Raw genomic sequence first — 72089 nt, 5'->3', positions numbered from 1 at the left:
GTGAAATTTATGGGATTTTTTTTTTAGCTTTATGTTTTGTTTTGTTTTTAAACAACTTTTTATATAAGCATGTTTACAAATATAAAACATCCAAAACAGCAATGTGATAATAACATACAGTTTTACAGTTTAACAATGAGAGCAATACAATGGTTATACAATGACTTTGAGATTACAATAGACAATAGTATGTCAGTTCTAGCAAACATGTTACTGGGGGCCACCCCAGAGGACAGATAAACAATTTGAGATTATTAAAAAGTTATCAGTGGGTCATTAGTACCCATTCTAGTTTGAAACCACACTGTATCTTCAAAGCAATTATAAATATGGTGTTTACCCAAAAATGTTTAATCATTGGGCAGTCCCATAAACAGTGATCAATGTCCGCCATTGGAGAGCCACATTTAGGACAGTTGTGGTCCGAGGTGAGACCTATTTTGATACGACAGGATGGGGACAAATACGCTCTATGGTAAATTATTAAAACCATTTCCACATAAGTGGTAGCCGGTAATAGTCTAGTTGCTGATACAAAAGAATTAAGTTGAATTTATTGTAGTGGTTAAGTTAGGGAAAAGTTCCCTCCATTGTCCCATTCCCGTATCTACAGTGTCGTAATCTATTGTGTATTGAAGGAATTTATAGTGCACCGAGATAGCTCTCCTGGAAGGAGTTGTTTGAGAAAGTAACCTGTCTAAGGGGTTAGACCAATCAGATTGAGAGAATCTAATTACTATACTTGCATAATGTTGTGTCTGCTTAAAAACTAGGATAAAGAGCCTGAATTCACCATGTGCTTTTGCCGCCTGGGCAAAGGTTTTAGGTTTTCTAGTATTAACATTCAAAAAATGTCCCACCGCCCCCAAACCCTTGTGATCCCAGTATGTAAAGGGGTAGGCAGCCATGCCATGTTGAAAATTCGAATTTCCAAATAGGGGAAGATGAACTGATGAATATTGGTTTAACCTACACTTGTGATGAAGAATGAGCCATCATTTTCTAGTGATAAGTAGGAGAAGATTGTCTAACGTTTCAGCAGGTATTTCCTGATCATGCATATGTATGAAAGAATAGAGACTGATGTTGGGAATGAATTGTTGTTCCAAAGGAGTGTTGGTTTATGTTTCAGTTCCCTTCAGCCAATCTCTCAAGTTTTTAAGTTGGGCGGCTTGGTTATAAAAGATCAATGTTAGGAAAGTTAATGCCCTCATTGTTTCTGGGCTGTTGGAGTCGAAATAAGCCAATTTGGGATTTCTTTTATTCCAAATAAAAGTGCAGAAATGTTTGTTTATAATTGATACATCATTTCATGTCAACAGTACTGGGATGGATTGCAAAGCATAGAAAAGTCAGGGAAATTATATAATTTTCAATAAACTTGCCCAACCTATATAGGAGAGGTTAATAGACTGCCATCTTGCAATCTCACATGATAATTCTTTGATTGCTTTAGAAATATTGAGACTATATAGGTTCAGACTTTTGGGAGCCAGAACCCTAAGTAACGTATAGCCTTAGAGATGCAGTTCAGTGGTATCTCTTTTGCCCAATATGGGTGAAGATATCCTGGTCTGAGATAAAGAGCTAGTAATTAGTCAAAATTTACTGAGAATCAATGATGCAATTATGAAGGGCAGCTTTAGATGTCTCCCAAACAATATGGGATCATCCCAGTCTCTTATATTGTCATCCATATATTCACTGCATGTATGTTTAATGAGTTGGCAGAACTTTTCAGAATGATTGAGGTGAGGGGAAGCGCCAGGTACTAGTGTGTGGTTGGGATATGGGCAGTTTTACTGTGATAAATATCAATGTATGATTAGATATTACTATTGATTCAATATCAGAGTCAGAGATCGATGAGACCAATGCATGGGAGAGTAAACAGTAATCAGTGCGAGAGAAAGACCTATGGACTCCTGAGTGAAATGTGTAGGAGCGAATTGATGAATTAAATAGTCTCCAGGAATCAATGAGAGCATGTTCAGTCTGGAGTTTGGAGAGATGCTGTCAGGTTTGTACACGAAGGATGAGTGAGATCCTGCTGTCTCAGCTGGTATTGGCTAGACTTCCCCCAGAGATGCGAAGTCTAACAGAGTGGAAGGTATTCACCAGGGATCCCCGCAAGGAGATTTGGGCTTCAGCGGCTTCCACCCTGCAGGTCGCGGCCCTCTAGGGAAGTTCCCAGTGAAACAGATTCGAGAAGTGGTTTGGCAGCATTCAGAGAAATACAGTTCTCATAGCAGATGATGATCATAGTAATTACCACTAAGGAGTGGAACATGTATGCAGAGTTCAATGGAGTTGAGAGTATGCAGCATAGGATGAACTACGGCTATGCAACTGGGAAGTGGAATAGATCAGCAGAGGTCAACGATACATGCCGAATAGATAGCGGGGGGTTGATCACAGCAAATGCCACTAAAGAGTGGAAAAAGTATGCCAAGTTCAAAGGAGTGCAGAGTAGGCAGCAGACAATTAACCACGGCTGTTTTTACTGGGGAGTTGAAGCGATCAGCGGAGGTCAGCGGTGCATGCAGAATAGGCAGCGGGTGTTGATCACAGCAGATACCACTAAGGAGTGGAATATCTATGCAGCGTTCAATGGAGTACAGGGTATACAGCAGAAGATGAGCCACAGCTATTACCACATGGATGTGGAACGGATTAGAGGTCAGCGATGCAGGCAGAGTAAATAGTAGGAGATGATCACAGTGATTACCACTAACGAGTGGACAAAGTGAGCAGAGATCAGCGGTATCCAGGTATGCAGTAGAAGGTGAGCAACAGCTATTACCACAGGGATGTGGAACAAATCAGCGGGGGGCAGTGGTGCATGCAGAGTAGGTAGCAGTGGTAGATCCAACAGAGAGTGGGAAGCTGATACAAGCCAGGTGTAGACTCGAAGAACCAGCAGTGAAAAGGTGAAAGGAGGAGCCTTATAAAGGAGAACTGACCAATGGCTAGACAGGCCAAACACAGGTGAAGCAAGCACAGGTGCAAACTGCTGCTGACAGCCTGCACAATGAGGAGAATTAATGTGAGGGTAAGCGTACTGAGGATCGGGTGGAGATACCCGGAGCGTGGAGAGCAGTATGTGACAGATGCCCTCGATCCCGAGGCACAAAGTGCCTAGGGATCGATATCTATTCAAAGTGGGTCATCCACTTGATTAAAGTCACCTCCTGCAATTAACTTTGGAGTATCCCTCTGCATCAGCATGTGATAAATTTGGTTCAGAAAATCACCCTGCCCATAGTTGAGAGTGTAAATATTAAGCAACGTATAGTGGATGCCAAATATAAACAAGTCCAATAGTGTATATCATGCTTCCGGATCTATTAATACATTTTGAATTGTGTATTACAAATGTCGGGATATAACTATTGCTACTCCCCGAGATTTGTTTGTGGTAAGGGGCCGCTATACAGTCTCCTATCCAGTGCGCTCTAAGAGTAGAGTCATCCCCATTTCTCCAATGTGTTTGTTGTAATAGTGCGATATCGCATTCAGAATATTTAAGATGTGAGATTATCTGGTTTATTTTAATTGGAGTGTTAAACCACCCACATACCACGAAACTATCTTAAGTTTAGGTGGGGATGTGGATGGAAATGGGGGGGGGCATTAGAAGACGGCATGGCTAACCTATCCCAGCCAGCAGAAAATCAATCGCACAGCAATGTTCCAGAATCACGAAAATGCCATGTGTCCCAGTTATCGAGTCGGGAACTTCGTGTAGGCAACTTGGGATGCTTCCCAGGATGATATATTGTATATCGCTGTATCTGTAAAACAGTATAGATGTAAAAGAAAAATGTACAAAAATGAATAAACAAGCTTAACAACATGTTCAAACTTTTCCAAAACTAAATTTCGACGATGGAGGGACCTGGACTAGATTCCAGGTATCCCTAGAGGAAATAACAAAAACTATTAACATCATCATCATCATCATCATCATTTATTTATATAGCGCCACTAATTCCGCAGCGCTGTACAGAGAACTCATTCAAATCAGTCTCTGCCCCATTGGAGCTTACAGTCTAAATTCCCTAATATAGATACACACTCACACACAGGCAGGGAGACAGAGACTAGGGTCAATTTTTGATAGCAGCCAATTAACCTACCAGTATGTTTTTGGAGTGTGGGAGGAAACCGGAGCACCCGGAGGAAACCCACGCAAACACGGGGAGAACATACAAACTCCACACTGTTATGAGCATTTTGTCGCTATCCAATAACGATTGTCGAATCTCGATTTGTGTTTCCAACGCACAAAGATTTATTCTCAAAAAGTAGCAGAATATATTCAAGTGAAATAATAATAAGTACAGCCGTTACTTATCGCAGGCACTCTGGATCCAGTGAACAGTCATTCAGTCCTGAAGTCTGTGGTCAAGGTGACTGAACACTACATGAGAGCTACTGCTTATATGCAAACAGAGATACAGTGAAACAATGCAGGTGGTATAGCTTGCTTCTATTGGTCCAGACATCAGGAGGGTCCAGGGGGTTACACATCATAGGCTGATTCAATCTAAGGAATCCAAAGGTGGGGGTCTCTCCAGGGGATGAGCTCTGTTCTTCCCGCCAAACTGCTCTTTTCTTCCCGCCACACTCCAATTACAATCAGTCCATTAGCATTTGACAGTTAATATCATATTAAAGGATTATTCCCTAACATCAATAACTAGAGTATGCAATGTGCGATCTCTTCGCCGAATGCACCGAACAGCTGCTGATGTAAAGGGGATTAATATGATATTAGACATGACACATTTCTTTTAACCTGAACCATATGTATCACTAATATGCATATAACATATAATATTACACATAAACACTACTATATTTCGACATAAATAACTATGTGTTGCAACTACGATTAATGTGTACTATTTACAAATGTGTGTGTTGGTGCGAATGTATACTAAAGTGTAAAAACTGTTATTGCCACGTGTTGCGGCTGGATACGCCCTTACACGCCGTAGCGTGCTCTACGCATAATTTCAGACAAAGACGATCAAGTTTGCTCGATATCAATTGAAATGACTTTATCCAATTTGCTGACTTCGACAACACAGATAAGGCCATGGTCGGGAATTGAACTCATGACCCTAGTGTTGTGAGGCAGAAGTGCTAACCACTAGGCCACTGTGTGTTATCTAAACTAAGAATTATAAAAATGTTGTATGTTTGCGTGGAGAGAACATTTTGAAATAGAGTAAGTCTCTAGTGCACGTGTTTCTTAGGAACAAAACCAAATTCATATGAACTCTTTGAAATTGGGAACTGTTAACAAGTCCCTGTTACAGTGAGCACAGGAGGGTTGATTGCCTTTACAGTATTAGCAACAGCTATGAGTTCCCGGCCTTATCCCTTTTTTCATTTCGTAAGGTTTTATGTTCCATATACCCTTACAAAAAGTCATAGTAAGGCGGGGGCGGCAGGATAACTTTATGTTTAGACTTTGTTTAGTTACAAGAGTTTAAAGCAGTCCTGCCCTACTGTCATAACTTATAGATCAATAATAAACATGATCAAATTTTAACTGGCAAGCTAGCTACTTTTAGATCAGTTTGCTTGGATCTATTAGTGTAGACTGGCAGATTTGACACCACAGTGAGAGCACATGAGGTCCAACTATGCATGGATTGGATGAACATTTCCTGACCCATTTATTTTTATTTGATTTTTTTATATAGTATACCTACATTTTGATTTTTTTTTCAGAAAAGAAGTTCTGTATTTTATATTCCCTCACATCACATAAAGGGATCATGATTAGAACATACTTGCCAACTCTCCTGGAATGTCCGGGAGACTCCCGCATTTTGCTCCCGGGCGAGTGTGGCAATCTCCCGAATTCTGCCCACTTCACTAGGAAGTGGGGCACAATTCGGGAGATTGCCACACTCGCAGAATTAGTTCCCAAACACCGCGAGTGAATCGCTGCGTTTGGCCCCGCCCCCTGCTGTCAAATGACGCGTTCGCGTCATGCCGTCACAGTGGGCGGGGCCAAAATGCCGCGATTTTGGCCGTCCCACCCCCCTCACGCCCCCCTCCATCGGCTGGCTCCTGGAAGGGAGCTGAAGAAAGTCGGCAAGTATGGATTAGAATATAGTCAATATATAATACATGACAGTATTTTTCGATGCACATCTATTGAGTACATCTTAAAGGTTGGCTCAAATTAGGGTGAACTTACCTTTTATGTTTTAATATATTTTATGATTTGTGGGGGAGGGCAAATACCTTGCCATGAAAATTAGATATTGTCCTTGGCTATTAAATTGGTCTGTGTGATCAGCCTGTGGCTTTCTATTGGACTGTACACATTGTGTTGCATGCTGGAGACAAATAAGGTAGAGGGTCCTCAGAAACCACTTGCCCTAGGGCCCCCTCAGATCTTAATCAAGCAGACATCTAAGTTTATCTATGTTAATGCACACTAGCACTAGAAATTTAAAAATTGTAAATTCCCTATAAAATAAAACATAGATGTACATTAACTTTGATAAGGCTAGCAAAACTATATTTAATAATAAATATTTTGTACCTCATTAAATGTTTTATAATACATTTAGGTTCAGGTTTCAGACTTAGACTGTGTAAGGGTTAAGATAAAGGCTATGGCTAACACTAAGGTTACAATTTATTTGTATTTGTTTTAATTATTATTATTAGTTTTTCAACAAGAGATGAATGCTATGCAGAGTATACACGGGTACACAGAACTTGATCCCACAATGATATCACAATACAATGATAACAGAGCAGCACTGCTAAAGTATACAAAGTCACAATAACAATCCAGGCAAATAGGAGACAAAGTCAATGGTAGCAATAGTCTCAGTGGATAGAGGACTCCGGAGGAGAACACAACACAGTCCAGCTAGATATGCAATATACAAGCAAAGTCAATGAGAAGTATGCATAACGCGGTTCAGGAGAGCAGGCTGTCAGAGAGACGTGCAGGGATAACTGAACGGCTGAAGGCCGGCAGGAGGAGAGATCACTGGAAGGTGGAAGCGGTAATCAAGTTGGTGCAGCGCACGGCAGGTAAACCATCATGAACGAGGCAATACTTTGGAAACAGTAGTAAATGAAACTGGAACTTGAAGAACACGGGAGAGTTGAGGCGGTCTGAACTCCAGTAGCAGAGATGGAAGCAGCGGAGCGCTGACCCGATGAACAGAGGAGAGTTGAGATGAGCTGAAACTCTGTAGAAGCAACGGAGGCAGCGGATAGGAATCAGCTGGCTGCAGACACGATGAACACCGGGGAGTTGAGGTGAGCAGGAACTCTGTAGAAGCAGCGGAGGCAGCGGATAGGAATCAGCTGGCTGCAGACACGATGAACACCGGGGAGTTGAGGTGAGCAGGAACTCTGTAGAAGCAGCGGAGGCAGCGGATAGGAATCAGCTGGCTGCAGACACGATGAACACCGGGGAGTTGAGGTGAGCAGGAACTCTGTAGAAGCAACGGAGGCAGCGGATAGGAATCAGCTGGTTCAGACACGATGAACACAGGAGAGTTGAAGTGAGTAGGAACTCTGTAGAAACAACGGAGGCAGCGGATAGGAATCAGCTGGTGCAGACACGATGAACACAGGAGGGTTAAAGTGGTCTGGAAACCACAATAGAAATAACAGGAATCAGCAGGAGCTGAATACACGAGGAAACACAGGAACACCTTCAGAGGCTCATGGGAATGAGACTCCAAGATCAGGCCACGAGGTATTGACCACAGGTGCTTTAAATAGGGAGTGTTGCCTGATCAGCCAATTAATGAAAAGTAACAGATACTGAAGGCTAGAAAGGGCTGCACATGCGCAGACCCTCAGGATGGCGGACGGCCACGGTTCCTAAACACACGAGAAGTAGCACTCACAGTCCGATGAGTGACAGTACCCCCCCTTTTAAAGGTGGGCACAGAACACCTGGAACCGGGTTTGTCCGGAAACTTGGAGTAAACTTCTTAAGAAGAGTTGGAGCGTTGAGATCTTCTGCTTTGATCCATGAACGCTCCTCAGGACCAAAGCCCTTCCAATGAACGAGGAAACGAAGAACTCCTCGCGAAATTTTTGCATCTAATATGTGAGTAATCTCAAAGTCCTCCTCTTGATGAATTTGAACTGGCCGAGGTGCTGAAGGAGGGACCGAGAAACGGTTGATGATAAGAGGTTTGAGCAAAGACACATGGAAGGCATTGGAAATACGAAGGTTCTTAGGAAGTAGAAGTTTGAAACAAACTGGATTTATCACTTGAATGATCCTATACGGACCAATAAAACGAGGAGAGAACTTCATAGATGGGACCTTCAAACGAATATTTTTGGTTGATAACCAAACACGATCTCCGATTTTCAGTGGTGGAATAGCCCGTCTCTTTTTATCTGCAAAAGACTTATATCTGGCAGAAGTCTTCTTTAAACAGGTTTTGACCTGCGACCAAATATTTTTGAAGGTTTGGCAAATAGTCTCTACAGCAGGAACTTGGGTGGGAGGGAGGGCAGGAAATTCCGGAAAAGACGGATGGTGACAGTAACCCACAACGAATGGAGTTTTAGAAGATGACTCATGATAACCATCTTCAACGTCCGAGGACGTCACGAACGCCCGATGAGGAGGAAGGCATTCTGACAGAACCTTATCGCACAGATCCGTAGATGAAGGATCCTGTGGAGGAAGACCTGGTGGAATAGACGACTGTTGTATTTTAAGTGGAATAACTTGAGAGAGACAACGATGATGACATTCAGACCCCCAGGATGTGACTTGAGGAGTGTTCCAGTTGATCTGAGGAGAATGAAGTTGAAGCCATGGAAGGCCTAGTATGATAGGACTGGTAGTAACAGGAAGAATTAAAAATGAAATTTCTTCTTGGTGTAATACACCAATTTGAAGGGTTTCTGGAGACGTACTCTGAGTGATGAGACCATTAATAATGCGTGATCCATCGATAGCAGTCACAGTAATAGGTGTCTTCAAAGTAATCATTGGTAGAGACCATAGATTCACGAGGGATTTAGAAATAAAGTTTCCCGCAGCTCCAGAGTCAAGAAGTGCTTGGGACTTAAAGGGTTTGGTAGCAAAGGAAACTGTAACATCAAAAGCACAAACTTTTAATTTCGAGGAACAAAAAGAGGACTCCAGAAACCCTAACCTTATCTCTCCAGTATTGGTTAGAGCCCGGCATTTCCTGGGACATGAGTTCAGCATGTGAGTAGAGTCAGAGCAATAGATACAGAGTCTATTTATCACTCTTCGTTCTCTCTCCTCTGCAGTTAATTTGGAGCAACCTATCTCCATAGGTACTACTGGAGATGGAGCTTGATGAACTTGAGGTACCGAGCGAAGAGGCGCTTTGAAAGAAGTTACTCTTTCGGAATCATTCTCACGAAACCTCATGTCTACACGAAGGCAAAGGGAAATCAAATCATCCAAAGAGGAGGGTACTTCTTGTGAGGTCAGTGCGTTTTTAATTTTATCAGAAAGCCCCTGCCAGAAGGCGGCGATCAGTGCCTCAGCGTTCCACTGAAGTTCAGAGGCTAGTATCCGAAATTGAATGACGTACTGAGCTACGGTGCGAGATCCTTGGCGTAGACGGAGGATGCTGGATACAGCGGAAATAACCCGACCTGGTTCATCAAATACACTTCGGAACGTGGAAATAAATTTGGCACTATCCTGTAATAATGGATCATTTCTTTCCCACAGAGGGGAAGCCCATGCGAGAGCTTGTCCGGAAAACAAGGAAATGAGATAGGCCACTCTGGAACGATGAGTAGAGAAATTTTGAGGTTGGAGCTCAAAATGGATGGAGCATTGGGTTAGAAAGCCCCTACAGGTTTTGGGGTCTCCATCATATTTTGAAGGAGTAGGCTGGTGTAGCGTGGAAGCAGTAGACACCTGGGATGGCAAAGGGGAAGAAGAAGACGACACGGGAGGATCAACGGTGGTTGCTACATTTTGCACAGAAGTTACTTGGGCGACTAAAGTCTGATAACATTGCAGCAACTGTTGTTGACAAACATCTTGTTGTTCCATACGGGTAACCAGATACCGCAGCATCTCAATAGCTGTTGGTTCCGATCCTGGGTTTGTCATGGCCTGATCTTACTGTCACGGGCACTAGGAGTCTTTACCCAGGAAATCACCAGATGTTGGCTTACCAGAGTAATATAGATGGTAATGGGTACTCTGGTAGCAGGGTGACAACGGAGCTGGAGGAACAGCAGATGGTGAGAGACTGCTCGAGGAAAGTCTATGACTAGCAGCACTGGTAGTGAGTATATAATTGAACACGAGGAACTGGATGGACAAGGAAACGTGAGGGTAGTCAGTGGTCTGCGTTAGGCAAGTTTTACCACTGCTATAGTGAAGAGGAATGTCCAGAGGTAGCGAGGAGGTAGTGAGAGTCAGCGGTCTGCGTATAGCAAGTTGTACCGCTGTCTAGGTAAAGGAATGGAATCCAGGTGAAGGTAGATAACAGGGAAGTCAGTGGTCTGCGTATAGCAAGTTGTACCACTGCTATGTGAGAGGATACTTGAAACTGGTGTCACAGGGAACTGGAAGCAGTGGTCTGCATATAGCAAGTTGTACCACTGCAATATATATGTGAGGAGGGCACGAGGAGATGAATGCTATGCAGAGTATACACGGGTACACAGAACTTGATCCCACGATGATATCACAATACAATGATAACAGAGCAGCACTGCTAAAGTATACAAAGTCACAATAACAATCCAGGCAAATAGGAGACAAAGTCAATGGTAGCAATAGTCTCAGTGGATAGAGGACTCCGGAGGAGAACACAACACAGTCCAGCTAGATATGCAATACACAAGCAAAGTCAATGAGAAGTATGCATACCGTGGTTCAGGAGAGCAGGCTGTCAGAGAGACGTGCAGGGATAACTGAACGGCTGAAGGCCGGCAGGAGGAGAGATCACTGGAAGGTGGAAGCAGTAATCAAGTTGGTGCAGCGCACGGCAGGTAAACCATCATGAACGAGGCAATACTCTGGAAGCAGTAGTAAATGAAACTGGAACTTGAAGAACATGGGAGAGTTGAGGCGGTCTGAACTCCAGTAGCAGAGATGGAAGCAGCGGAGCGCTGACCCGATGAACAGAGGAGAGTTGAGATGAGCTGAAACTCTGTAGAAGCAACGGAGGCAGCGGATAGGAATCAGCTGGCTGCAGACACGATGAACACCGGGGAGTTGAGGTGAGCAGGAACTCTGTAGAAGCAGCGGAGGCAGCGGATAGGAATCAGCTGGTGCAGACACGATGAACACCGGGGAGTTGAGGTGAGCAGGAACTCTGTAGAAGCAACGGAGGCAGCGGATAGGAATCAGCTGGTGCAGACACGATGAACACAGGAGAGTTGAAGTGAGTAGGAACTCTGTAGAAACAACGGAGGCAGCGGATAGGAATCATCTGGTGTAGACACGATGAACACAGGAGAGTTGAAATGAGTAGGAACTCTGTAGAAACAACGGAGGCAGCGGATAGGAATCAGCTGGTGCAGACACGATGAACACAGGAGGGTTGAAGTGGTCTGGAAACCACAATAGAAATAACAGGAATCAGCAGGAGCTGAATACACGAGGAAACACAGGAACACCTTCAGAGGCTCATGGGAATGAGACTCCAAGATCAGGCCACGAGGTATTGACCACAGGTGCTTTAAATAGGGAGTGTTGCCTGATCAGCCAATTAATGAAAAGTAACAGATACTGAAGGCTAGAAAGGGCTGCACATGCGCAGACCCTCAGGATGGCGGACGGCCACGGTTCCTAAACACACGAGAAGTAGCACTCACAGTCCGATGAGTGACAAGCTCTCTCAAGACCAGCCAGCTTCCCCAGCGTTGATCTCAGTGCACAAATGATACAAACAGGCTTTTATACCTGATACTCCTCCCCCCCTAGCCTTAGCTTAATGGACAGGTGACACACCCACCTTCTCTTTAAAAGAAAACGCCCCATCACTGGCTCTATTTGCACTAAAGAGACACACCCTGTCTGTTTGCTGAGAGGAAGGATTTCTCTGCATGTAAGTTAACCAAACTTAAACTATTGTTTATTACACATAGGTCTTTACATTCAATCTAGGTGCATTGCTCCACAAATGTTTTACTTTACTTCCTGCTTTCTCTGCATATTGCCATCTAAATGCCTCCTTTTGTTACATATTCCTCCCCCTAGCGTCTCCAAGTAGGGGGACGCGGACTTCGCGAGGAGCGCATATTTTCGTGACAACGCATCTGCATTTTTGTGTAGAATTCCAGGTCTATGTTCTACTGAGAACTTGAAAGGTTGCAGTGCCAAGAACTTAGCGGGTTACCTTGGCATTTACCTCCCGGTTGTTCTGCATCCATCTCAATGGTGCATGGTCTGTTATTAAGGTGAACTCTCTGCCTAGGAGATAATAGCGCAGAGCTTCTGTAGCCTATTTTATGGCGAGACATTCTTTCTCCACAGTGGCATATTTTTGTTTCCTTGGAAGCAATTTACGACTTAGGTACAGGACAGGATTTTCAACTCCATTCTTCTCCTGTGACAAAACTGCACCTAAGCCAACACCAGAAGCATCAGTTTGGAGGAAGAACCTCCGGGTAAAATCCGGTGCTTGTAGAACTGGGGAGGAACAAAGAGCTAACCGAAGATCAGACCAGGCGGTTTCTGCAGAGTCAGACCAGGTTAATCTATCTGGACAACTTTTTTTTAACATGTCCGTTAGTGGAGCAGCTCTAGTGGCGAAGTGGATTACAAACCGCCTGTAGTAACCTACTAAGATTAAAAAGGTTCTTAACTGCGACTTTTTTTCTGGTCTTGTCCAATTTTTGACTGCCTCCACTTTATCTAGCAGGGGGTTTCACACGCCCTCGACCAATAACGTACCCCAAATATTTGGCTTCTCTCATGGCTATGGCACATTTCTCTGGGTTAGCTGTTAACCCTGCTGACCTTAATGAAGCTAAGACCGCCTCAACTTTGGCTCAATGTGATCCCCAGTCTGGGGTATAAATCACTATATCGTCCAGGTAAGCGGCTGCATAAGCTGTGTGAGGTTGTAGCAATTTATTCATTGCCCTTTGGAAGGTGGCAGGTGCCCCATGCAACCTAAAGGGTGAAACTTTATATTGATAGAGACCATCAGGGGTGGAAAATGCAGTCTTTGGCTTGGCCGTGGAAGTCAGGGGAACTTGCCAATAACCCTTTGTTAGATCAAGGGTTGTTAAATAATTGCTACCAGCAAGATTTTCCACTAGTTCATCCACACGTGGCATTGGATAGGCATCAAACTGCAAAATACTGTTTAGGCGCCTAAAGTCATTGCAGAACCTAATTGTCCCATTGGGTTTCGGGACAAGCACAATGGGACTATTCCACTCACTAGTGGACTCTTCAATCACATGTAACTGGAGCATCTTCTCGACCTCCTTTCTCACGTCCACCCGTCTAGCTTCTGGAATATGATACAGCTTCTGCTTTACAATGACTCCTGGCGCAGTGACAATGTCGTGTTCGATTAAGGTAGTGCGCCCAGGAATGGAAGAGAAGACATCCCTGTTCCGGCGAATCATTTCTTCAGTCTGTTGTCTCTGCTGAATGGACAAAGCTGGCTCTATGGGCACTTCAGACTTTTCAATGGCAGTACTCACTACCTGAGGAGAGGTTTCCTCATCATGCCAAGGTTTAAGGAGGCTGACATGATATATTTGCTCCAGCCTTCTCCTACCTAACTGGCGGACTCTGTAATTGACAGGACCGACAGCCTCTAGAACTTCATATGGACCCTGCCAATGGGCGAAAAGTTTGCTTTCCTGGTTTTAGGTTTCAAGATTACCTTAGTCAGTATTTACGCCGGCCTTCCTAGTGCGCGGAGTCTAGCGGCCCTCCCGGTCTTCTTCAAGAACCGCCGCAAGGCAGGGTGGGTTTTGCTGCCGGAGAACCACAGGTCGCGGCCCCCAGGTTTAGCCTACTGACGTAAGGAAAGAGTTCTATGAGATGGACATGTAGAGGCACGGCCAGATCAACAGGGAAATTGATAACTGGAATCACTAACCGTATATTCAGAAGGTAGTAGTCTGGAGTAGAAACTGGTGGAATGCAGGAATCAATCCGCTGTACAGCCCCAGGAGCAGAAGCGTAGTCCAGAATAGCCGGTTCGGTATACAGAGATCCGTCCGTTATGCAGTACCAGTGATAAGGCAAAAGAGTAGTCTGGAGTATAGCCGGTTCGGTACACAGAGATCTGTCCGTTATGCAGTACCAGGGATATGGCAGAAGAGTAGTCTGGAGTATAGCCGGTTCGGTACACAGAGATCCGTCCATTATGCAGTACCAGGGATAAGGCAAGAGGGTAGTCTGGAGTATAGCCGGTTCGGTACACAGAGATCTGTCCGTTATGCAGTGCCAGGGATAAAGCAGGAGAGTGGTCTTTGATATAGCCAGTTCGGTACACAGGAATCAGGAGTAACAAGGGAGAACACCAGGGAGACCAAAGCACAGGAAATGCAGCCAGATACAGGAAACACGTTGGAAGAGAAGGCCTTTTCTGCCTCAGGAGGCCAAAGTTTAGTTTTGATAGCTTTCTTAGTTAGTGCAGTTATGGGTGCGATCACTGAAGAAAAGCCTTTGATGAAATGCTGATAATAATTGGCGAAGCCTATGAAACGTTGGATCGCTTTCAGACCTATCGGCTGAGGCCATTCGGAAACCACCTTTACTTTCTCGGGATCCATGCATAGTCCAGACCCAGAGATCACGTGTCCAAGAAAGGGAAGATGACCCTTTTTGAAGATACATTTATCCAAATTACAGAACAGCTGATGTAAAGGAAGGCATTCAAGCACCAAGGAAACATGATGGCGATGCAATACGTTGTCAGGGGAAAATATCAGGATATCATCCAGGTAAATCACCACAAAGTGGTAGAGAAAATCTTGAAAAATTTTGTTGATGAAGTTTTGAAACACTGCGGGGGCATTACATAACCCAAAGGGCATAACTAAATATTCAAAGTGTCCATTATTACTATTGAACGCAGTTTTCCATTCATCCCCTCGTTTAATACGGATCAAATTGTAGGCACCCTTCAGGTCCAGTTTGGAAAAAATAACAGCCCCTTTTATTCTATCAAATAGCTCTGAGATCAATGGTAACGGGTACTTGTTTTTCACAGTAATCGCATTCAGCCCACGATAATCTATACATGGGCGTAAACCCCCGGGTTTTTTTTTAACAAAGAAAAAGCCGGCCCCTGCAGGGGAGGATGACTTCCGAATAAAGCCCTTTTCAAGATTTTTTTCTATGTATTTAGACATGGAATTGGATTCTGGCAATGATAAAGAAAAAACACATCCTCTGGGTGGTATTTTGTCTGGTAACAGCTCAATAGAACAATCCCAAGGCCTATGGGGAGGTAGTTTGGAGGCTTCCTTTTCGCAGAACACATCCGAAAATGAACGGTATTGAGGAGGAATACCAGTGGACGTATGTAGTGATGAGGTTTCATTAGTGGTGAGTTTATTGATCCTGAGAAGGCAGCGAGAATGACAAGCCAGGCCCCAGGCCAGAACTTCTGGCGTGCGCCAGTCCAATGTAGGGGAGTGAAGTTGAAGACCAAGAATGAGAGGATTAATAGCCTCTGGGATGACCAAAAAGGAAATGGATTCAGTATGCAGGGCTCCTATGCGGAGAGAGAGCTTGATGGTACGTTTCTTGAGTGATCCTCCACTGATGCGGTTTCCATCAATGGCTGTGATAGCAATTGGGGGATCCAACGGAAGAGTAGGTACAGACATTTTTTCCACTAAGTCGGCTCTTATGAAGTTCCCTGCTGCTTTGGAATCAATGAGTGCTGGAAGAGAAAGCTGTTTGTCAACGGATTGTAACAGAACTTGGATAGAAAAACTAGAATCAACAGGAGAGGGAATACGTACACCTAACTTGGCCTCTCCATCATCAGTTAGGTTCGATCGTTTCCCGGACGCTTAAGACAATTGTTTAACAAATTACCAGGTTCTCCGCAATAAAGACATAACCCATTTTTGAATCGCCTCTCTCTCTCTTCCTGAGAGAGCCGAGCTCTTCCCAACTGCATTGGCTCCTCCTCAGACATCACCGGACTTTGAAAACATGGAGCCAGACGAAAAGGAGAACAACGGGAACTCTCCTTCTCCTGAGAGCGCTCACGGAATCTGATGTCAATCTGGTTACATAAAGAGACCAAAGCATCCAGAGAAGTTGGGAGTTCACGACCTGCTAGTTCGTCTTTGATGCGGTCTGTCAAACCCTGCCAGAAGGTGGCTACCAGGGCCTCATTATTCCAACGTAACTCAGCCGCCATAGTACGAAATTGGAGAGCATACTGGCCTATGGTCATAGAGCCTTGGCGCAGACGAAGGATGCCAGAAGCAGCGCTGGAAACTCTTCCTGGTTCATCGAAGACATGTCTATAGGCCTCCAGGAAGGTGGAACAGTTATGTAGCCAAGGATCATTGTGCTCCCATAGGGGAGATGCCCAGGCAAGAGCTTGACCGGTAAGTAAAGAAATAATGTATGCTACTTTAGCTTTTTCTGTAGGGAAGTTCCCTGGCTGGAGTTCGAACTGGATATCACACTGATTTAAAAATCCACGTCAGGCCTTGAGATCCCCATCGAATTTAGGAGGGTTAGGGATGCGAAGTTGGGAATTTGCCGGGAGAGGAGCGGCACCACCCTCCTGGGCAGGAGCAGGTTGAGGGGGAATAGGTGGCGGATCAGGTACTGCTGCCTGGATTGCCTGAGCTGACACCGCACCCTGAAGTGTGTCCAGGCGAGCAGACATGCTCTGAAGAAACTGAAGTAACTGTGCCTGGTTCTTGTCCTGTTCCTCTATCCGGGCAGCTAAGTGTTCCAATAACTCCCTAGCAGAGGGGTTCCCGGATCCATCCATCAGATAGATATGTTGGGGGTCAGAGCAAACTGTTAGGTTTCAAGATTACCTTAGTCAGTATTTACGCCGGCCTTCCTAGGGCGCGGAGTCTAACGGCCCTCCCGGTCTTCTCCAAGAACCACCGCAAGACAGGGTGGGTTTTGCTGCCGGAGAACCGCAGGTCGCAGCACCCAGGTTTAGCCTTCTGACGTAAGGAAAGAGTTCTATGAGATGAACATGTAGAGGCACGGCCAGATCCACAGGGAAATTAATAACTGGAATCACTAACCGTATATTCAGAAGGTAGTAGTCTGGAGTAGAAACTGGTGGAATGCAGGAATCAATCCGCTGTACAGCCCCTAGAGCAGAAGCGTAGTCCATAATAGCCGGTTTGGTACACAGAGATCCGCCCGTTATGCAGAACCAGGGATAAGGCAGAAGAGTAGTCTGGAGTATAGCCAGTTCGGTACACAGAGATCTGTCCATTATGCAGTACCAGGGATAAGGCAGAAGAGTAGTCTGGAGTATAGCCGGTTCCGTACACAGAGATCCGTCCATTATGCAGTACCAGGGATAAGGCAAGAGGGTAGTCTGGAGTATAGCCGGTTCGGTACACAGAGATCTGTCCGTTATGCAGTGCCAGGGATGAAGCAGGAGAGTGGTCTTGGATATAGCCAGTTCGGTACACAGGAATCAGGAGTAACAAGGGAGAACACCAGGGAGACCAAAGCACAGGAAATGCAGCCAGATACAGGTAACACGTTGCTCTGACACAGACAGTGTGTCAGAGCAGGCCTGACGTAGGATTTTGAATTCCCCGCCCAGATCAGCTGACCTGCCGCCGGAACCTACCCGGAAGTGCGGCAGTACGGAGCGGAGAATCGGCGTTGACATCGGTAAGCGCCGTGACACCTGGGTGGTAACCAGGACTAGGACCTTGTTCCCAGGCTTGAAAGATCGAACAACAGCACTTTTATCATAACTTTTTCTCTGTCGTTCCTGAGCCTCTTTTTCATGTTGCTGCACAATGGGCCCTATCTTTTCTAGCCTCTCATACATTTGGGACACAAATTGTGCCAGATTTGGCTCCCTGGGACCTTGCTGCTCCCACCCTTCTTTTAACATATCCAAGATACCCCTGGGCTGTCTCCCAAACAATAACTCAAAGGGACTAAACCCTGTTAAAGCTTGAGGTACCTCACGGATGGCAAACATCAAATAGGGAATAAGAGTGTCACAATCTTTTTTTTCTTGAGCCACTGCTTTCCTGAGCATGTGCTTTAATGTGCGGTTAAAGCGTTCCACCTAGCCATCTGTTTGTTGATGGTATACAGAGGTGTGAAGCGCCATAACCCCTAGCAACTGGCACATGTCCTTCATCAGTTTAGACATGAATGGAGTACCCTGGTCTGTGAGAATTTCTTTGGGTATTCCCAAACGTGTAAACATCAATACAAGTTCCTTAGCTATGGTGCTGGACTTTATATTTCATAGGGGAATTGCCTATGGCTACCTGGTTGCATAGTCAAGCACCACTAGTATATATTGGTGCCCACGTGCGGATTTTTCCAGTGGCCCCACAAGGTCCATAGCTATCCGTTCAAAGGAAACTTGTACTATTGGTATTGGAATGAGAAGTGCCATGTACATGGGTTTGGGACAGGTTCTCTGACAAATGGGAAAGGAACGGCAATACTTTTTTACTGCCATGTGTACCCCGGGCCAGTAAAAACTAAGCAGAACTCGTTCCCGTGTTTTATCCTCCCCTAGGTGTCCCCCACAGACATGTGTGTGTGCTGCTTTTAACACCAGGGTTACATGGACCTGAGGAACCATTAATTGTTCTACTTTTGCCCCCTGCATCTTAGCAACTCTATACAGGAAATTATTTTTAACAATAAAATATGGTATACCTTCTGCAGGCTGGGCGGCTTTCGCTACCCCATTTACCTCAGTCACACTTTTAAAGGCATGTCCCAAAGTGGCATCATTAAGTTGGTCTCGAGCAAAGTCCTGCAGAGGAAACCAAATTGGAATTGCGGACCAGTCCGTATTCTCACTGACAGGCGAGGAGGGCTCATCTGTGACATCACTGACCAATGCTAGTTTGGACTGTCCATGTTTCCCCGCAGGTGGATGCTTTTGTGGAACGCCTGCTGTGACTCCCAGGATGGCATTCTGGTTTGGCGGTTCCCAAAGATCGATGTCCAGATGTTGTGGATTCTTAGGCGGCTCCTTTAAGACCGGGCTTTCGACCGTTGCATCAGTTGCCGGCATGTCCGGCCGGATCCGCTCAACCGAGGACATCATTAAACAGTGGGAAGTCTCGCCCCAAAATGAGTGGATATGGGAGTTTAGGTGCTATGGCAGCTACTGCCATAACAGTTTTGTCTTTGAGTGTGACTGGTAGTATTGTTCTTTCATACTCCTCTGTCGTGCCATGTACGCAAAGAACCTTCACCTTGGGCAACCGAGAAGTTATAGTTTCGGGTAAGGCAGAGCTGGAAACCAATGAGAGTTCACTCCCCGAGTCAACCAAGGCCAGAACAAGGTTTTGGTTGATTAGCACAGTCACCCGGAACAAACAAGGACTTCCTGATGTGGGACTAACAAGGATTGTCAAACCTGGCTTTTGGCGTGGCAGCGGATATGTCACAAATGCAGGTTCTTTAGTCATTTGCTGTAGCGCACAAAACCTTTCTACCATGGTGGCAAGCTCTTCATAAGTTTGTGGGTCTGATTGCAGAACCCACATTTGCAAATCGCGGTTCAGCCCCCGGATGCAGTGATCTATCTCCAGAACTTCAATAATCCGAGAAGGCGAATTCTCCTCAGGCTGCAGCCATTTCTTTAAAGTTTTAGAAAGCTCAGCCACTTGCACTCTGACCGGATTTTCTTTATCATAGCGCCATTGGTGATAGCGCTGGGCTCGGCCTGGCCCGGAAACTCCAATGCGGGCCAATATCTCAGACTTTAGGCACAGATAGTCAGAGGCCCGTTCCTCATCTAGATCCATATAAGCTCGCTGAGCTTCACCAGTCAGATATGGCGCCAGCCTCTCAGCCCAATATTTAGGAGGCCATTTTGCCCTTTTTGCAAGTCTCTCAAAGGACACCAGATATGCTTCTATGTCATCACCTGGCGACATTTTCTGGAGAACAGGACCAAGTGGTTCATTTCAGTCATGCCTCACCTGGGTTAACTCTTCTTCTTAAGAGCCTTGTGTTTTCCACCTGTGCCTCGGCAACTCATAGCATCTGAGCTTGCTGTTCTCGCTGCGCAGCGGCCACATTCACGAGGGTTCTTAGTACTTCCTCAATGTTGACGTCTGCGCGGGTTGGGTAGCGGAAACTTGCTTCCCGGAGCATTCCACTCCTGACACCACTTGTGGCAAGAGCCCGCTACTGCTGAAGCACACGCGAACAACTTCTTCCTTTTTATGTAGTTTTATTATCAGGATGGTAAATGTTTTGACACCGTACAGATTTCACAGCAATACTTGGAGAACCTAAACGCTAGCTAGACATAGCTCAGCTCTCTCAAGACCAGCCAGCTTCCCCAGCGTTGATCTCAGTGCACAAATGATACAAACAGGCTTTTATACCTGATACTCCTCCCCCCAGCCTTAGCTTAATGGACAGGTGACACACCCACCTTTTCTTTAAAAGGAAACACCCCATCACTGGCTCTGTTTGCACTAAAGAGACACACCCTGTCTATTTGCTGAGAGGAAGGATTTCTCTTCATGTAAGTTAACCAAACTTAAACTATTGTTTGTTACACATAGGTCTTTACATTCAATCTAGGTGCATTGCTGCACAAATGTTTTACTTTACTTCCCTGCTTTCTCTGCATACTGCCATCTAAATGCCTCCTTTTGTTACAATATATATATATATATATATCTACAGTACACCATTCATAGGAATCGGACGCAGGTATGCTGAACCATTTAGCTGTTTATTAGCAGTTGTCAGGATGGTAAAACAGCTCCAATGCTGGTACAGCAATCATATCCAGTAACAGTACACGAAAATCCCCACCACCTACATCTGGCTAGACATTACTTCCCTGTCTGCTCGCCGATCACTTACTAGCATCGGTAGTCCCACCCACACATACAGACAGTGCCTTTATCCTCCACCCCAAGCACTACAACAAATCACAGCAAACCAATCACACCCATGTGGAGCACCTGTGTGTGTGTGTGTGTGTGTGTGTGTGTGTGTGTGTGTGTGTGTGTGTGTCTGCTCAAAGAGGAACCTAGGGAAAACTTAACCCTGCCCGCAGCCTGCTGCTGCAGACTAACCGTGTTCCTACCTGTTCCCTTACAGGGAACATTGGCAAATATCCCTCTTTGCCACATACCCATCCCCTTAGCATCGCCAACCTTGGTGACACTGACACTGTGGAGAGCTCGTCCCTCTTTGCCACTATATATATATATATAGCAATTTAAATTGGACCATGTCTTGTGCATTCACTTAAATATAGTATACCTGACTTTTGCTTTATTATTGTATTATGTAGCAGAGTAATATACACTGGAATAAGTGGTATAAGAGAGACTGATTGTGTATATTATAAAAAAGGTGTTTAATATTTTATCTATATTACAGAAATTGTAATTCATTATGTAAACAACATTCCATTAGTGTCATTCCTATAGTTGAGTACTTTTCACACAGAAGTACTGGCTGTGTATTAGATCGGTCGATTGGAGGCAGTGATTAACATGAAAGTAATTAACTGTAGGCATGTCTTATCATAACAGATGTTTAATATGTCAGTACATGTCAATAAAACCATGGTACACTTAATTACCTGAATTCTATTGACTGCTGTAATCCACAACCAAAATCTTTGTGAGAAAATTTTCCATCTATGGGCCTGATTTATCAAGGCCCGTATCTGCCGATTTTGAGCGTATCGTACACAAAATCACTCTTCACATGCCAGAACCCGGACTTACACTAGTAAATGCACCCCTGTCCGTTCCTTCTAGGAAACAGAGGACACTTGCTATAATCTACGATTTCGAGGAGTGAACAGGGCGGGGAAGGAGCATTTTGCTGTAGACAATGTACAGTAAGGGCATGTTAAAATTAAGCGCGCACAGCCATATCCGAATCAAGTTCTGGACTTCACAAAGTTACTCTCTTGCTCCAGCTACAGGGCTAGTCTAAGTCTTGCTCACTAGTGATGACACTCTTGTTTGCATGCTATAACATGTGTTTGCAATCCGAAGCAACTGTAAAAATGTATTTAATGTTCAGTAGACATTAACAACATCATGATAAACGTATTTCATGTGGTAAGGGGAAAAAAATGTTCTTTTTTTTCATTTCTTTTTTTTACCGTTATATCATTAATGCCTTTATTAATCACTGGTGACATTCATTTTATATATATATATATATATATATATATATATATATATATATATATATTATATATATATATATATATATATACATACATATATATATAGATATATATATTGATTTCTGTGGGTTCCTTTTGCGAATTTAAAATCCACATAGACTTTGGATGTATCGTGCAGTCATACCTCCCAACATTTGGCATGCCGAAAGAGAGACAAATAAGCCACGCCCCCCCTTGAGCCTAATCACCGCCTACAAACGTCCTGTTTGCGCAGTTCGCTCATGTGCAGTAGCGGGTTCGTTCACATTCGCGCATGCGCAGTAACGTTTTTCGGACACATTCTGCCCCACTTACTCCCAGACCACCGGTGAAACTGGCTGCTATGTCCAAGTATCGTAGCGTGCCCTCTGATAACGTGACAAATTGTAAGTTGTTAGGGACAGCAGGACAGTCCACTGAAATCGGGACTGTCCCGCTGGATTCGGAACACTTGGGAGGCATGTGGAGTGTTTTCTGTTGTAGAGCAGAGCAGACCAACACCCGTATTCATCAGTGTATGTATCTTGAGATCCGTGCCTTGATAAATTTGTGAGTGCGCAGAGCCAATTTATGTGCAATTTGAAACAAAGGTGTGCTCTGCTCAGTATGCGTGCCGTGATGAATCGGGCCCTATGAGCGTACTTACCAGAATGGCATATTTACTGTGTGGTATCAATCTGCTTTTCCATCTGGGCAGATTAACAATTATCTATGAAAGCATATAGATTTATTCGTATGAATGTTTCTCTTTACGTGCATTTTATGAAGTAATTCATTATCCAGCTCACGTCTTTCCCCCCGTCTGCATATAAGGGAGTGTATAATGAAGTCAAACTGGAAAAACCAGGTAAATGCTGAGTCCTATGTGCTCAGACTCGTTATTGTTTAACTTCATTCAGTCTGGCCACTCCTTAAAAAAAAAAGCTTAGGATTGAACAGCTTTGGAAGCAAAAGAAAAACCGATTGCTTCCGGATATTTCAGCGATTCTCAGGGCTCTTCTGGACTTGTTGTTAAAATGGCTTCAGACCAGAATAACCATATGGTCCAGATGTCTTTACTAGGAAATAATACGGTAAGGTTTTATATGTTATATGTTTACTTTATTTTGGTATCATTATTTGTGTTAATATTAACACCAAATATAATTGTATTGTAAAGTATTGAACGTATATAATCAGGAGAAATATAGAAACTATTAAGGTTATTCACTTACTGTAAACACGTACAAATAGGAGGTCTATTTATGGAAGCAGATTTGTATATGTAGCCCACTAGGGGCGTGGAGTGCCGTGCCCAACCCTTGCCCAGCAGGGGGCAGTATATGTATAAGTATATGCTTTTGCCAAAAACTCTTTTTAATGTACGTACATCTTTTTTATGTGAATCAATCTAATACTCACCAGAAAGTAAAAGTAGTCTGTAATGGCTTATATTTCCTGGTGCCACGTACTACATGGTTTATGTAAATAAAAGTGGCATCTTGCCAGAGTTAACATTTTATTTTAGCCTTTTTTTTTCCTTTTCTTTTGCTTTTCACCAAACGTAGCAACATACGTACTGCAACATTTTCTTTTCCCACATTCGCCCCCTGGAACAAGTATCAGATTCTGATATTGCAGGAGTCCTGCAACATTTATAGCACATGTAGAAAAATGTTGCAGTGTGTAGACACAAAGGGCCAAATTCATTAGTGAATTTAAATGTAGATATGTGCCGTAATTTGTGGAAAATCGCTCTGCACTTACCTTGAATCGAACTATACATCAGTGAACGCAAGAACATCCAATTCATTTTCGAGCGCATAAGACATTTTCGAGAAGCTACAATTTCATAGGCAGAACAGGGAGCAGAAGGAATATATGCACGTAGTCAATGTGCAATAAGGGCGCACCAAGCTCGAGCTAAAGCAGTAGCGTCCGATTCAAGTTTTGGGCATCTCAAATGTACATGTTTTTTGTTGTATCACTTGCACCAACTACAGGGCAGGTGTGCCGTAAGTGCCAAGTTATAGTGATGACAGGGTATGCATGCTAGAACATGTGCTTGCAATCAGAAGCAACTGTAAAAATGCATCTTATGTACAGTAAACATTAATAATATCCTGATAAATGTAATTTCATACAATAAAATAATGAAAACATTTTTTTATGTTTTTTTTAATTTGAGTCTTTATTATTAATAGGTGACAAACATTGAATTATTTTTTTTATGTGTGTTTTCTTGGGACCTTATATTCAATTGAACATATCCTGCAGTGTATTGCGTCTGTCAAAACAGATCATACCCAGACATGTATTCAGCAAGAGACATTTCTTCATATACGCTTGTAGTTGAATAGGGATGTACATATGCCCGACTTACGTGAGTTTTAAAAAAAATGCAGTTTACATTTGTTTTGCGTAGCTTAATGAATCAGACCCCCCCAAAAAATCAGGTTCAAGTACTAATGTTAAAGGCACACTTGCCAACTATTTAATCTTCTCCTTTGGGATCTTTCATAGGAGATGTTATGTGCCATAGCCCATAGCCCCACCCCCAGCTAGAAAATGGCAAAAATCACAGCATTTCATAGCAGGGTGCCGGGCTTAATGATGCAAAATTGTGTCATTAAGCTCCGCCTCCATCACAGTGCGGGAGGATGCCTACTCTTCCAGGAGGACTTTGCGAAATTCGGGAGCCACCTGGAAATTCTGGGAAAGTAACCAAGTACAGTTAAAGGGATTTTGTTTCCAATTTAAATAGTGCCCATCTCTCACCTACACTATAATAGGGTTTTGATGGAGGCCTCTTCCTGGGAATCTCATTGCTCAGTGTGTTTTTAGCAGTTCCCTGCTCTCACATATAGCCAAGACCTGGGGCTGTGGTTTTTTCACAGCTGTGCTGAGCCTGTTTTTGTACTTTTTGGCTTTTAATATTAGTAATTTGTTTATACAGTACACACACAAATGATGCCTTGTTTTTTACAGAAGACTTTGAATTTTCAGAAATACTAAACACCACCAAAAAATCATTTGTGGTTATTGCTTTGTCTTCCATTCACTTTTCCAAAACAGCAAAAAGCAGGATTCTACTCATAAGTTTTCCTAATAAAATCTGCTTGTTTTTGCTAGTTTGCACAGTCTAAAATGAAATGCATTAAAATGTGTAGGTGTAATATGGGTAGTCCAGTTTTTAAAAATAAAAAAACCTACTGCATCAAATGGCGCTACCACTAAATTTATTAAAGCCAGGGAGGTGGACATCTGGGCATTATAACTAGAGATGGGCGGGTCCGGTTCTCCGAGAACCGAACCCACCCGAACTTTGGGTATCCGAGTACCGAGCTGAGCAGCTCGGTACTCTCCCGCCCATTCCGAATCCAAATCGAGGCCGAACGTCATTGTGACGTCGTCGGATCTCGGGACTCGGTTCTCGCGATACTTCAACTTTATAAATACACGCCTCCACAGCAATCCATCGCCATTTGACAGAGGGAGAGAGCAGGGTGTAGTCATAGGCTAATTAGAGCAGGGACAGAGAATACCATATTGTTCTTGCAATTGCTCTAACCAAAATCGCTAGTGCAGAGAGGAGGATAGAGGTTTATTATTTTTTCTTCATATTTGGCACTCCCCAGCGCTTTTGGGGTGTCCCCCATAATTGTGCATTAATATTTCTGGCTGTCAAAAGTCATATCTGTCAGCAGTATCTACTAAATAATTTGTAGCACACCTCAGTGTTTTTGGGGTGTCCTCCCTAATTGTGCATTAATATTTCTGGCTGTCAAAAGTCATATCTGTCAGCAGTATCTACTCAATAATTTTTAGCACTCCTCAGTGTTTTTGGGGTGTCCTCCCTAATTGTGCATTAATATTTCTGGCTGTCAAAAGTCATATCTGTCAGCAGTATCTACTCAATAATTTTTAGCACTCCTCAGTGTTTTTGGGGTGTCCTCCCTAATTGTGCATTAATATTTCTGGCTGTCAAAAGTCATATCTGTCAGCAGTATCTACTCAATATCTTTTAGCACTCCTCAGTGTTTTTGGGGTGTCCTCCCTAATTGTGCATTAATATTTCTGGCTGTCAAAAGTCATATCTGTCAGCAGTATCTACTCAATAATTTTTAGCACTCCTCAGTGTTTTTGGGGTGTCCTCCCTAATTGTGCATTAATATTTCTGGCTGTCAAAAGTCATATCTGTCAGCAGTATCTACTCAATAATTTTTAGCACTCCTCAGTGTTTTTGGGGTGTCCTCCCTAATTGTGCATTAATATTTCTGGCTGTCAAAAGTCATATCTGTCAGCAGTATCTACTCAATAATTTTTAGCACTCCTCAGTGTTTTTGGGGTGTCCTCCCTAATTGTGCATTAATATTTCTGGCTGTCAAAAGTCATATCTGTCAGCAGTATCTACTCAATAATTTTTAGCACTCCTCAGTGTTTTTGGGGTGTCCTCCCTAATTGTGCATTAATATTTCTGGCTGTCAAAAGTCATATCTGTCAGCAGTATCTACTCAATAATTTTTAGCACTCCTCAGTGTTTTTGGGGTGTCCTCCCTAATTGTGCATTAATATTTCTGGCTGTCAAAAGTCATATCTGTCAGCAGTATCTACTCAATAATTTTTAGCACTCCTCAGTGTTTTTGGGGTGTCCTCCCTAATTGTGCATTAATATTTCTGGCTGTCAAAAGTCATATCTGTCAGCAGTATCTACTCAATAATTTTTAGCACTCCTCAGTGTTTTTGGGGTGTCCTCCCTAATTGTGCATTAATATTTCTGGCTGTCAAAAGTCATATCTGTCAGCAGTATCTACTCAATAATTTTTAGCACTCCTCAGTGTTTTTGGGGTGTCCTCCCTAATTGTGCATTAATATTTCTGGCTGTCAAAAGTCATATCTGTCAGCAGTATCTACTCAATAATTTTTAGCACTCCTCAGTGTTTTTGGGGTGTCCTCCCTAATTGTGCATTAATATTTCTGGCTGTCAAAAGTCATATCTGTCAGCAGTATCTACTCAATAATTTTTAGCACTCCTCAGTGTTTTTGGGGTGTCCTCCCTAATTGTGCATTAATATTTCTGGCTGTCAAAAGTCATATCTGTCAGCAGTATCTACTCAATAATTTTTAGCACTCCTCAGTGTTTTTGGGGTGTCCTCCCTAATTGTGCATTAATATTTCTGGCTGTCAAAAGTCATATCTGTCAGCAGTATCTACTCAATAATTTTTAGCACTCCTCAGTGTTTTTGGGGTGTCCTCCCTAATTGTGCATTAATATTTCTGGCTGTCAAAAGTCATATCTGTCAGCAGTATCTACTCAATAATTTTTAGCACTCCTCAGTGTTTTTGGGGTGTCCTCCCTAATTGTGCATTAATATTTCTGGCTGTCAAAAGTCATATCTGTCAGCAGTATCTACTCAATAATTTTTAGCACTCCTCAGTGTTTTTGGGGTGTCCTCCCTAATTGTGCATTAATATTTCTGGCTGTCAAAAGTCATATCTGTCAGCAGTATCTACTCAATAATTTTTAGCACTCCTCAGTGTTTTTGGGGTGTCCTCCCTAATTGTGCATTAATATTTCTGGCTGTCAAAAGTCATAACTGTCAGCAGAATCTACTAAATAATTTTTAGCACTCCCCAGTGGTTTGCGCTCAGAATGGATTCAAAGCAGTCCACATATGATCTAAATGAGCAACCAGGTTCTGTCACCAGTCCTGATGTTAGTGTTCCCAGTACGTCATCTGGCCAAGGCGATGTCAAACAACAGAGTGTTTTCAAATTAGTGCAAAAAACAAAAACCCAAAAAAATTTTACTGTATTGAAGCGAAAAAGAAGTGTAACTGAGCAAAAGTTAAGTGACGATAAAAAAAAAATTGCAAGCATGCCATTCTACACACGCAGTGGCAAAGAGAGAATGAGGCCTTCACCTTTGGCTATTAGTGGCAGATCCCAAAAAGTTACCCAGCCTACAATTGGTGCACAACTACTGTTACGCGTCAAAGCCGAGCTGCAAGATAACAGTGAGGCATTACAGGAGAATATTTGCTCTGATTCACAAATGACAACAATCCCTGTGGAGAGTCCATCCAACAGTGGGATGTCTAATCGTGAGCATTCTGCTGATGTGTGCCTTAATAGCCCGAGTGTAGCCGGTGATACCCAAATTGAGGATGCCACTTTGGAATTAGAAGAGGATGAGGGGGAGATTTGTGTAGGCGACGAGGGCGCTAATGATGATGTTGATGATTATGATGCAGACAGATACCAAATTGCCTTTCTCAATTTCTATTTATATTCTAGATTATATAACGGCTGAATAGTTTTCTATTTTACTCCTAGTGGAGAGAGGATCTGATGCAGACAGATACCAAACTGCCTTTGTCCATTTCAATTTATATTGTACAGTATATAACGGCTGAATTTATTAGTATTTTATACAAGTGGAGGGGGGCCCAGAGAGACAGAAACCAAACTGGCTTTCTCCATGTCAATTAATATTGTACAGTCTATAACGGCTGGATTTTTTGGTATTTTATACAAGTGGAGGGGGGCCTAGAGAGACAGAAACCAAACTGGCTTTCTCCATGTCAATTAATATTGTACAGTCTATAATGGCTGAATTTTTTGTTTTTTTAAAAAAGTGGAGGGGGCCTATAGAGACAGAAAGCAAACTGTCTTTTTCCATTTCTTTACATATTTAACTATAAGTGTAGGGTGTAATATAGATTCAAAGACAATGGCTGCATTGCCAATATGCATAGATGGAGAGGAAGACAATCTGTTTTGTGTGTAGAATAAATGAAGGCCTACCAACGAAGAATTAAACAGTTTTTTTGGATGATTTATTACCTCAACAATTAGATTACTTATCTCTAAAACAGTTGGAGCACTAAATTGGGTTATTTTAGGCACAAAAACATGTATTTTCCAACAAAATAGCAAAACAAAACCAAACAAAACCAAAACCAAAACCAAAACACGCAATGGCGGTTTTGCAAAACCAAAACCAAAACCAAAACACGACGGTAATCCAGATCCAAAACCGAATCCAAAACCAAAACACGGGGGTCAGTGACCATCTCTAATTATAACCCCCATCACTGGACTTCTTAACATTTTCTGTAGTGTAGAGTGTTATTGTCTGGTGAGCGCCAGAAAATAACTGCTAAGGGACACATCATTTGACAGAGGGGACTATCCTTTTTCAAATGAGAGATCCCCAGTTTCTTGGAGCCAAGGTGGGGGGGATTTGGGCATTACAAAACTCCTCCCCCATTCTGGGCTCTTTAATGTTTTCTGTAGTGTAAGGTGTTATTGTCTAGTCATCACATGTGATCAACAAACAATAGTGACTAAGGGACCACATCATGAGACAGAAGGGCAGCCTCCTCCGCATCTGTACACAGTATTTTGAGTTGAACGTATCTTAAGATACGTGCAACTTAAAGTACACACAGACGTAATTGTATGTGCATGTTCAGGCCACAAAGATACGACTTATAATAAATCAGGCCCATGATGTCTACCTGTGGTGGTGCACCATACATTCAGGTCCTCATTTAGAGTTGAACACTCTTGCTCTCCGAACATATGCAGCTAAAGAGGTATGAAAAACAAAAAGAGTACTTACATGGGTATGTTGAGTCGGAAATATCTGAAGTTTGTGTCCTAATCAAAAACAGTAGTATGTGTAGGCATACAAGTGTAGGGATGGGGCCTCACGTTGTTAGGTCTAAATTCTACCCCGTATATGCAAAAGATAATAATGTAGTGAAGTGTGATATACATGAGAGAATATTTTCTGGGTAGCTATTAATAAGGGCAAAAGAAAATACCTCAGCCATCTGCTGTTAACCCCATTAAAATCAAATAGGAACATTGATACTTGCAGTTCAAATCAACGTCAATATAAATATAGGACCACAACTTGAGATAATATAGCCGCAATGCTAATGGAGGAGTCAATACGTAGTCAGCCAATCAGAAGCAGGTATAAAGTGGTGTTGATAGTCCTCTTCATCATTCTGTATTGTTGCCCCAGCTGTCGAGTACCCACAAGATATACAGTTAAAAAGACTTATGTGTAGATGGGTTCAACTCTAATTATGTTGCCATTACTGTACTCAGTTTATGCCTGTCCACCCCTGTTCCATCAGTCCAGGTGCAAAGGTGTGCAAATCTAGAACAAACAAAAATTTAGCTAGGGATGTATGTGCATGCATTTTTGGTGCACATGGGCAGTAAGGAAATGCATGTTTTATGCAAACAAAATTGGGGTTATGTCCAACTCTAAATGAACCTAGACACTGACTGCAGCTGGTTGTTGTGCTCTTAAATTTAGCAAACAGCTTGGCCCTGGAATCCCATTCCATTAAGCTCCTGTCGCACAGTTTTTGTACTTACATTAATACCAGTGAAAGTTTGCAACTCTTCAGCTATGGAATCTGCAGAGCGTTGGTTCTGTGATTTTATGTGGTCTTCCGTTTTGTAAATGAGTTGCTGTTGTTCCTAAACGCTTTCTATTAATATCACTTACAGTTGACTGTGGAATATCCAGCAGGGATGTTATACACCTCTGGCAACGTGTCTGATTGAAACACCTCAATTCAATAATTAACAGGTGTGGCCAAATATATTTTTTCCATATAGTGTATGTTTAAGCGCTGCCTACCTGTGTTTCTATGGCCTGTCAGTAAAGTAACTTTGCCAATATCCTGTCATGTAACTGTATTCACCCTAATATCGGAATTAAATATCTCAAGGAAGAAAAGGGACAAAAATTCTGTATCGCATTTGTGTGCTAGGGCTTGTTCAGATGACTATTTTCTATCATTGTGCTCCATATATCTGTCCTCAGCAAGGACAGAACCCTCCCCTGGAGCAGAATGGCAGAGCTTCCAGTTTTCCCTGAACTGTCCCTTTGTCTTTATGATGAAGTATGGGGAATCTTTATGGCCTGAGCATGTTTGATGTAACATGGGTGTTCCAAAAATATATGTTTTACATTTCAACATTATGGGAGCCCTACCAATGAGACACAAGAACACCTTTCACAAACTACTAAAGGGACAAGGATTATTGATTTTGTTGCAAACATCCATCTTCTATGGTCATAGGCAACAGTGTAAAATGTGGGTCAGCCCAAAATGCTGACAAATATTGTATATTCTAGTTTCCAGAATAATGGTCTGACCCACATTCCACACAGCTGTCCAAGTGAACAGCAGACACTTGCCACAGAGAACCAGGATCTCTAAGTATGCTATATTTTTTAGCTGTTTTCTTGCTTCATGTGAAACACAATAGTCACAAAGGGCCAAATTAAGAGTTTGAAAAATTTGTCACACTACATAAGCACAACTTATGCCAGTGTTTTGAGCTGTGCATATCTAACACTTGCGGCCCCTTGCACTTTTAGGGACATGTGCAAGTAGAGTAAGGGTGTGGAAACCTAAGTTAACCACATTCCCCTGAGCTGCACACATATTTTGTGTTAGCGTTATGTCTGAAATGTGTGTTTTGTAGGAAGATTTTTTGGGCCTACACAAAGTAGCTGTTCTACACTTGCCATGCAAATTCTATCTTGTTCAGGCGGATATTGAACAGTTGCATATGGGTAATCGGTGGGTCCAATGATGCACATATACTCACCATTCCAAGAACCCCCGCTCTCTGTTCTTCCACACACGCCTGCCTCTCATTACCAGGCCATCGCTGCCACACAGACTGCAACTGTGGTAGTTATGCCATTGAACAAGCTCTTCAGTTACATCCGTATTTAAAGCTGGGAAATGTCTAGGCATAATGAAATTCTAAATTAATGTATTTAATTTGAGTCTGTGCATACTTACATGAGTGCAAGTTGTAAATCTACGTGCAACTCTTAATCACTGCCAAAGGGCTCATCAGAAACCCTTGGATTTGTCACTTTAATATTTTAAATAGATTGCATTCCTCTGTACACATTTACACTAGAGATGCTCAGGCTCGGTTCACCGAGAACCGAACACACTCGAACTCAGCAGATCCGAGTATCGAGCCAAGTCGGCTCGGTACTTTCGCACACCCTCGGAATTGAAAACGAGGTAAAACATCATAGTGACGTCGTCGGATCATGTGAGTTTTGGATTCTATAAGTACCGCCCTCCACAGCAATCCAGTGCCATTTAACAGAGGGACACAGAAGGAGTAGCACAGTTCTTAGCAGTCTCTAGTGCAGTTGGGCAGCGTCATAGGTAGAAAAGAAGGAGGAGGGTTCTTCAAAGTCTCCAGTGACATTCAGGAGAGCTCCATTGCTCCATTGCTAATTGTCATTGCTGAAATAGAAATAGGGCTGGCAGGCTTGTTCTTCTAAATCATTGACATTGTACTGTGTTATAAAAGTAACACACAAAGAGGAGAGCTCCATTGCTCCATTGCTAATTGTCATTGCTAAAATACAATTAATAGGGCTGGCAGTCTTGGTGTAAATCTGCAGTCACCTTGTACTGTGTTATATAGGTAACACACAAAGAGGAGAGCTCCATTTCTCCACTGCTAATTGTCATTGCTGAAATAGAAATACTAGGGCTGGCAGGCTTGGGGGTAAATGTATGAACATGAGGGTTCTTCAACACCCGCGTGTTCAGCGTGTTCGGCGATTATATTTCAAGCGGCGCTGCATTGTAAAGGGAAACTTTACAATGCAGCGCCGCTTGAAATTTAATCACCGAACACGCGGGTGTTGAAGAACCCGCATGTTCATACATTTACCCCTTGGTCTTCTGAATTTGCAGTCAAATTGTGCGGTGTTATATAGGTTACACACAAAGAGGAGAGCTCCATTGCTCCATTGCAAATTGTCATTGCTGAAATAGAAATACTAGGGCTGGCAGGCTTGGTCTTCTGAATTTGCAGTCAAATTGTACGGTGTTATATAGGTTACACTCAAAGAGGAGAGCTCCATTGCTCCATTGCTAATTGTCATTGCTGAAATTTAAATAATAGGGCTGGCAGGCTTGGTCCTCTGAATTTGCAGTCCAATTGTACTGTGTTATATAGGTAACACACAAAGAGTGAAAGCTCCATTAATCCATTGCTAATTGTCATTGCTGAAATTGAAATAATAGGGCTGTCAGGCTTGGTCTTCTGAATTTGCAGTCCAATTGTATGGTGTTATATAGGTAACACACAAAGAGGAGAGCTCCATTGCCCCATTGCTAATTGTGATTGTTGAAATAGAAATACTAGGGCATGCAGGCTTGGTCTTCTGAATTTGCAGTCAAATTGTACGGTGTTATATAGGTTACACACAAAGAGGAGAGCTCCATTGCTAATTGTCATTGCTGAAATAGAAATAATAGGTTTGGCAGGCTTGGTCTTCTAAATCTGCAGTCACATTGTACTGTGTTATATAGGTAAAACAAAAAGAGGAGAGCTACATTGCTCCATTGCTAATTGTCATTACTGAAATTGAAATACTAGGGCTGGCAGGCTTGGTCCTACGAATATGCAGTCCAATTGTACTGTGTTATATAGGTAACACACAAAGAGGGATAGCGCCATTGCTCCATTGCTAATTGTCATTGCTGAAATTTAAATACTAGGGCTGTCAGGCTTGGTCTTCTGAATTTGTAGTCCAATTGAATGGTGTTATATAGGTTACACACAAAGAGGAGAGCTCCATTGCTCCATTACAAATTGTCATTGCTGAAATACAAATAATAGGTCTGGCAGGCTTGGTCTTCTAAATCTGCAGTCACATTGTACTGTGTTATATAGGTAAAACACAAAAAGGAGAGCTCCATTGCTCCATTACTAATTGTCATTGCTGAAATAGAAATAATAGGTCTGGCAGGCTTGGTCTTCTAAATCTGCAGTCACATTGTACTGTGTTATTAAAATGGATTCACAGCAGTACACAGAAGACCAGAAGCACCAAGCAGCTGCTGGCACCAGTCATGATGATAGTGATCCCTCTACATCATCTGCTAAAGCCTATGTTAAAGTGCATAGTGTCAGAGAAACAAAAATGTAAAAAAACACCTTTTTCCTTGAAGACCAAGAAAAAAGACCTGTTATCCAGGCAAAGTTATCTGCATAAAAAAATAAAATTGCCAACATGACATTCTACACATGCAGTGGCAAGGAAAGAATGAGGCCTTCACCTTTCTCTATGAGTGCTAGTTCTGCAACAGTCACTGAGGCATCTTCTTGTAAGGTCAGTCATGACCAAGCAAGACCTTGTCATTCGGACTCCAAATGTGGTGTCCAAATACTTTTACGTGTAAAAGCCAAGCTGGAAGAAAATAGTAAGACATTAGAGGAAAATGTATGTTCTGATTCAGAAATGACATAAATCCCTGAGGAGAGTCTATTCACGAGTGCTATGTGTAATCCGAACCTGTCTGATAGTGTACCCATAAAGAAGGCCCTTTTCAGCATTTCTGCAGATATGTGCATGAACAGCCCAAGTGTAGCTGGTGATGCGCAAATTGAAGATGCAACTTTGGAATTGCAACAGTATGAGGGGGATATTTGTGTAGCTGATGAGGGCGCTAATGAGGATGTTGATGATGAGGATGATGTTGTTTGTGTAAGTCCTGCACCAGTAAAAGCAGTTCTTGCATGTGATAAGAAGGCCATTGTCATGCCTGGGCATAAGACCAAAAAATCCATCTCTGATGTGTGGAGTTATTTTTATCTAAATCCTGACAACAGTTGTCTAGCCATTTGTAGCGTTTGTAAAACCACAGTAATGTAAGCATGGATATCTAAATAGACGTGTATATGTATTACCTTCCACTTTGTTGCTGTTTCATCAGTATTGCGCAAAGTGTTTGTAATCTGCACTTTGAGTCATTGCTCTGCTGCTTAGCATCCAGCCAGGTTACTGCAGTCTTTTTTTGAAAGTGTATGAAAATAATATTGTGAGATGTGAGATAGTCATAATTGACTGTAAATGACTTGAAATTAGTGTTATTGAGGTTAATAATAATGGAGATGGAAATAAAAGCAAAAATATGTGATTTTAGCAAAAAAAAACCTGGAATTTTAGAAAAAAAATCGGGATCCAAAACCAAAACACACAAGGACGGTTTTGCCAAAACCAAAACCAAAACACAAAGTTAATCCAGATCCCAAACCAAAACCAGAACACGGGGTCAGTCAACATCTCTAATTTACACATGAAGTGCCTTGTTTGTCCCACACACAGCTTCCTAAGCTTCAAAGTCCTAGTTTACACCAGTACAAGTGTAGGTCCGGCCTATTAATGCCCTGCAACCACTCTTGATTATAAGGAATGATGCTAGGATTGCCCCTCAACTTTTCCTTATTTTAAATATAAGATTTGCAAAGCCATTATTTTGTTATTAAAAAATGTTGGGCTGCATTAGGGAGGAAATCTGTGACTACTTACTACCTACACCCTGCTCTGTCCATTGTCTAGCCAAAGTTTACGTAAATTCAAAAGTTAGAAACTTGATGTGAAAAGCAGATTCAATGATGTCACACTCACACAAAAAAGGGCTTTTGTAACACAGCTGGCCATTTTCAATAATACACACCATTAATTGTCTTTGATATGTTATGTAACACCCCCTTTGCTCTGCTATGGTGTGTGTACCAACCTTGTGTGTCCTGTCTGCGAATGGACGACTTACCATGTATTCAGTGTTGCGCAGTGCCTGCAGCTTGGTCTAAGGACTGTAGGCCCTTTGTGGGGTAGTGTCCTACAGTTAGCAACACCAGAGAGACACCATTGGACCACCGGCACACACAAAATAAATATTACCACACCAGTGTTAGGAACTCCCAAGCCAGTACAGTGAAACTCGGGGACTACTCTGAAGGCCCGGTGTTCGTTGGAGCCCCTAGTGGTGGGGACAGACTGGGCTGCGGGCCGACCGAGGGTCGAGTAACGTATACTGGCTTAAAGGAGTACCCAGGAGTGGATTGATCGGTGGGCAATAGTAAAGAAGAATCCTAGGTCAAAGGGTCACAAGCACAGATGCAAAAATCCAGAGACAAGCGAAGGGTCAGACACACAGGAAGAGAAGCAAAATCCGAAATCCAGGCAAAAGGTCGAGGTCAGAAGAGAAGGGTCACAGGTCCAAGAACAAGCAGGGGTCAAAACACGGGTAGTCAAATCCAAGCTAGCAGGAACCAAACGGATAGCACAAACAGGCAGCAGGACTGAGGACAGAACGCTATAACCGGCAGTGAGGATGCAGACCTCACTGCCTTAAATGTACAGATGAGTCAATCAGAGTCTAGCTCTGAAAATACTTCCAGGAGCTGATTAATGAATTAATCACAGTCTAATAGCCAGCAGGCTATTAGATCTCCCTGTGCACGCGCCCAGCTGTCCCCTGTTGCCGGGACGCAGCGCTACACTGCTGGGCGTCCGGCCGTTGCCTCAGCAACGGTCGGGAGTTAGAAGGAAGTGACGTCCCGGTCGTCATGGTGACGGCCGGGACGCTGGGGCACGCAGGAAGCTGTGAGTACCGCCGCGGCTCGTGACAACCAGGCAGGTCTTTAAAAGCCACATTGGTGCATTTATTAGTTAGCTCCCTCTCTTCTTAGGCATAAGCATACAGTCACTTTAATAAAAAGCTGGTCCCTCAACACACAGTTATAGGCTTTCCACAGATAGCAGATAATGCCAAATAGTTTGGTGGAATTTTTTGTCAGTTTTAAAGTCTCTATCCCCTAACTATCTGTCCCTATCTTCACCCTTGTTATTATATCGCAGTTATATCGCAGTCCCGCAAAAGGGTATTATACAATATTCTTCAGGTCTCCCCACCTGTCCCTTAACTGACTAGTAACACAATACTCAGTACAAGCAAATCAATAATAAGGTAACATGGGTTACTTATCCCCACTGGTCTCCAGTATCTCAATCCAGGATGTCTTCTCTCTGTTCAGGTGTCCGATAAGCTCTCACTGGGAAGACTCTTCCACTCTCCCCTTGCGTCTCTCCCCTCTAGGATCTCACTTTCACTCAAACCTATGTTCAGCTCTCTCTCATCAGAACTCCCTCAGGATGTCTGTCTCCCTGAGTCTTTCTCAGAATTCCAGCTGTAAGTTTTAACTACTCCTTCACAAGCTCCTCCTCCCCACTGCATGTTGGGAGATGTAGTTCTCTGTCTGCAGGGGAGACATTAAAAGTGCATGTGCGGCCCACCCATTTGGGTGCCCCAGTTAAAAAGACAAATTATATTTTCTAGAACCTTTTAATGATCCTAAAAAATCCAGTGACATTATAAAACTTACAAAAAAACTAAATAAACTACACCATAATAATGCCTGTTGAGTCTGTCTCTTCATTCCCCTATACTTAGAATGCAATCATTACTGGGTTTGGACTGCCCACAATGAGGAGGGAGATGATAGTGGTGAATAAAAGAATCACATATTCAGAATTATACCTTCGTAAATCACGATACCATTAATCTGTGTTTTATCTTTTCTTGCAGGAAACTGTTAGATCAAAATGCAATAAGAACATTATCAAGAAACCGAAGATCTGGATAGCCCTTATATTTTTATTGCTCATTATAGTAACAATTATCAGTCTTGTACTATATTCAAGTAAGTAAAATTTAACTTCATACAGAAATTCTCTGCTATCCTAGCAACAAACATTCTGTAATATACCATGAGACCCTTCTGCTTGGCTACCAGGAAGATTCAGTGGGAGCATTAAAATGATATCAAACCAACATCAGTTTAATCCAGAAAACAGCAGTAATCGTTCAATTATTTTATGGAACACTGATAATCTAGTACTCCAGATTTTTTTTACAGGCACACTCCATAAGCCTCCAAAAAGCCCTAGGGGTATATTTACTAAACTGCGGGTTTGAAAAAGTGGGGATGTTGCCTATAGCAACCAATCAGATTTTAGCTTTCATTTATTTAGTACTTTCTACAAAATGACAGCTGGAATCTGATTGGTTGCCATAGGCAACATCCCCACTTTTTCAAACCCGCAGTTTAGTAAATCTAGCCCCTAGCCTCCTCTAGCTCAATGTATCTATACCTAATCATCTGCTATATACTTCACTGATAAGGACATGCCTGTGGGGAAATAGGCCTCCTGATTGGTTAATCTCATTTGCCAATGGTGAAACAGAGGGATGTATTCAGGCACAGAGCATTCAAGATTGCTGATAAGAAAATACATTGAGATTCTTACCAAATACTTATGTACAGCAGGCACTGAAAGGTGAATTAAGTAGTAATAAAAACACAGTCCTATTCACATGATACCAAAAAATGGTAGCTGAAGCTATTGTGATAACCTATTGGAAAATGTCTGTAACAGGTGTCAGCGGAATGTGATAAGAAGGTGAATCCACAAGTTAGTAACTTAACCAGGTGTATGGTTTATTATAACAGGATACACTGAATTAACAGTTGTACAGGATACATGATAAAACAGATGTATGCAGCAGCACTATTGTGGAACACAGGCACAGGTATATATGTAGTCTCATTGAGTTATTTACTGCTCATCCATGCGGCTCTCTTATTCAGCATATACACAGCGTGGAAGACGACTCTGCACCTCCGTGCAGTTGTTAGGAGTGCCAATCGAGACAAAGCCGCACAGACTACAATCCCCTTCCTTAAACCCCAGTTACTCACCCGATCCCGAGGGAACACTATGGATCACACCGCGCTGTCTGCGACCAATCGAAAGGAAAGCCAACCTTAATGTCCTCTCTCTCCAGTACGTCCACCTTCATTGACGCTTAGGGAAGAAATCTAACGGGAAGCCATGACAAGGGGCAGAGACACTCACTCATGCCTGCTGACACCTCGTTTTACTCTAGGCCTAGACATGGCACTGCGAATACTCAGGACTTGGAATGGTCCCACCCAAGTACTGTGCTCACCAATAAGTGAGGGGCTGATCACCTACACTAACCGTGAGACTATAGTGTATCACCTACAAAATGCTACTAGATAACAACAGGCGTCCTGAACCTACAACAACTAATCAACAGACAGCGCAACCTGCTAGAAGCGGTATGTGGTGTACTGCCTAAGCCCTCGCCCTCTTCCTAAAGGAGCACCAGCCGGTACTTCCCTTGGACATACCCTAAACCCAAAACCCAAGCCTTACCAAGGAGACTGTCTCCTCACTAGGGGACACTTACAAAGTTGCAGATGCCAGACCAGGGCCCATGTAAACAGCACGCCACTGAGAAAGGTGCCCCCGCCGCCCGGAATCGTCAGTGGCCACTGCCAGAACTCAAGCTGGACACACCCAACCCAGCGGTACCACCGCCTGAACTGGAACTGTCAGGCGACCCTGACGGAACTCAGAGTCAAGCACCCAAGTGAAACCGAAGGTAAAACCCCCGGAATTTAAGAGGGGTGTACTGCACTGCCAACAGGGTACCCGATCACTGTCTCAGAAAACCCTTATCTAAGGTGTATCTAACCCTGAGAGTATGTTATGCTATTTAACACCCTGATCCCACACTTGAACAGAAAACACAAGGGAGAGGACAGGAAAAAAGAGCCTACCTTTAATGGGGACATCTTGCACCTGCAAAAAGACTCACAAAACACAACCACACAACAGTACACAATACTCTATCACGACCCTTACTTTAATAACACAGTATTAATGCCGGAGATGGACTGAAAATCAAAGCTCCTACGCCTGACTTGATACCCTCAAGAATCAACAGAAAGTACCTACCAAAGCTCTAGACTCTATAAGGACTGGTGTCCTGCCAAGGAAATGGGCCTCGCACCCAGACTAACTAATAGGCCTAGTGCACAGAACTATAACAGAGACTTTATGCCCAACCTGGTGCCACAGGCCTAATGCCTGAATGCTGCAGGGGCCTGGTACCCGAAACTATCACTCTGGTGCCACAGTAAGAGAGAAAGACTTTATTAAAAGAATATGTTAAGAAATGCGGGTGAGGGCCCGGGAGAGGTGTTACCCAATAGGGCCCTACCTTCCACTGATGTATTCAGGGTTTTCTCCAGGAGTCTCCCCACCTGCCCCATCCTCAAGGCTCTGCCGCTGTCTTCTGTACTTGACCCCGGCGTGTCTTCAGGAGGCAGAGTCGCTCTCAGCCCTGACCAGGGCTCTCTGCCTCCACTTTCCGTCCGCCGGCTTCTGTCTTCTTTGCTGGCTTTCTTCCTCTTTCTCTCTTCTTCGGTTCTGCAACGTCCGTTCTCCTTAACCACTGACGACGGCACTGCGTTGTTGTTTGACACTGCAGTGAGCCCTGATTGGCTTCCCGCTGTGCCAAAATTCAAATGACCGAGCGGAGAGCCCTAATAGGCTCCCTGACCTGGTTGCTCCTGATGGCGCCGCCGGATACACCAGCTGAGCACCAAGGGGCGCCCTGGATGCTTTGCAACCAGGTAAGTCCCTCACACAGTTAGAGTTATGTACTGTCACCTATGCAGTAAATACAGGGACCGGATATACCCAATGAGAGCTTAGAACTAGAAGAGAGTCCACACATGAGCAGTAGTGCAGAATGAAAAGGACCCGGTGGTACTTCACTCCTGCCATACAGACGGACCAGATGGCTCTGCGCCACCAGTCCCCAGTAAAGGAGAGACTGCTTGTAGTGCTGTTCTCTCCCAACACCCTCACTCGCTTAGAGATGTTTCCTATCACAAGAAGATACCACGTGCATTAAGAGTAATAAACATTCATGTAGTTCTCCTGTAACCGAAAACATGGGCTTAACACATCAAATACTGTCAGCAAAACAAACAAAACATCAAATTACATAAAATTTCAGACCACATTTTCCAAATCATGTGATCACTACTTGTGAAGCAAGTCATATTGTGAGAATATCAGCTGCACTCAAGGTTAATTGGCTCCCAACAAAATTGACCCTAGTGTGTGTGTGTGTGTGTGTGTGTGTGTGTGTGTGTGTGTTAGGGAATTTAGACTGTGGGGCAGGGACTGATGTGATGACAAATATTCTGTGTACAGCGCTGTGCAATTGGTGGCGATATATATATATATATATATATATATATATATATATATATATATATATATATATAAATACATGGTGATGATGATGATGATGGCTCACTTACAACGTACCTCACGCTTTTCTCAACAAGTTCTTGTATGAAGTGTGATGTCTAATTACAATATGCTTATACCTGCCATGAGGTTTCATACTTAGTGACAAGTCAATAGCACCTTTATTATCACAATTGATGTTGATAGTCTCAACTCCATTTAAAAGGTATAGATCACACAAAGTCTCCTTGATCCATAAGGCTTCTTTATCTGTTTCTGTCAAAGTCGTATACTCAGCTTTGGTGCTGGAAAGAGGAACTGTAGGCTGCTTTCCACTTGCCCAGCTTACTACTGCGCCCGCCAATCCAAACAGGTAGCCAGTATATGAGCGATGATCATCCTCATCTCTTCTCCAATCCGCATTGCAGAAAATCTCCAGTTCTGAAGACTTGGTTAAAGAGAACTTTAAATTTATCGAACTTGTAATATGTAGGTATCTGAGAATTCTCTTAACAGCAATCCAGTGCTGTTTTCTGGTGATTTATTGCAAATTAACTCACTTCACTCACCGTGACTCATCGTGATGTCAGGACGTGTTCCAACACTTGCATACATCAAACTTCCAAATACATTGTGATAGGGGATTTTCTTCATCTCCTCCATTTCAGTTTCACCTGTTGGTGACATATCTCTGATCAATTTTGTACTCTTACCAATAGGGGAATTTACTGGTTTAGCATCTGCCATCCAGTAATTTTAGAAGCACAGACTCAATATAACCTTGTTGGTCTAATTTGACAGTCTCAGCATTCAAATTTTGCACAATTCTTATCCCCAACAGGTAATGTGCAGGGCCCAAGTCTTTCAATCTGAAAGTCATCTGCAATAATAACGAACAGCGTTACTTCTATCATTTTGTGGTATAGACAGTGGTCAGTCTCTGAACGTACAAAGTCCTTGTCAATCAACATAGTGTCAAGTTTAATGTACCAACCCCGGCCACTTTGTTTGAAGCCGTACAGAGGTTTCTTTAATAAACATACTTTTCCCTCTGGAAATATGTTCTCATTATAATGCTAAGGGGGCTTCATATAGATTTCCTCAGCTAATTCTCCATTTAGGAAAGCATAGTCAAAATCTAACTGGTAGAGCAACAAATCATGCACTGTAGATATAAAAATGACTAAACAAAGTGTACAGTACCCTGCTACAGGCGAGAAGATTTCCCTGTAATCAATTTTGGACCTTTAAGTAAATCCCTTTGCAACAAGACAAGCCTTGTACTGAGTAATCAATCCATCTGTATATAGCTTTCTATAGAAAACCCATTTGTTTCTAATTGTTTTATGATGACTTGCCCTATTGACAACAGTCCAGGTTTCCTTTTCGTCCAATGATGTCATTTCTACAGCCGATTCCCATTATACCCACTCATCACTAGATTTTGCCTTTTGCATATTTTGTGGTTCTGAGAACGTAATGTTGGTATATTCCCCACAGTATGTCCTTGAAAGTTTTCCCTTATTGCTTCTTGCAGAAGTTCTTGTCTCCTGCTGCTTGTTAAGGTCTCTGACACATTTGAGGATGTAGGTATGTCTAGTATTACTATTTTTTCTCAAACTTTACTTTCTTTTTTTGCACTAGGTGTTGCTGTTTCTTGAAATATGAAGTCTCTGGATTTAACGTGTTTCTTATTTACAGTAACCCAAGTCTTTACTCTCAAGACAATATCCAAGTAGAATACAGTCTTGTGATCTTAAAGTGGAATTTTCACCTTCTCTCTTTAGCAATGTGTACATTTGCTATGTATCAACACACCCTAAGATTGCTGACATCAGGCTTTTTTCCATACCATGCTTCAATTGTTGTTTTGCCTTTTACTGCAACAGTGCATGCATAGTTTTTCAAATAAATTGATGCTTGCACTACTTCAGCCCAAAATGTATTTTCTATGCCAATGTCACTCGGCATTGTATGTGCTCTCTCAACTATTGTACAATTTGCACGCTCACTTGCACCATTTTGTTCCAGCGTGTGCGACATAATCACCTGATGTTGAATGCCATGATTTTTAAGAAAGTCAACAGTAAGAAAGTTCAAGTATTCTCCTATTTTATCAGATCTCAAAACTTTTAGCTTATGACCCATTTGAGTCTTCACCAGAGTTTTGTATTCTTTGACCTTGCACCTAATTTTGCTTTTTACTTTAAGGAAATATACTTGAGTCATCCTCGTGTAATCATCAATCAGTGTCATATAGTAGTGGTAACCACTAATTCACTCAGTTTCCATAGGACCACATACATCTGTGTGCACCAATGCTAATGGTGCCTCAGCTCTTGTCTCTGACTTCAGGAAGGGTTGTCTAGTTTATTTACCTTTGATGCAACTCTTACAAATTGGTTCATCAGACTTATACACCACCATTCCTGTTACCATCACTTTCAGAGTGTCCATGCTATCGTATCCAAGATGTCCTAAATGCTTGTGCCACAGTTTCATAGCCATTGCATAAGTGTCCTCAGTGACTAAGATATATACTTGCTGGCAACAGGTAGCTGTCAAACAAATTGGTTCCCAAATCTGGTAAGAAAAAAACTTCTTCAATATTTGTAATTACAGTTTTATCTCTTATCGTCAGGTGGATTGTAATTGTCCCAACTTCTGTTGCTGTTAGGATTTTGCTTCCGATTCCTCTGACTGTGATAGTATCACACTCCCTTAGTGTAGTAAACCAGTACTTGCAACAACTGAAGTGTCTGGTGGCTTCAGAATCCATGTACCAACAGTCCTTTTTGTGACTATCCACCACATTTACATTACGACTCTTCAGCAAAAGGGAGAAAGCTTGTAGCACTGTTCTCTCCCAACAGAAGTCTTATTGACTATAAAAGTACTAATATCAATATTACACACATTTTAATTGTTTTTGCATATTGTAAACTGAATTTCCTCCTAAAGTAGCTGAATGTACTAACCTAACAACGGGAAGATGTCCATGAACTTATTATTTTAATGTTTGTTTAATTTTTGTGCTAATGATATTAAGATCATTAACTTGTCAGCTTCTCTAGAGTACTGAACACAAGTGAACTATGACAACTTAATAGCTACATATATTTTCAGAGCACTGCATACCAAGAGAAACACAATAGCGAAAAAATCTATATGTATTTTGAGTCTATTACTTACTAAACACTTTCTATTTTTAAGTTCACACATGCAAATACTCTCATGCAGGAAATCCGTTTCATACCTCCCAGTAGTCCAGATTTTGGCAGGACCGTGGTGAACTCCAAAAAGGGATTTGTCTTCCTTATTTGGTAGCATTGTTTGGGTGGATCGGGGCAGGAAAAATGGTGTGAGTAAATAAGGAATGTTAGGTGGTATGCAGCTGCTTCCTCTATCCCTTACTTCCACCTCTGCTTATCGTTTGGCCCGCTAAGGTACATTCAGTGAAATAATGGCAATAGTTTAAAATATTGATTTGTGTTTATAGCAAAGAAAAACAGAACATCGCAGAGTAATATATATTATTTGAGAAAGACACTTTAAAACGTCAATCGCTATACACAGTATTGTTAGATTCTAAACGCATGTCATTTCAGACACTAGGGATCAATAAATATAAATGACATAACTATTAAGCTTTGTGTTAATGTATTAAGTACAATATTCAACTGTAATACAGCTAAGAAATGTCAAATGCATTCTTATAAATGTGCACCCAACATTCGTCTAAATACAATGGTGGAAGTGGGCTGGTATATTGTGGTATGCCATACCGCCACTTCTATTGCTGCTTTAATTATAAATCTATCAAATTCCATACACTTACATTTTCCATACTGCCACTTCTATATTTCCACTTCGACCAAGTGTAAATACTGTACATAAAAAATATGTTTGTATTATTGTGTAATCTATAAATTCTGATTCAGGGCAAAAGTACCACTAAAATAATTTTGCCAGTTTTGATAGCTATGCAACATGTTTTGATAACTTACAGATTGCTTTACTACTTCTTATTTTAGTGTGTTATGTTTAACGCTACATACTCTAAAAACTGTATTCACAACAAACCAAATAGTAATCATGATTATAATGTTAAAGGCATGTTACAGTGTGTCACTAAGTCGTACTAGCCAACTTTTAATTATTAAAGTCCGGGAGATCCCGGTCAGGGGGCGTGGCGGGAGGGGGCGGGACGCGACCAATCATGTCATTTTGGCCCCGTCCCCAACAACGGAAACTTAATTTTGTCACAAAATGACAGGATTATAGGCAAATCCCCTCTAGGGAGTTGGCAGAATGCAGGAGAATTGCCTGCTCTCCCGGGAGTCCCAGAGACCTTCCCGGATTTTGGAAGTCTTCCGGACATTCCGGGAGAGTTGGCAAGTATGCAGTAAGTTCTTTACAATGTGTAAAGGTGTGTCTCTAAATCTACGTGTGGTTTATTTTGCTTGCTAAATTTTGTGAGAGACAGGTTGCAGTGATTTACAACACTTCATTATTTTTCATTTCAAACGTGTAATGCACAACTGAAGCAGTTACGCTGAAACACAACAATGAGAAGCATATAATTTAAAGGAAAAGTCCACTGTTTTCTCCTGCTTCTTGAGTAGTTGTAACCTCCTAAATCCTTGCAAAGTGGAGGACCAGAGACTGAAGATTATTGCATTGCCTCCTGCCAACAAACTCACCCCTTGCCACATTATTTAAAGTATGTCTCCATATAAGATGGACAGACATTTCCTATAAACCATTTTATTAGCACTTTTAAGACTTTATTCATCTGTATAGTTTATTTTAAGCTTTAAAAGATAGATAAAGTAGTCATAAAATATACTAGGAAACCTTATTCATCTGCATATTTGCATTAATTAATAATATTGTATGTTGCAATACTGCTTACTATAATAATGTCAAATTAATTATCATGCATAAAGTATATTACAAGTGTTACTAGATGGCTAAATTATCAAAGCAACTGTGTTATCAAAGGGTTTTAAATAAATCTTCTTTCAGATATAAATATACCTGTGTTTTACCCTAGCAAGCAGAAGACCTACCTAGACATTTGTGTACATTTAAATTCTGTCTGTTTCGTTACAGATGTTTATATTGATGAAGATGAAAAGCAGTCTGCGGATTTACAATCAAATAACACATGCAGATTCACCGGATTTCTTAATGTAACAGACTCCTGTCTCTGGGATTCGTGGATATCAAATGAAACTTCATTTCAGAGAAGGGTATGCCACATTATATACCAATGCAGTTCTACAAAAAAATATTTAATTGACATACCTCCCAACTGTCCTGATTCACTGGCTGGCAAGGGGGTGGGGCTTAATAGGAAAATGGGTAGAGTTGTGTCCATTTTGGGGCAGAGTTTGGGTGGACAAGGCGTGGTTTATTTGGCCTGCTCTTAGGATTCTGAATACTGTGAATGAGGTATAAAGTGATAAGTAAATCTAGACCATGGGAGCCTGAAGTATGGTAGGGGCCTCTATGAAAGGCCTAGTAAAACCTGAATTAATGTACAATTAGTACTGCCAGTGGAGTCCCAGAAGAGAAGTATTTGAAATAGTGTACACTCCACATGCTGTTGTCTATGTCTATATGGGAGAAGTACTCAATTTGCATCAGACCTGTTGTGCATTAATTTATGGAGCAATGGACATAGTTGAAATTACTGTAAATGTACTGATGCAACACTTCCGAGGCAGTAGAAGATTCAAGTCCATTTTTGTAACCCAAAAGCTGTTTAGTCAGATATGAAATGTCAGCAGTAGTTAGTGTAATAGCTATAGGCTATACAACTAATGCAAAGTATATACAACTGAAAACTATAATGTGATTGTTTCCACTTAAGGGCAGGATATTTTAATGAATTTTAAGGTAATCTTTTACAAACTCTGGTGATATCAGATGTGAGCAAGGTCCTCGTCCAATAAGGGGACATCTGCCAGAGCAGTAATTCCTTCTAATAGTCCTGCCCTAAAAATTCCTTTCCTGATAATGTTTAACTAAGTATAATATTTTGCTTTACAGATTACCAATGTCTATCGAATGTCACCATCGCTGCAATACTATTTTATTGCTGCCGCAGTAGAGTTTAATTCAGGGTAAGTCAACATTTCAGTATTGTTATATATGTGTGCATTGCTGTTAGAAGAAATATTGTACATTTTGCTTCACCGGCAGATATGGAGGCTGAAGTTCTGTGTTAGAGGCCAATATAACAGACATTCAAGCTCTTTCCTCTTTTCAGCCGTCAATAATTATTTTCCATAGGTACTTTATAAATGTCATATACTATTATGGGTGGTTAAGCATACAGACAGAGCTCAAAATCACTTTATGGACAAGAACCAGACATCATGAGTCCCATAGCAGAATTTGTGGAAAGCATGGCAGTGCCCTCCATCCGCCTGAGGCCCCCGCCCTACGTTTCTAGCTAAATTCACTGTGCATTGGCTGGCCCCACACATGCTCAGAAGAGAAGAGCTGTGGTCTTGAGAGGGCATTGCTGGGCCCCCTCATCTCCAGGTCCCATTGCAGCTGCACACCATTCTATGGTGTTAGTTCTGTGCAGCACTTTCCAGATTAACTTTTTGAATAATTCACATGAGTCCTGCTCCAGTGGAGCTTATAGCTAAATTCTCTAACATACACATATTTTCAAACATTCATTATATGCCTACCAGTATGTTTTTAGACTATGAGAGGGAATCGGAGGATCTGGATAAAACCCTCAAAAATAAGTTAGATAGGTTGCAATAACGTTGCTTTTCACCCTTTGATAAATATGCCTCTTAGTGCTTGCAAACTCTTCAATGAGGAATCCCTGAATGGCAGTGTCTAAAATCCCCATTTGCACATGTGTTAGTGGGGTTTTCAGCTTGAAGAACAGGAACCATAATGTGCCAAAACTTTATAATCATTTTTGGAGAACCACTGAATAGTAATCAGAAGATTGTGCTTACCTGCCATTCTCAGGGTCAGGTATATGTTGTTGGACATGATAGTGCACAGGGGAAAACTGGGTTCTGGGGACAAGTGGTAGAAGAAGGCGGGAAATAGTTGTGATAAGATGGGCGAAGGGAGACAACCACACAAGTGGGGAGAAGAAAGGACAGACACCCAGAATGCAGAGACAAAGACACAGATATATAGAGTCAGACATGCGGGGAAAGGAAGATGCAGACTGAGGGACAAACGAGGAAGCAGAGGAGGAGAGTAGTGGTCATGTGCAGTGAACCACTTGAGGTAGAGATTGGGGTTAAAGTCTGCACCACTTATGTAAACCACATGGCCATGCACCGCATCTATGGCAATAGGCAGCATGCAGCCAATTGTGCAGAGGAATGGAGGTGGTCCTGGTGGTCAGTGCAGCTGACCATGCATTTATAAGAATATACATCACACTAGAGCAAAAACAACGGTGTTGGATTGTACAGCTCATACAGAGTTTTAAACACAGAAATAAATAATCTCAAAAACAGTTTTATTCCAAAGCTCATAAAATAATTTAAAATAAATAAAACCGTATCAGTGAATTCATCAACTTGATTGCAAAATATGAATAACTAACTTGTAAATGAGCTCATCAACTAAGTTAATTAATTTTCATCACCATATAGTGACCACTCTTATTCTTAAAACAATCAATACATAAATGAAATAAAATAAAAAGGTCATTGCCCTAATTTATTTTGGTTTTAACTGTACAATGTCATAGTTCAAATAAAGTAGTATGTGCATTATTATATCGTTCTCTTTTTTTATGTTTACTTGTCTGATCAAACATAATTATAGCAGTGTAGCATGTTCCCAGATTCATCCATCAGATTCCATGTTGCACTACACTTTGTGTTCCCCCAGCATGCACTTGGCTGGTGAAACACACTGAAACATAGGAAAAGCTTACTTTCTGCTGCTTTGTTCATTATTTAGGTCCCGGACAATCAGGGCTTTTTTTTAGAATAAGAGGGATAATTTTAAGTGTCTTTATATCAGGCAGAAATGTAGGTGGTCACGCAGACGTTTCCAGCGAGCTCTGAATCGGTACCTGGTCCAGTGGCCACCTGAAAGAGGAGGGCACGTGCCTCCCCACCCTTAATCTGTCTTTGGGTTGGAAATAGAACCTATGGCCCCAGTGCTGTGAGGCATTAATGGCAACCATAGTGTCAATGTGCAGCCCGCTTTTTATAAAGCCACTCTCACTTACCGCTAGGTAATCTATTACTTTCATTACGTGCCACCTCCTTTGTAATGCCATCCTCACTATATTGACAGTTTTTACCTCTGATTTTAGCTGGCAGCATAAAGAAGAACTGTATGTACCTTGCCTCATTCTAGGAATGATGTATTTGATTGAATATATGATAGGTATTCGACTGAATGAATTGTTAGGCTGCATTTCCCTGTAATGTAGAACAGCTCAAGAATGACCAGCCCAAGTACTGCATTATAGTTACATGGCAAAAAGGTGTTGTGGTCATTGTAAACAACAAAAAAATCATTTTTATTCATTATTGGTATTTTTTTAATTAATAAAAGAATTATAGGTTTGCTATTAAATATTAAGAAATCATAATTTTTATGTAACAAAACTCTGAAATGTCCATTGTAAATATATTTAAATTGATATTTTTTCTATTAATTTTTATACTAGCGTTGCGTGGAATTAGGGTTAGTGTAAGAATAGTAGTTGGATTATTGAGAATGACATGTATGACTACCACATAAAAATTGTGCAAATGATTTCATTATATGTGTGTATGCACATGTGTGCTAATGGAGCTTTGCAATTACATAAAGAACAAAAAAGTTAATGCTAGACGTAGTAAGACTAGTACATTTTTACTTCTCTTTTATATAATTATCCCCACAATGTCTGCACATAATAAATTAAATAATTTAAACAAACATATTGAACATGGTGCTGACTGTGCAATAAAAGACTTTTTATCTGTCTTTCTGTACAAATGTGTTTTTTTCCACTGAAACAAATTTTTTCTTACCATTATTAAAAAACAAAAAACATCTGGTAGCAGCGACCCCAGTCTCCAGAGTACAATCCAAAGTTTCACTTCTACATTTTAGGGAGACTTTCCTATTTTATTGCTGAATATCATCCGATGTACAACATTATATACATGCAATAAAATGGGAAATTCTTCCTAAAATCTGGAAGTGGAGCCTTGGATTGTTTTTTTTGTTGAACATATTGGGCTCTTAGGTTGCTGATACCTAAATGCTCCTTTCCTTATTTCATTGGAATTATTGAGTGCCAGTGTAGATTTTTGTATTAACTGGTGTTATATTAATTAAACTAAAACAAAGCTATGGTTTATTGTTGAAAAGCCTTGTTTAGGCCATTAATAAAATATATTCCATACTATTTTTATTGCACTGTTTATCCAAAACACTTCACACATTTTTAACTGTGTTTAAATTAAAATGATTTTATAAATCACTGGTAAAATGCGTGTTGCTGATTTTTTTATTTCTTTGTATGTGTTTTTTTTCGAAGGGGTGAGAACAAATCAGCAATTATACAACTGAACTTTTCACATCCATCAAACGCCAGGAAGTATCCTATAAGTACAGAGCTGGTGACAGGGGTCTTGAGGCAAGATATGTATGATCTAGAAATGTCTGCATGTCAAGACTCCACTATTTTGTTGGATCCATTTCAAGTCAATCTATTAAGTGAGTATATGCTATAAAGATATGGTATGTGTCTAATTTTAGTTGAACATCTTTGTAAGACAAAACATAGTATATTCTTAAAATAATCAATCCCATATAGAAGGGATTTTATTTAAATATCAAATTACATTTTAATTTAAACATTTTAGGAATTATTCTAACAGTCATTTTTTGCTCTCCTTCTACAATTCATTATCTCCTTAACAAAATTTCTCTAGAGGGTACAACACATGACTGGCAGTCACACAGGCTCAGAGCTCTCAGCATGTCATGAAAAAGCAGAAAGGGGAGAAGAGGAAGGGGAGAATTTTACAGTACAAAGATCAGACGGAGCTCAGAAGGGGTCACTGCACCATGTGATTGCCATGTGACTGTGGTTGCCATGGTAGTTACACATATTACACTGTGCATAATTATAACTCACTAATAATAGACTGAAGAAACAAACCAAGGAAACATTATAAATAGTACGATTCCTCTTATTGCCTGCCACAGTGATTTGTGTTCAAAAAAATAGAGAAAGAACATACCGTATTTTTTCATGGGATTGCAACTGTAGATTAAATTACATAGAGTGTGTGTTAGAATAAAAAATAAATTAGATAAGTTACATTTAAAATGTAAAAATAAAAAAAATAGGCAAGTTGTTTATTGATCTGTTTCAGTGAACCTTCTGCTAAGGTATACAGCATAGAAAACACCAAACTCAAGTTGGGCTTTAATTAGTTAATTAATGTGTATTAGCTATTTTAATGAGGAACTATTTTCTGCATGACTTTAAACTCGAAAGGTTCATTATCGGGCATGTCCATAAAAGATGATTCTCATTTCATTTAGGGCTGGATTTTGCAATATGTAAAATGCACACAATAAATAAAATACAAATTACGATGTCTGTATCTATGTGTTACAGGTGACTGACAGCATTGGTTCAGCTTCACCAATGATCGACTCTCTTATACATTTCATCAAATGCACCAATGAGGTTGGGGTTATAAGTAGAACTTTCATTGTTTTGCTTTGTATTCGGAATCCCAGTGTTGTCTAATACAATAAAATTGTATTTCGTCAAACCAGCCATAACACTGATCCACATGGAGAATAACTACGAACTACGTGAATGAATAATTATTTGATCAAACGAACAAAAATAACTTCATTTCTGCTATGTTGGCTGAAAATATACATTCAAAGTCAGTCTTAAATAAGTCGAATAGGGTGAAACGGTTGCTATCGAGGTATAATGTGATGCAGTTGGGGTGTAATTTGTTTGTTCACTGTGATTTATTTATTGACTCATGTCTGGAGAGCAAATAATTTAGCTGCCAAATAAAGCTGTTTGTATTTTAATTTAGCCAAGGACTCGGTAGTGATCCTTTCTTCATCTGTAGGGTTCCATTGACTATATGGTTTCAACAAACTCATTCATCCAAGCTATTTACAAGGGGTTCAAGCTGTGCAATTGTGTATAGTTCACAGTTTAAATCAAGTTGATAGGGCAAAGCAAGGGATAAGGAAAACAAGGTATATGAGATTTTGTGAAATGTTGGATGGTTTCTCATGAAAGTGTGTTCTAAAATGATTCTGATTGCGCTGTTTTGGATATTTAGAGGAATGGGTAATTTTTAAAGATGAGCGGGCTCGGATTTTGCTAATCCGACGGGATCCGAGCACTGTTCGGGTACTTCCGGCCGCCAAAGGAATCCAAAATGAGGCTATGACATCCAAGTCTCGCGTCGGATCTCGCGAGACTCGGATGTCATAAATGCCCCACTCGCGGCCGCCATCTTCATTCTCCCTGCGATCACTGAAGAGGGAGGTTGTTGAGATCCTGTGCTCTGTCCTGCTGATTAGTTTAGTCAAGTGGTGCTTTGTCCAGTGCTCTGTCCTGCTGAGTCCAGTAGTACTTTGTCCAGTGCTCTGTCCTGCTGATTCCAGTGGTGCTTTTGTCCTGTGTTTTTTTCTGCTAAGTCCATAGTAATTTTATAATTATAAAAAAATCTTAAACAAATTTTAAAAAAATAATAAAAAAATAATTAAAAAAAAATATATATAAAAATAATTTAAAAAGTTTAAAAAATATTCTAGAGCAATATATTCTTGCAGTCCCAAAAAAAAGGTACTGCAATCTATATTACTGCGTTCACTGTTTCTGCAGTCCCAAAAAATAGGCACTGCAATCTATATTACTACGTTCACTGTTTCTGCAGTCCCAAAAAATAGGAACTGCAATCTATATTACTACGTTCACTGTTTCTGCAGTCCCAAAAAATAGGTACTGCAAACTATATTACAACGTTCACTGTTTCTGCAGTCCCAAAAAATAGGAACTGCAATCTATATTACTACGTTCACTGTTTCTGCAGTCCCAAAAAATAGGTACTGCAATCTATATTACAACGTTCACTGTTTCTGCAGTCCCAAAAAATAGGTACTGCAATCTATATTACAACGTTCACTGTTTCTGCAGCCCCAAAAAATAGGAACTGCAATCTATATTACAACGTTCACTGTTTCTGCAGTCCCAAAAAATAGGTACTGCAATCTATATTACAACGTTCACTGTTTCTGCAGTCCCAAAAAATAGGAACTGCAATCTATATTACTACATTCACTGTTTCTGCAGTCCCAAAAAATAGGAACTGCAATCTATTTTACTACGTTCACTGTTTCTGCAGTCCCAAAAAATAGGTACTGCAATCTATATTACAACGTTCACTGTTTCTGCAGTCCCAAAAAATAGGTACTGCAATCTATATTACTACGTTCACAGTTTCTGCAGTCCCAAAAAATAGGAACTGCAATCTATATTACTACGTTCACTGTTTCTGCAGTCCCAAAAAATAGGAACTGCAATCTATATTACTACGTTCACTGTTTCTGCAGTCCCAAAAAATAGGTACTGCAATCTATATTACTACGTTCACTGTTTCTGCAGTCCCAAAAAATAGGAACTGCAATCTATGGGCCTGATTCATTAAGGATCTTAAATGAAGAGGCATCTTATTTCAGTCTCCTGGACAAAACCATGTTACAATGCAAGGGGTGCAAACTAGATTTCTGTTTTGCACATAAGTTAAATACTGACTGTTTTTTCATGTAGCACACAAATATTTGATAGCTTATTTGTACACTGAAATTTAAAGTTGATATTTGTGTGCTACATGAAAAAACAGTCAGTATTTAACTTATGTGCAAAACAGAAATCTAGTTCGCACCCCTTGCATTGTAACATGGTTTTGTCCAGGAGACTGAAATAAGATACCTCTTCATTTAAGATCCTTAATGAATCAGGCCCTATATTACTATGTTCACTGTTTCTGCAGTCCCAAAAAATAGGTGCTGCAATCTATATTACAACGTTCACTGTTTCTGCAGTCCCAAAAAATAGGAACTGCAATCTATATTACAACGTTCACTGTTTCTGCAGTCCCAAAAAATAGGTACTGCAATCTATATTACAACGTTCACTGTTTCTGCAGTCCCAAAAAATAGGTACTGCAATCTATATTACTACGTTCACTGTTTCTGCAGTCCCAAAAAATAGGAACCACAATCTATATTACTACGTTCACAGTTTCTGCAGTCCCAAAAAATAGGAACTGCAATCTATATTACTACGTTCACTGTTTCTGCAGTCCCAAAGTGTGTGTGGTTTAGGGGTACGCTCTCTTGGGCTGCATATAATGGAATATAAAAATTTGGAGGATAAAGTAGGGAAAGATCAAGACCCACTTCCTCCTAATGCTGAAGCTGCTGTCACTAGTCATGACATAGACGATGAAATGCCATCAACGTCGTCTGCCAAGGGCGATGCCCAATCTCCTAGTAGAGGGCATGTAAAATCCAAAAAGCCAAAGTTCACTACAATTAGTAAACAAAGAAAATTCAAATCATCTGAGGAGAAACGTAAACTTGCCAATATGCCATTTACGACACGGAGTGGCAAGGATGGGCTTAGGCCCTGGCCCGTGTTCATGACTAGTGGTTCAGCTTCACCCAAGGATCTAAGCCCTCCTCCTCCCCACCCCTCTAAAAAATTTAAGAGACTTAAGCTGTCATCAACAACACAGCAAACAATTCTGCCTTCTAAAGAGATGGCATCACAAATCCCCAAGGCGAGACCAAGGGTGTTGGTGGTTGCGAAGCCTAACCTTCCCATCACTGTACGGGAAGAGGTGGCTCCTTCCACCATTTGCAGCATGCCCTCTGCATATGCTGGGAGGATCACCCACAGTCCAGTTACAGATTTGGCTAATGAAGGTGTCAATGTTGTACACCGGGAGGAGGATATTGATGTAGCTGGCACTGAGGAGGAACTTGACGAGGAGGATGCTGATGTGGTTTTCTTAAATGAGGCACCAGGGGTTGAAACAGTTGTTGTCCATGGGATGAAAAAGCCCATCATCATGCCTGGTCAGAAGACCAAAAAATCCACCTCTTCAGTCTGGAGTTATTTTTATCCCAATCCGGACAACAAATGTATTGCCATATGTAGCTTATGTAAAGCTCAAATAAGCAGGGGTAAGGATCTTGGCCACCTAGGGACATTCTCCCTTATACGTCACCTGAAGAACCTTCATAATTCAGTGTTTAGTTCAGGACCTGTGGCTAGGACCGTCAGCAGTCCAGGGACACCTAAATCCCTTGGTCCTGTTGGATACACACTACCAACACCCTCCTCGTCAACTTCCTCCATGATCTCCATCAGATTTAGTCCTGCAGGCCATGTCACCAGCCAGACTGAGTCCTCTTCAATCCGGGATTCATCCGAGGAATCCTGCAGCGGTACGCCTACTACTGCCGCTGCTGGTAGTCGGTCATCTTCCCAGAGGGGAAGTCGCAAGAACGCTACGTCTTTCACCAAACAGTTGACCGTCCAACAGTCGTTTGCCATGAGCACAAAGTACGACAGTAGTCACCCTATTGCAAAATGACTAACTGCGGCTGTAACAGCTATGTTGGTGTTAGACGTGCGTCTGGTGTCCGCCATCAGTGGAGTGGGATTTAGACTGTTGATGGAGGTATTGTGTCCCCGGTACCAAATCCCATTGTCAGGATTCGAACCCAGGGCTTCTGCCTCTGTGGACTGCTGCTCTACCTACTGAGCTATTCTGGCTGCTGGACAGTTCCTTGTCTTTATTCAGTGTTCTAGATCAGTTCCAGTGATCTCCTGATCTTCCAGCATGCCTTAGCTCCACCCCTTGACTTCCTATAAAAGCCTGGCCAGTTCCTGTCTCCAGTGCCTGATTATTGTGCTCTTTGCCTGTGATCTAGCTCCTGCTCCTGTTGCTGTTCCTGTCTACCTGCATTTACTACACGTGTACCGACCTCGGCTTGTCCTCCACTACGCTTCTGCCTCAACCTTTGAACCGCTACGCCTCTCTGTGTACCGAACCCGGCTCGTTTGACCTTTCTTCCATCTTATCTCCTGTTAGCCAGCCTTCCTCCCTGCCACTGGGCTCCTATCCAGTCTCCGGACCGTGACAGAATAATCAGGCCCAAAAATGGATCCCGCGGGAGTAGCTGCGCTAAATACTCTGAAAAATCAAGTAAAGGAGTTGCAAGAGTATGCCTGCATTTCTCAAAACAAGATCAGAGAACTAGAAAACCTTGTTCAAGCTCAACAGGAACAAATAACTCAATTACTGAAAGAATTAAAAGACTATGACGCCACTGCTGCACAAATTTCGCGTCCACCATTGCCTACAAGATTCAGTGGCGATCGTCGTTTCTACAGAGGTTTCTTAAACCAGTGCAACATTTATTTTCACATGCTACCTACACAGTTCAAAGATGATAAGATGAAGATTTTCTTCATAATTAATCTCCTGATAGGGGAAGCCCTAGTCTGGGTCTCTCCTTACATTGAGCAAGACAGTGCTATTCTGACAAATCTGGAATCTTTTGCATCCGCTATGGGGCAAGTCTTTGATGATCCTAATCGATGTGCCACCGCTGAAGCTAAACTCCATAGATTGCGACAAGGAAGACGCTCTGTGGCTGAGTATACCGCTGAATTCTGATGCTTGGTTGCAGACACGACATGGAATGATTCTGTACAAAAGAGCCAGTTCCGTCGCGGCAAGTAAAGGATGTACTGGCCAGAGTAGACACCCCTGATGATCTGGATGATTTTATCCAGCTGTGCATTCGTATTGATCAAAGGCTAAGTGAGAGGAAAAATTAAAGATTAAGAACATTTGGTATGAGCAGCAATTTTCATCAGTTTAATAGACCTACAGTGTTCAAAGCTGCACCATCAGACAATCCAAGCATCTCTCCCGAACCAATGCAAATTGATGTAATTAGGAAACCACTCAGTTTTAAGGAGAAACAGAGACGTCGGGAGGAGAATCTTTGTTTATATTGTGGTGATCAAGGACATTATACCTTCACTTGCCCAAATAAGATTCGCCAGACCATCGCTATGACTGACTTTAAGCAAATGGACTCCAAAGAGTCTAGTCAATCCAGTTCCATCTTGCAATCACTAGATCCCTTGACTCATGAAAATGGAGATCCTCTGCCGCAACAATCACATTTTGTTCTCCCAATAACGCTTTCATCCGGGTCTCTTTTAATTTGCAGCCTAGCTATGCTTTACTCGGGTGCTGGTGGCAATTTCATGGATATCACCTTTGCACAGGAAAACTGCATTGAATCAAAGAGTAAACAAGCTCCTGTAAATCTGGAGACTGTAGATGGATCCCCTTTGTCTTCTGGGCCAGTAACTCACGAAACAATCCAGCTACAAATGACTATTGAACCAGGGCATCAGGAGGCTATAAGCTTTCATTTGATTGCTTCACCTAAATTTCCCATAATACTGGGAATCCCCTGGCTGTCTACCCATAATCCTTCTGTCAACTGGGATACTCGCACTTTATCCTTTCCTTCTGAGCACTGCAAACTAAACTGCCCATCTAGAACTGTGGTATCTGTAGACCAGCAGGTCACCGAACTTGCTTCTACAGATTTGAAATTGCCTCCGCAATACAGTGAATTCGCCCTTATGACTGTCCCATTGAGCTGTTACCAGGATCATCCATACCTTTTGGGCGACTTTATTCTCTATCCGAACCGGAGTTAAAATTCCTTCGGGAATTTCTGGATGAAAACTTAAACAAAGGCTTCATTCGCCATTCTACTTCTCCTGCTGGTGCTGTCTTATTCTTCGTTGAAAAGAAAGATTCTACCTTACGCCCCGTATTGATTATAGGGAACTCAATAAGATTACAGTCAAGAATCGTTATCCACTCCCCTTAATCCCTGAATTGTTGGAGAGGCTACAGAAGGCAAAGATCTTTACAAAGCTTGATTTGCGTGGGGCATACAATCTTGTTCGTATTCGACCCGGGCATGAGTGGAAAACTGCCTTCAGGACAAGATATAGACATTTTGAGTCTTTGGTCGTGCCTTTTGGCCTATGTAATGCCCCTGCAACCTTTCAGCATTTCATCAATGATGTCTTAAGAGACTTATTAGATCACTTTGTTGTTGCCTATCTGGATGACATTCTTATATTCTCTGATAATCTGGAGGAACATCGCAAACATATCTGTACTGTACTCGAAAGACTTCGGAAGAACCAATTGTACATCAAAATGGAAAAGTGCGAATTTGAACAAGCCAAGATTCAATTCTTAGGAGACATAATTTCCCCTGATGCTCTGAGCATGGATCCCAGTAAGATTGATGAAGTCATTAACTGGCCTGTACCTAAGAACGAGAAGCAAGTTCAACGGTTTATTGGTTTTGCCAATTTTTACCGGAAATTCATAAGAGACTTTTCTGGAATCGTTTCTCCTATTACGCAACTTACAAAGAAGGGCGTCCCTTTTGAATGGTCACCTGAAGCTCAAGAAGCCTTTACAGAACTTAAAACTCTTTTCACATCAGCACCAATCCTGATACATCCAAATCCTGAATTGCCTTTTATTGTCGAAGTTGATGCCTCTGATTCTGCAGTGGGAGCAATTCTTTCCCAACGTATCGGTGAGAAGATGTTGTTGCATCCTTGTTCTTATTTTTCTCGCCAGATGACATCAGCTGAGAAAAACTATGATATTGGGAACAAGGAATTACTGGCCATTAAGTGTGCTTTTTCAGAATGGAGACACCATCTTGAAGGTTCTATTCACCCCGTGACAGTTCTTACTGATCACAGAAATCTTGAATTTTTACGTACTGCTAAACAATTGTCTCCTATTCTTCTCTCGCTTTAACTTTATAATTTCTTACCGATTGGAATCCAGAAATGGCAAAGCAGATGCACTTTCAAGAATGTTTTCCGAGCCTCATCTGGAAGAAAATTCTGGAAAGACTATTCTACCTGAGCACAACTTCTTAGGGGCAACTGTTTATACAGATTTACTCTCTCTCCTGAAGAAAGGTTATGATGCTGATCCTTTCCTCAGAAGTCCTTCTACAGATGTAAATTTAACTTTTCATAATGGCTACTGGACTCAGCTTCATCGCCTTTATGTACCTGAGTTAGTACGAGTTGGAGTATTGAAATTAGTCCATGATTCCAAAGCCGCTGGACATTTAGGAGTATACAGGACTCAAGAATTGTTGGCACGTTCCTTTTGGTGGCCAAATTATAAAAGTGATGTTAAAAAATATGTTTCATCATGTCTGACATGTGCCCAAAATAAGACTCCTCGCTCCTCACCACTAGGTTTGCTACAACCTCTTCCCATACCATCTCATCCCTGGAGCTCTATTTTTATGGATTTCATAGTTGATCTACCTCCTTCGAAAGGGATGACAACAATTCTTGTGGTAGTGGACCGTCTAACTAAGATGGCTCATTTTATCCCTGTTAAAGGAGTACCCACTGCTGAACACACTGCAGAGCTTTTGATTCAGGAAATATTCAGGCTTCATGGCATCCCTGATGACATAGTATCGGATCGAGGTGTTCAGTTCACTTCTAAGCTCTGGAAGAGTTTTTGCACTGCCCTGGGAATAAAACTGAATCTGTCCATGGCTTTTCACCCACAGTCTAATGGACAGACTGAGAGGACTAATCAGACACTGGAACAATATTTAAGATGTTTCATTAGTTATCTTCAAGATGATTGGATGAATTTTCTACCAACTGCTGAATTTTCTTACAACAACTCTGAACGCGGTTCAATTTCCCAGGCGCCTTTCTTTGCCAACTGTGGACTCCATCCAACGTTCATTCCAAATCTTCCGGTTTCCACATTAATTCCAACAGTGACTGAGAGAATCACAAGTTTACAAGAGGTTCAAAAGAGGCTTATTGTAAATTTGAAAGAAGCCCAAGAACATTACAGGCAAGCTGCCAACAGACACCGTAGTGTCGAAGTCAGCAAATTGGATAATGTAATTTCAATTAAAGTCTAGCAAACTTGGTTGTCTTTGTCTGAAAAGATGCGTACGGTACGCTACGGCGTACAAGGGCACGCTACGGCGTGAAAGGGCGTACGCATCCACTACACGTGGCAGCAACAGTAATTGGTCTTTTACCATACATTCGCACAAACACGCATACTTATAAAATAGTACACATTAATGGTAGTTGCAACACATAGTCAGTTATGTCGAAATATAGTAGTATTTATATGTTATATCAGAGTTACATGCATATTAGTGAAATACACGGAACGGGTTGAAGGAATAACATCATGAGTGGTATCATAATGAACCTTGTTACATATCCTACTGTTTGGTTCACTCTGCGAGGGAATCGCAGAGTGCATACTCAAGTTATGAATGATAGGGAATTATGAACTACTTAAGACTAAGGAATCCTGGCGGGAAGAGCAGAGCATACCCCCCTGCAGAGATGACCCCCCTCCTTTGGATTCCTTAGGATGAACCAGCCAATGATTGACAACCCCTTGGACATTCCTTAGACCCGGACCAATAGATGCAAGCTATACCATCTTCATTGTATTACTGTATTTGATTGTGTATATAAGCAGCAGCTTGTGATCCAGAGTGCAGACATCTTGTCCCCAGACTTCAGGATTGAATGACTGCACTGGATCCAGAGCGCCTGCCATAAGTAACGGCTGTATTTACTATTACTTCGCTTGAGCATATTTATTCTACTTTTTGCGAATAAATCTTTGTGCTTTGGAAACACAAATCAAGGTTCGACAATCGTTATTGGTTAACGATAAAACGCACATAACAATTTGGGGGCTCGTGAGCTTTGGAAGTTTCGTTGCCGATGATACGCAAGACCAACGGATTTCGGTTCCTCAACAAAGGGTGGAGACGCGTCATAAACGGGTAAGAACGCATGGTGTTCAAAACCTGAATTTTACTCTGTGTTGCGAAACCGAATGTCCGTTTTGCATTATCTAGGGCACGCTAACTAGAACCTAGGGACAAAAGAGAAAACTGTTTCTTTTTACTGTCATTGTGCGTTTTAACTGTATTGCATTGCTTAGCGTATGTGTACTTCCTGCTGTGCGTACGCGAACTTCCGGTAGATTTGCCACGTGGTTAAACAATCGTCTTGATAGTTATTATATGTGCATAATATAATTACTTGTGAAAGCCTCTGAGATATTATTACTGTTGTTGGGAACTTTTGATTTTCTGCGCAGAAAAGGTGTATAGTGTGTGATGTTGTAACGTAGATACACTGTTCATTATTCATTGTGCTCAGTTGCTGTCTGACGAGGCGGATTGCCCAACTGAAGGACGGCATACATTGCAGGTATACCGAATGCGAAAACCGGGTTTTCGCAAAGCGCTACCAATAGATCGCAAGGTTTGCTAATAATTAGTATTGGTAGGCAGTGCGATCTAATCGCATCTTGAGTGCGAATTGGTGAAGCAGCTAGGAGGAATTATATTGGAAAGGCTGGTTGATTGTATTGACTTTGTTCTCCCAGTTATAATAAACTCAGCAGATTTTGTGGTTGAGCCAGGGTATCGAGGAGCTGATAGCCCTTGGGGCCCACAGTGATATTTCTGTGTTAGGGATCCTCGCCAGGGGCGAGAAAAGCGAGTGAACGCGGCTAAAGGAAATACGTTCACCGAGCATTAGAGATCTCTAGGTGTGATTGTAGCAAAAGAGTTGGTAGATTGTTCAACATGGGTGCTAAGCATACGCTAGAGATGGTCAGTTTACTGCCTAAGGAAGGCCCTATTGGTTCAGCGAGGTTTCTCATGTGTAAGAAATATGGTGCATACGCAACTGTGTATTGTGACACGTGGGTCAAGATGACCAAAACTTGTGATAGGCCTTTCCCAACAATAGGAAGTTTTAATGCAGAGGTACTAAATACTGTAAAAGATAAGGTATGGTTGATTACCTCAGCGAAAGTGAGGAATAAACATAATGATTGTTTAAAATTGTGACAAATGGAAGGTAACACGTGGCAGAGCAGCGAATGCAAACCGGAAGTAGGTGTGACGAAAGGCACGCGCAAGGCGGATGTAACCGTTGCGAAGCGTGGCGAACTCAGCGCAAGCGCGCCCCCGCCACCTTATGTGGCGGGAGGGGTAAGTACAGCCGTTGTTAAAACTGAAAATAGAAAAATTGCTAAGTTGTATCCTGTTTTAAACCAGTTTAAATCAAGTGTATCTGAAAGTGAAGATGTACCCACTGTGATTTCGGCCATTGCCCATGCTGTTAGTGTACTAGAGGCTCAGCGCAAGTACGAGAAAATGGCTGAGATAGGTGAGAGTAGCGTAATCACTAGGAGTGAAAGCGTTCTAAATCTAGAACCAGCAAATCCTGTAGTGTCCCCTGAAGTCAGTGTACCAGACGGTGCGTTCCCGGTCCGCACAATATCAGTTCCCAATAGGAAACCGGATAAGGATGGTGTAGTTCCTTTAAGAAATGTTACAATGCATTGTCCCTCGACTAGATCAGAATTACGTTCCATTATGACTGAATTCCCAGATCCTAGAAAAGAGTTGGCTAAATGTCAGAAATTTGTTAAAGACTTAGGAAATGCCCACGAACCAACCAATAAGGATTGGCGTGTAGTGTTGAGGGCGTGTCTTCCTCCCAATACTAACATACAAAAATTCATTGAAGATTGTTTGTTGAAGGAAGATGACACCTTGACTGATGAGATTAACCAAAAGAATATAGAACAAATTGTCAAACACTTAGCCATCTATTTTCCAGTAGTAGTAAATTGGAGTAAGATTTTCACCATTAAACAAAAGGATAGTGAAACAGCAGCAGATTACTTCACTAGAGCTATAGCAGCGATAACACGGTTAACTGGGATATCCAACATAAGTGAGGACCCACATCACAGAGAGGTAGCTGTAGGAGTACTGATGGATGGCCTTAGAGAAAATCTAAAAACAAGAGTACAAACCTCAACCCCTGGTTGGAGAGGCAGCACGGTAGATTCTCTTAGAGAAGTTGCTGTGGAACACGACAAAAACCTTTTTAGAAAAAGGGAGGAGAAGAGTGATAGGTTAATGATGGTAAGTATACAGGCTCTAGAAAGGGTGCATACACGACCACCAGCATACAACCCATATAACAGGAAACGTAAAGTGATCAGGTGTTTCAACTGTAACGAGCAAGGACATTACGCTAGAGAGTGTAAAAAGGAAAGACTCAATACACAGAAAGGTGGGTCACATAGATATCCTCCAAGGAGGGATTCACATAGACCAGAAGACTCACATCTACCCGCGCATATTATGGCAGCAAATGCTGCGCGGGAAATCAATAGTCAGCGCTAGGGGTCAGGTCATACCTGTAGTCTACAGCCAGTGAGGTTAACTGAGAGTCAGAGTGAAGAACCAACAATGATAGTTGACATAGCTGGTAGGAAACAAACCTTTCTTGTAGATACAGGGGAGGCCCGATCTGTGATAACCTCTCCTTTCAATCTACAGGTGACCAGTAAAACCATTGCAGCTATGGGGGTAACGGGAAAAGTGTTACATTATCCTCTAACTAAACCCGCCGAAGTTACTATCGGGCCTCTGCATACTAAGCATTTGTTTCTCTTAGCTGCAGCGGCTCCTACTAACTTGCTAGGGAGAGACTTGCTATGTAAAATGGGATGTGTCATATACTGTACTTCAGATGGTGTGTTCCTAGATATACCCGAGAAGGTTGCACATGAGGTACAGGACATATTGGACACCCCTCAAAGGTTAATGTTACACTCTCCTGTTATAGAACAAAGTCCATCTCAAGTAAAGGGGATGTTGCTGGAAATACCAGGTTCCCTATGGACCAGAGATGGACAGGACACTGGACTGATGGCAAACGTAGCCCCTGTCATGGTCAATCTAAAAAGTGGTAGGATAGCTCCAACAATCCCACAGTATCCATTAAAACCAGAGGTGGAACTAGGGGTATATCCTGTTATTGAGAGGCTGATACAACAAGGGATTTTAATCCGTACAGCCAGTACAGCAAATAGTCCCATCTTCCCTGTGAAGAAGAGTGGGGGGAGGGGCTATAGATTAGTCCAGGACTTAAGGGGAATTAATAAAGTTGTTGAGAGCCAATTCCCCGTAGTGCCGAATCCAGCCGTCATCCTCATGCAGATTCCACCGTCTGCCAGTCATTTTACTGTCATTGATCTATGTTCTGCTTTCTTCTCAATCCCTCTTCACCCTAACTGCCAATACCTTTTTGCATTCTCCTACAGGGGAGTGCAATATACATGGACCAGACTACCCCAGGGGTTCATTGACAGCCCCAGTATTTTCTCCCAAGCCTTACATGACTGTTTGCAATCCTTTCAACCCCACAATAGGTCTGTTCTAATTCAATATGTGGACGATTTGTTGTTGTGCTCTTATTCTTTTATGTCATGTTTGCATGATACTAAATTGTTGTTGCTTCATCTTTCACAAACAGGGCACAAGGTGGCAAAGGATAAATTACAGCCATGTCAGACTAAGGTCAAATACTTAGGACATTGCCTCACTAAGGGGCTAAGACACCTGACAACCGACAGAATTGAGGCCATACAACACATGACTCTGCCGCAGAGCCAGAAGCAGATTCGTACTTTCTTGGGGATGTGTGGATACTGTAGATCCTGGATCCCAGGTTTTTCTATTCTGGCATTACCATTGCAGGAGCTAGTCTCTTCCTCAAAACCAGAACGTGTTGTACACACAGAAGAGTCAGAGCAAGCGTTCTTTAATCTTAAAGATAGTCTGACTAAAGCACCTGCATTGGGAATACCCGATTATGAAAAGCCTTTTGAGCTATTTTGTACAGAAGCTGATGGCTGTGCAGCAGGTGTCCTCGCACAGAAACATGGTGACGCTAGCAGACCGGTAGCATACTACAGTGCACAATTAGACAATGTGGCAAGATCACTCCCAACATGTCTCAGAAGTGTAGCAGCAACGGCCCTTCTAGTAAGTAAGAGCGAGGATGCAGTATTAGGTCATAATTCAACCATCTATACACCCCATGCTGTATCAGCTCTGTTAAATTCAGCCCAAACCAGACATGTTTCTTCAGCTAGATTCACAAAATGGGAACTAGCCCTGATGGCACCCTCAAACATCACCATCAAACGATGTAACACCTTAAATCCAGCTACATACCTTCCGTATGTGTCTCAAGAGACACAAAGGGTGGGAGGTGAGGAGACCCTGGTTGATGATGAGTTAGGCAAGAATACTGACACGCATGACTGTATGGAACACCTGAATCAGACCTTTACTGCAAGGCCCGACATACGTGACACCCCCTTAGAAAATGTAGATTTTACGTTTTATACAGACGGAAGTTGCCATAGACAGACAGAGACAGGAGAGCTATGTACTGGTTACGCTGTTGTAGACGATCAGGATGTGGTAGAAGCTGAACCCCTTGGCCCACCTCACTCAGCCCAGGTGGTGGAACTAGTAGCACTAAGGAGAGCGTGTGAATTGGCAGAGGGTAAATCAGCCAATATATATACTGACTCTAGGTACGCCTTCGGGGTAGTGCACGATTTTGGGGCCCTTTGGCGTCTTAGAAACTTTACGACAGCAGCAGGTACACCAGTAGCACATTCACAACACATAAAAGGACTTATGACAGCGATACAGTTACCCAGAACAGTAGCCGTCATAAAGTGCAAAGCCCATACCTTTGAAGAAGACCCAGTGTCACTGGGCAACAACAGGGCAGACGAAGCTGCTAAATGGGCAGCAGGGCAACCTATGACTGTATCAACCGAGACTATGAGGGTTTTTCAGACATTAGACATGCAGAAATTAATTGAAATGCAAGATTTGTGTTCCCTGCAGGAAAAGGCGGTCTGGAAGGCGAAGGGATGTGGTCAAGAGTCCTCAGGACTCTGGAGGGATGGACAAGGTAAGCCTGTAGCTCCCCGAACATACTATCCAAGCCTGTCTGAAGCAGCACACGGCCTGACTCACCTGGGTAAAAAAGGTATGCGCAAACTGGTGAGAGCATACTGGTGTGCTCCCGGATTTTCCTCTCAAGCTGGTAAGAAAGCAATGTCATGTCTTACTTGTTTGAGGAAAAATGTTGGGAAAACTATTCCAACTGAGCCATCTCACATCCCTCCTACAGACGGACCTTTTCAGGCAATACAAATTGAATATATCCAATTACCACCGTGCAGGAATCTAAAGTATGTGTTAGTGTGTATTGATGTGTTTTCCGGTTGGGTAGAAGCATATCCGGCAGCCACTAATACTGCTGTGTTCACTGCAAAGAAAATTGTACAAGACTTTGTGTGTAGGTTCGGTATCCCTAGAATCATTGAAAGTGATAGGGGTACCCATTTTACTGGTGATATCTTCCAAAATATGTGTAAACTCATGGGAATCAGTAGCAGACTTCACACCCCTTACCGACCACAAGCCAGTGGTAAGGTGGAGAGAGTAAACGGTACTATCAAGAACAAAATGGGTAAGATAATGGCTGAAACTGGGTTGGCCTGGCCTGAGGCTTTGCCGTTGGTCCTCCATAGCATTCGAACCACTCCTAGACCTCCCCTTAATCTGTCCCCCTTTGAGATACTGTTCGGACGACAACCTCATTTGATCGTGAGTCCACAAGACGACTTAAAGTGTAATATTGAAGTGACTGTACAATATCTTATAAGAATGAGTAGACAGCTGAAACAACAACAACAAAAACTAAAAATGCTGTCACCTGGTATGCCAGAGACGAACTGTCATGATGTTGAACCTGGAGACTATGTTATGATCCGCAATTTCTTACGTTCAGGTTGTTTAACAGACCGTTGGGAAGGCCCGTACCAAGTGCTGCTGACCAGTACTACATCACTGAAGGTTGCAGAGAGAGACACTTGGGTCCATTCCACCCACTGCAGGAGAGTCCATAATCCGGAGAAAGTGCAAGACAAAACTCAGACCGACGACATAGAACTGTCACTTGTGAGCCTGTTCCGGGAGACCTAAAGCCTGCAGTTGAGACACCTGAACCAGAGACGTTGCCTCAGAACTATCTTTCCAGCGATGGAGTGGCGGTTTTTGTTTTTCTTTTGTTCCAGGATTTTCTTTGTTTTTACTTTTTCTAGGACATTCTATTTTTGTGAAGGAGGATGGAGGATGGAGGAGAGTTCTGGGAGTGATACGGATGAAATGGAGGCCGAAGAAAAGTTAATAGGATACTCTGAACAGCCCATTATCAAACTTGGTCCAGGGGTTATGAAAAGGTCTGCTAGCTCAGGAACTCGGAGGCAGTTAAAGGGGCTATTGTCTGATGAGTATTGTATCTGCAAGTTCTGCGACTCCCTAGTTGAAGAGAGATGCATCCAACGATGCCAGTCCCCCAGTACTCTGAATATAGGCGGGCATCCTTTGGAGGATTATCACTCCCTGGTGGGTAAGGTGCTAAACCAAACCGAGTGTTGGGTGTGCTCTCACGTGCCTCAAGGGCAGCATAACATAGGACTAGTGCCATTCCCCCTAAACATATCCGAAGTACTCGAAATGATGGGTGGGAGGCCCATAGAAGGGAGGTACAATAACACTAGGTCCCCTAGTCTGACGCTTCAACAATACTCCATAGGTAGATCTTTGCTGTGCCTAAACATATCTCATGCAAAGCGCCTGGAGAATTGGGAGGCTGACCTATCAGATCAGACAATAGCTCGCCACACTCATTTTAGAGGAAGACTCACAAGGTCACTACTAGGCAGGAATGTCGATGGAAGTCACAAGTTAGGGCGTATAACCAAACATAAGAAGGTATCCATTGGAAAAGTCTCTACAGATAAATGTGAAAATGTCATTAATGCCGACACGTGTCTAGAGCAGATGGAGACACTAGGCATGGGTAGTTTCATCAAAACTCTGTGTGATATAATTCATGGGCATACTGTTCCTTATGTCCTCCCTGAGGATGTGTATTTTGTTTGTGGGAGAAAAGCTTATTCCTGGGTGACTCCGAGTTCCAAGGGCTTGTGTTTCCTAGCTAAACTGGTTCCTGAAATCATGACTATTACTCATGAAGAAATGGTTGATATTCACAAGACTACATCACCACCATACATACACACACAGTATGAACACCGTGGCAAGAGAAATATGATTCCTGGTGAGGAACCCATAGCTACAAAACTGATTAGTGAAACTGCTGGTTTCCAAGTTATGGTTGCTCTAGATCTCACCAGGACCGCTCGGGGAACATTAAACTTTAAATATATCCAAGACCTAGCCAAATTAATAGATAATATCACCGAGATGTATGATGACACTTTCAGGTATACTGGAAGGGAGCTACAAGCGTACAAGAAAGAGTTGGTGCAACATAGACTGGTACTAAATTATCTCACCTCTATTACTGGTGGGTACTGTGTGACACTGGCCACCCAGTTCGGTGTCAAATGTTGCACGTATATTACTAATAATACAGATGACCCTAAAGAGGTTATAGACCGGAAGATGGATGAAATTTTGCAGCTGAAATGGGAATTTCGAAAGAGCCATAATTCTTCGTTATATGAGGTCGGGGAAAAGGTGGTGGGTTGGTTCTCATGGTTGAACCCAGCAAAATGGTTCTCCGGTCTGGGGGAGTGGGTACAGGAAATGATTGCGAGTGTAGGTAAGCTCCTTCTCCTTATACTGGGTGTCATCTTAGCAATTGGTTTAGTTGTCAAATGTGTTCCTACTGTGTTGAAGTGTGGAAAACGGTCTCATGGGAGTAACACTGAGAAAGAGACTGAAAGGGTGGTACCAGATACTGAGATCATGGTCTGTGAAGAAGTATTGTATAATCCTGAACTTGAAACGGTGATTGAGTGATAGTTTATTACACTATCAACGGGTGGAGCTGTCGAAGTCAGCAAATTGGATAAAGTCATTTCAATTAAAGTCTAGCAAACTTGGTTGTCTTTGAAAAGATGCGTACGGTACGCTACGGCGTACAAGGGCACGCTACGGCGTGAAAGGGCGTACGCATCCACTACACGTGGCAGCAACAGTAATTGGTCTTTTACCATACATTCGCACAAACACGCATACTTATAAAATAGTACACATTAATGGTAGTTGCAACACATAGTCAGTTATGTCGAAATATAGTAGTATTTATATGTTATATCAGAGTTACATGCATATTAGTGAAATACACGGAACGGGTTGAAGGAAAGACATCATGAGTGGTATCATAATGAACCTTGTTACATATCCTACTGTTTGGTTCACTCTGCGAGGGAATCGCAGAGTGCATACTCAAGTTATGAATGATAGGGAATTATGAACTACTTAAGACTAAGGAATCCTGGCGGGAAGAGCAGAGCATACCCCCCTGCGGAGATGACCCCCCTCCTTTGGATTCCTTAGGATGAACCAGCCAATGATTGACAACCCCTTGGACATTCCTTAGACCCGGACCAATAGATGCAAGCTATACCATCTTCATTGTATTACTGTATTTGATTGTGTATATAAGCAGCAGCTTGTGATCCAGAGTGCAGACATCTTGTCCCCAGACTTCAGGATTGAATGACTGCACTGGATCCAGAGCGCCTGCGATAACTAACGGCTGTATTTACTATTACTTCGCTTGAGCATATTTATTCTACTTTTTGCGAATAAATCTTTGTGCTTTGGAAACACAAATCGAGGTTCGACAATCGTTATTGGTTAACGATAAAACGAACATAACAGTAGAGATGGACCCAATTTTCTTATTAGGAGACAAGGTCTGGCTATCCACTAAGAACCTTAAACAGCGGATACCCTCACCAAAATTGGGTCAAAAGTTTATTGGGCCATTTAAAATCCTATCCCAGATTGATCAAGTGGCATTCCGTTAAGAACTTCCCGCCTCTATGAAGATACATCCGGTATTCCATGTCTCTCTACTTAAGCCATTTCAAGACAACCCATTCCCTGGCCGTATTTCGGCCCCACCACCACCAGTCATGGTGGAAGGCGCAGAGGAATTTGTTGTCGAAGAGATCCTGGACTCCAGAATCCACAGAAATAGGCTGCAGTACTTGGTGAAATGGAAGGGATATGGTCTGAAAGAAAATTCGTGGGAGCCTGCAGAAAATGTCTATGCCTCCAGATTAACCAGACTGTTTCACCAGAGACATCCTGGTAAGCCACCTCCTGAGGCGTCCAGAGGACGTACTGGAAGGAGGGGAGTACTGTCAGTATTCGAACCCAGGGCTTCTGCCTCTGTGGACTGCTGCTCTACCTACTGAGCTATTCTGGCTGCTGGACAGTTCCTTGTCTTTATTCAGTATTCTAGATCAGTTCCAGTGATCTCCTGATCTTCCAGCATGCCTTAGCTCCACCCCTTGACTTCCTATAAAAGCCTGGCCAGTTCCTGTCTCCAGTGCCTGATTATTGTGCTCTTTGCCTGTGATCTAGCTCCTGCTCCTGTTGCTGTTCCTGTCTACCTGCATTTACTACACGTGTACCGACCTCGGCTTGCCCTCCACTACGCTTCTGCCTCAACCTTTGGACCGCTACGCCTCTCTGTGTACCGAACCCGGCTCGTTTGACCTTTCTTCCATCTTATCTCCTGTTAGCCAGCCTTCCTCCCTGCCACTGGGATCCTATCCAGTCTCCGGACCGTGACACCCGTCGAGATTCCACTTCACTAGGCAGGCGATACCCGGGATGTACAGAGAAGTACGAACAAGTGTCCTCAGTGCTCTGAAAAATGCGGTTGTACCCACTGTCCACTTAACCACAGACATGTGGACAAGTGGTTCAGGGCAAACGAAGGACTATATGAGTGTGACAGCCCACTGGGTAGATGCATCGCCTTCCGCAGCAACAGCAACAGCTGCATCAGTAGCAGCATCTCCACAACGGCTGCTAGTTCCAAGGCAGGCAACGTTGTGTATCACCGGTTTTAACCAGAGGCACAACGCTGACAACCTCTTAGAGAAACTGAGGGAAATAATCTCGCAGTGGCTTACCCCACTTAGACTCTCCTGGGGATTTGTGGTGTCAGACAACGCCAGTAACATTGTGCGGGCATTACATATGGGCAATTTCCAGCACGTCACATGTTTTGCCCACACCGTTAATTTGGTGGGGCAGCATTACCTGAAGAGTGACAGGGGTGTGCAGGAGATGCTGGATACTTTCGGCATTCTGCCAGTGCCTACCGCAGACTTGAGCAACATCAAAAAAGGCTGAACCTGCCCTGCCATCACCTTAAACAAGAGGTTGTGACGCGCTGGAACTCCACCCTCTATATGCTACAGAGGATGGAGGAGCAGCAAAAGGCCATTCAAGCCTACACAGCCACCTACGACATAGGCAAAGGAGTGGGGATGCGCCTGAGTCAAGCGCAGTGGAGATTGATTTCCGTGTTGTGCAAGGTTCTCTAGCCGTTTGAACTTGCCACACGAGAAGTCAGTTCCGACACTGCCAGCTTGAGTCAGGTGATTCCCCTGATCAGGCTGTTGCAGAAGCAGCTGGAGAAAGTGAGGGAGGAGCTGTTAAAGCATTACAATTCAACAAAGCATGTAGGTCTTGTGGATGAAGCCCTTCGTACGCTTTGCCAGGATCCGAGGGTGGTCACTCTTTTAAAGTCAGAGGAATACATTCTGGCCACCGTGCTG

The 72089-nt window shown here is 42.3% G+C and overlaps 1 protein-coding gene across 1 annotated transcript; it reads left to right on the top strand.

Annotated features, from left to right (window-relative positions):
* The first annotated feature begins 23151 nt into the window (after positions 1 to 23151).
* Positions 23152 to 52429, top strand: C2H3orf52 (chromosome 2 C3orf52 homolog). Its single transcript, XM_075195724.1, has 6 exons — positions 23152 to 23440; positions 37805 to 37919; positions 46468 to 46607; positions 47410 to 47483; positions 50897 to 51075; positions 51989 to 52429. The coding sequence occupies exons 1-6, from the start codon at positions 23384 to 23386 to the stop codon at positions 51994 to 51996; spliced, it is 573 nt and encodes a 190-aa protein (XP_075051825.1). The 5' UTR covers positions 23152 to 23383; the 3' UTR covers positions 51997 to 52429.
* The last annotated feature ends 19660 nt before the right edge of the window (positions 52430 to 72089 follow it).

The sequence above is a fragment of the Mixophyes fleayi genome, chromosome 2 (assembly GCF_038048845.1).
Source record: "Mixophyes fleayi isolate aMixFle1 chromosome 2, aMixFle1.hap1, whole genome shotgun sequence".
Classification (NCBI taxonomy): Eukaryota; Metazoa; Chordata; class Amphibia; order Anura; family Limnodynastidae; genus Mixophyes; species Mixophyes fleayi.
The sequence above is the reverse complement of the archived record's forward strand: the minus strand, read 5'-3'. Positions and strand labels throughout refer to the sequence as shown.

Excerpts from the sequence above, each read along its gene's own strand:
- C2H3orf52 (XM_075195724.1), top strand. The coding sequence starts at position 23,384 with ATGGCTTCAGACCAGAATAACCATATGGTCCAGATGTCTTTACTAGGA. Across the intron at positions 23,441-37,804 it reads CTTTACTAGGAAATAATACG|GAAACTGTTAGATCAAAATG; the intron begins GTAAGGTTTTAT and ends CTTTTCTTGCAG. Across the intron at positions 37,920-46,467 it reads CAGTCTTGTACTATATTCAA|ATGTTTATATTGATGAAGAT; the intron begins GTAAGTAAAATT and ends GTTTCGTTACAG.